At 38.6% G+C, this 72,089-nt stretch overlaps 1 protein-coding gene across 2 annotated transcripts; it reads right to left on the minus strand.

Annotated features, from left to right (window-relative positions):
• Positions 1-4,629: 4,629 nt before the first annotated feature.
• On the minus strand, positions 4,630-47,837 carry FBXO32 (F-box protein 32). Of its 2 annotated transcripts, XM_074201592.1 has the most exons (9): positions 47,687-47,837; positions 37,034-37,146; positions 35,588-35,637; positions 34,953-35,045; positions 17,979-18,072; positions 17,149-17,333; positions 9,466-9,648; positions 8,508-8,651; positions 4,630-7,495 (listed from the first exon to the last, which is right to left on the minus strand). In XM_074201592.1, the coding sequence occupies exons 1-9, from the start codon at positions 47,800-47,802 to the stop codon at positions 7,406-7,408; spliced, it is 1,068 nt and encodes a 355-aa protein (XP_074057693.1). In that variant the 5' UTR covers positions 47,803-47,837; the 3' UTR covers positions 4,630-7,405. The 2 variants fall into 2 exon arrangements, with proteins under 2 accessions (XP_074057693.1, XP_074057692.1); XM_074201591.1 differs by lacking the exon at positions 47,687-47,837 and having other exon boundaries at positions 37,034-47,078.
• Between the last annotated feature and the right edge of the window lie 24,252 nt (positions 47,838-72,089).

Here is a 72,089-nt window from a genome sequence, read left to right on the forward strand (position 1 = left end):
TTCAACTTTGTTAAATCAAGTAGAAAGAATGCTGAATGTAGAATCTAAAGGACCAAGATTCAAATTCTTATTCAGTAGCTGAACTTATAATTTTGTCTCTGGATCTCCAAAGGTGTCCAATATATAGCCCCATGGGAGGGCTCAACTAGGTTAAAAATAACTGAAAAATGTTTAATGAGATTTTGTGTGTGTATCTATGTATATGTATGTATATGTGTATGTGAGAGAGGTGTGGTAGCACATGCACACCCCCTTCTGTTATGCAGATTAAAATCAAGATCAGGAATACTAAATATCTTATACATATGCATCACTTAGACTATGGAAAAGGAGCATATATATTGAGATTCCTTCTGACTCTTAAATTCAGTGATTTTATGTCAATTTCTCCTACTCAGTAAACTCCTCTATAAACATTACAGAGAAATAGCAACAGGCATACTTTTAGTGTATGTGTTCAACTCAGTTTGTGAAGGATTGTGTAATCTGAGGTTCATAGCTCACTGCTGCCTCACCTCAGATCTTTCCCTATATTTGAGGCTAAAATATGCAAATTCAGCTTTTTTTTTGTCTATGAAAATGGCTGGAAGCATACAGAAATTACACACACATATATATATATAAAATACAATCAGTGAGCAAGTATTAATATTTATTTTTATTATCATTATTTTTTTTACTTTTCATGATGTCAGGGAAGTCTATCTCCTTTGCCTTTCCTGACTGCACAGCTCTAATATGCATATGTATATGTATATCTATATATGTATATGTATATGTATATCTATATATGTATGTATATGTGTATATAATGTATATGTATACAAATATACCATGCATACACACATATGTATATATCAATGCAGATAATGTTAATTTGTGGTTTTCTGAGTCTGTAAGACTTAACAGGGGGCCATTTCTATGTGAGTTTGATATACTGTGGACAGAACACCAGCTTTAAATCAGGAAGGCCTGAGTTGAAATTATCCTCAGACACTAGCTGTGTGATCATGGACAAGTCATTACCTCTCTGGGCATCAGATGAAAAAACTTTTCTTCATCTACAAAATGAGAGGGTAGATAACCTCTTAAGTACCTTCCTGCTCTTAACCACCATAGGACTCTGCCTATGTGTCCATGAAACTGAAAGTCTGATTTCTGGAGTAATCTGCCCAACCTCACCCCATAGCAGCAGAGTCCTCATACTCCAGATCCATCTTTCTTGTCATCCTTCCACAGAAGCTGCTGCTGTCTAGACCAAGGTAGCTTAGCAGACCTAGACTATAGAGATATACCAGACAATAATCAAGAACATTATTTCCAGATTTGGGTTCAGCTGTAAACTCCTTCATCTGGCCATTCATTTGCATATGAATAATAAAATAATGGTGATAGATTCATGGAAGAAGAAGCAGAAACCTTTCCGACCAACTAAAGCATAGCTCAAGGCAAAACCAAAGAAAGATCATACCTGCAACTCACGTATATGTAAAACCTGACTGGAAGTTCCCAAAGAACACAGCAAGGTTGTTGTTGAAACATTTATTGTAGCTCAGTGTCAAAATATTTTTTACAAAAATATGCCACTGTTTGTACCAACAGCTATAAAAATCAGTTCTACATGCAAGGAAGGTGTGCAAATAACTTACACAGATTATTTCCATTCACACAATTGTATTAAAAAAGGAGGCATACATAGCACATGGTTGGTCTAATCTCACACTTCTATTTAAAATTTTCAATTCCTCTAAAAAGTTTTCCCATTCTACATTGTCTTTGTATTGGAGAAAAGTTATCTGCGTGTAGGACACATGCTGCAAGAAAGACTACCTTTCAAGGAGGCTGGTTGGCACTTTGGGGGAAAATAATGCTATCTGTTGCAGGATTCCCAAGTTTATAGGAATGATTTGAGTCCTTCCTTAAGAAGACTTATACGCCACACAGTGGAAAGAGCAACAAAAAGAGCCATGATCTCATCTAAGCCTCTCAGAACATTGTGGTGGGGAACAGAATGCCAAGGAAGTCTAAGGAACAAAAGTCCCCCAAAAGACTAAACATCCTTAAACTGGCAGTGTGGGGGTTAACTGAGTTTTGAAAGCTTTCCACATGACTATTCTTTACTCTTGTTTTCAAAGTAAGTTAATTCTTTCAATGACCTAGGCAGTGAGTACTTCCAAGATGGTCACCTTGCTTCCTGAGATGGGAGAACAAGCGAGTTCCTAGAAGTTAATTCTCTGTAATGAAAAAGATTATGTGGCAGGTAGCCCAGAGGTCAGGCTTAAAATCAGGATAGAGTTCCCAGGATCTTCAAGCTGGTAGCTATTTGGAAGGAAAGGAAAGACTGATAAATAGAGCCACAGTTAGTTTGGGAAAAAAATACACTTGGGAATCATAGCCTTGGGAAGCTGGCCTACCTCATAACCAGGCTCTGCAAATTAACTGGGAGAATTAATGGGGAAACAAGCATTGCTTTATTTTACAGCAAATTATGCTTGGAGTAAGGGTAGGGGAACCTATCCAAAACATAAAAGCATCTAAGAGATTGTAGCTGAAGATCTACTTAGTCTCCTTATTAAGAAAGGGTGACAAATATTGGAAAGTATTGGTAGCAAGAAATAAATCAGAGGATATTAGTTTCTCTTTCCCTATCCTTTAAAATGCAGATTTATTTTAGAAAATAAAATGTAGTCAGTGGAAAGTTTACTAATATATTTCTGATAATTTTTGTTAAAAGACAATGGAATTCAAAGGTAAGCAATTCTGTGGAGTATCTAAAGACAGACAATCTCTCTGAGCAAAAAAGTTGGGAGTGGAGGGATTTGTTCCCTGTTGCAGATCCTCCAAAAAAGAAATTAACAGCAGAAGATGGGGATACACAACAATGATGTGGTGCATTTAAAAAAATATATCACACATAAAAAATGTCATTTGAATAAAGCAAAGACTTCATCTCCCCAAAGCCTGGCAGAAAAAAATATAAATTCTGGTGCATATTTTATAATACATAATTATACTGAAACCACTAAAAGTTACATGTTATTGAACAAAATTTATCTTGAAATGATTTCTATCTTAAATTGTCATCCCCTCTTTCCTTGAAAAATTAAACACAAAATTCTCCCATGTTAAAAAAAAATAAACACACATTTAATACACAGAGGACTCTCTGTGTTGAAATACCCCAAATCTACATAGTACTGACACAGTAATCACTGGGTTACTTCATGAGCACAAGCAAAAATAAAACAAAACAAAAAAAATCCTTGTTTTGGGATAGTTTTACTTTGTAAAATAAACTATTGAAAAGATCAGCTTTACATGCCAAATCACCTCAACAGAAAATGAATCCCCATAGGTAAATGGAATCACATTATCAAACAATGAAAAGAATACTAGTGGAGTCTTCCTAGTTTGGTGTAAAATTATATTACCTTGTGCTTCTTGCGTCTGCTCAGTTTTTTCTACCATGTAAATGGGATACAGGGATATTCTTATGGAATGCCAGAACAGTGCTGTGAAACTATCCTATAAAGAGGTAAGTTTGGACTTAGCCTAGCTCATTTTAAAATCTCCTTCCATGATACCGTATGTCTCACTGGGCACCAGATTTCCTAAAGATGAAGTATCTAGGAGTTCTCACTCCTATTTTTTACTTTTGCTAGTGAGGAGGGCTCTGGTCAAATAATTTTGTTTCTGAACCTTAGTTTTATCATCTGTAAAGTGAGGACAGGAGCCCCTGACCTACCTTCCACATAGAGCAGTTTTGAAGAAATGACCTTGTAATTTATTTACAACTCACATTTACTTTATATTTAAAGGCTTACAAAGTCCTTTCCTTACAATGCCCTTGTGTGAGGTAGGTATTTATTATAGCTTACACCTTTGGATTTGACCACAGTAATAGATTTGTTAATAGGCTCATGGTGTCTAGGATATGGCCACATTTCCCGATAGTCTGTGGTTCTATCAAATTCAGTTTCATGAAGGTGTTGGGGTGGGAAAGAGGGCTGGAGCTGAGGCAGAGGTGTACACCATTCCCTCCTTTATTCCCCACTTCAATAGAAAACTTCTAGCTGTTAGAAGTTCTCCAACCCTTTTTTTGGCCAAAGCTGCTCTTTGATGCATTTGTAAAAATGAAAAAAAAATTTAATACTGTAAACTCACAGAATCACAGAGCAGGAAGGGACTTTAGAAGTCATTTAGTTTAACCTTTACCTGAAGCATTAATTTACTATGACATCTCTGATGAGGATCCATTGGCCTCTGAGTGAATTCCTATAGAGACTGGAGGCAGCCTGTTCTACTGAGAGCTCCAATTATTAGGAAATTCTTTCTTAAAGGAAGCTGAAATCCACCTCTATTCTCTTGGAAAATACGGAACAAAGTCCAACTTATTTTAGCGTCATACCTAGGCAGGCATGGAATACTTAACACATTTTTGATCATGCTGAATTTGTGACATTCTGAATTCTCGTAATTGTACTTCTTCCCTGATGCCCTATGCCTAGTACAGGATTTTTTAAAAATGCTCTTTTAGTTGCTACTTCCCCCTCACCAACAACCTACCATTCCTTTGCCTGCTCTTTTGCCATTAGAACATTGCCTAGTTTCTGTTTCTTTTTCTTCTTGGTTTTTTTTTTTTTTTTTTTTTTGCTTTTACTATTCAATCCCTGACTCCTGCACTTCCCATTCTTGTAGCATGCTTTCTCTAGGATGACCAAATGAGCCAGAGATTGGGACCCTTTATCAAAATTTGGTGAATATCTCAAGACTCAATTCTGAGATTTCTTGGTGGATTTAAGCACATATCAAAGTTCCCAATAACTAGATTTTGCCACTTAAGTTTGCCCATATTACCATTCTTGAAAAGGGGTGGTTTTTAAAACATAGACTGGTAAAATGAACACTGGATTTGGAATTGGAGGATAGGGGTTCAAATCTCAGCTTTATCATTAATTAACTAGGTGACCTTGGCAAGTCACTCCTATTTCTTATTCTGTAAAATAAGCAATTTGAGTTTAATGATCACTAAGGTCTGTCCCTCCTTGCTCTCAATTCTATGATTTTATAAGAAATTCAATTGCTGATAGGAGAAATGCATCAGAGTATTTTTGCTGTTTGCAAACTGATAGGGAACTTGGGAATTTCACCTGTTTCGCAGAGTATGTGGAGAAAGGTGTAGAAAGGTGGAGAAAGAAGTAAAGAAAATGATATCCCTTCACATAGAAATACACATCCAATTGTGAAACACACTGTAACAGATCATCTTTAGGGAACCTGAGAGAGCTAAAGGCAGCATTGACTTAGAAGAGTCTAGGGATGATTATTTCAAATGGTAGATGAAAATACATATCCACCATTTAGAACACAATGGTGTTTGCCTTGTGTATTAATAAGGAGAAAAGGTAAAGAGGAAGAATCTCCATTACCCTTTTGCTACACACCTCATTACCATACTTTAGTTATTTTTACACACATTTAGACTACAATTAGCATTTTACCTTCAAAGGACAAATTAACCCATATGCCAAATCCAAACTGCTATTTCTATTTTTCATTTTTTTTGCTAAAGTCACCCAAGATTGTTTGCATTTGTAAAAATGCAAATGTAAAGGCAAATGAAAAAAGTACTGAGTTGCTGTTGAAAAAGCAAGGTCTCATTAAAAGTAAAAACATGCACACACACACATCAAAAGTCCAAAAATGAATTCCTGAAGTCCCGAGATTCCTCATTTTTCACTGTACATCCACCCACCCTTGCCTTTCAAAATTCACATCATATATACTGGTCCAAGCACTGAGAACCATTTAATATGGACTTGGAGTTTAGTATAGTGTTCATAGGGTACTTTTCTCCATCTTTCCCAATGTTTCTAATGATTCCTCTCAAATATCATTGCTTTCCCTCTGTAATCTCCAACTTATGTTTATATATATATGTACATATATATATATATATAAACATGTACACATCCATATATATATATATATGTATATATATATGTATATATTGTTTGTGTATAGTTGCTTACATGTTGTCTCCCTCATTAGATTGTGAGCTCCTTGAGTAGCCTTTTGTAGCCTTGGTAACTTAGTAAGTGGCTGACACATAGTGGGCATTTCGTAAATGTTTACTGATTAGAGAAGTTATGGACTTCTATCAAATCTGCCTAAGAAATTATTAGCCTTGGGTGACAAAAAATTCATGTTGGACAAAGAAATTTGATTTAAAAGGCAAGAGGACTGCTACTATGTTTGAATCAGCCCACAGATATTTGGGATTTGCTTGATAAGGCCACAGAATAAACCTCCCAGATTCAGCTGATCATTTGAACTGTGCTGCTTTGTGAAGGTACTTGGGATGGAAGAAGCACAAGAAATACTCTGAAGACAAACAGGAATAAGTCTTTTCCTGGACATGGGTTATTCCTGGGCTCTTTCAGCCTCAGTTTCTTCATCAGTAATCCTTCAGTTTCTGCAGCTGGGCTGCAGAAGTGGATTTCTGTCCTACTTGTTTTCACCTCAGTGAAAGGGATGAAAAAAAGCATTGTGAACCTATTATTTTAGGTTTCTCATTCAAAAGGCAAGTCCAAAAGACTACCCTATTCCTTTTGATAAGAAAGCTCAAAATGAGAAAAACTTTGGGGCCAATATTTTCTCCTTTTAGTCACCTTTATAGTGATTAAAAAATAGACAATGAAAATTTACAATGCACTGGAGAATGTGCTTTGCATGTGTGTGTGTGTGTGTGTGTGTGTGTGTGTGTGTGCTAAAATAAAGCATTTTATGATGGCAGAGGTAGAAAATGGTGTGGTGTATTTCACGTTGCAGGATATAACCCTTTATACAAAATATATTCTAAGAAATTTTCAGATCTGTTACATGGGTTTTTCCATTGCTTTAAGACAATGACAGTTAATAACAATAACAAAAAGAACCACAAACTGAACTAGAAAACCAAAACATTGACTTTTTCATCTGGATATGCTGTTTCTTCCCAAATTTCCATCTTGTAAACAGGTCAAGGTTGTTATATTGTGAATTCAACTTTGCTTCTTTCCCAATCTTTGGAAATCAAATAGGGGTTTCAGAGCACGTAAGGCAAATTCAATGTGATTTTTGAAATGTAGCATTGATGCTGATATAGCCTTGCTGGCCAATCATTTTTAAAAAAAGTTTATTTACAGTCCGACTGTTCTTCCACACTAGTTCTATTAAGAAAGTCCACATTTCTAAATAGCTAGTTGGCAGTTTCATCTTTTTCCTCCAAGGTCCTGTCATTTACTCAACCCAGGAATTTCAAAACAACATAAAATGTACACTATTTACAACGGAAGTGTCCATATTGGGTATTCCAATGTACCCATGAGAACTGGACATTCTCAAGGATTGTCCCACTCAGGGTTCAGAACTTGAACAAGTTGATAAAGTCCTGGGGTGACAGAGAGACAGAGCAGCTCTCTGGATTATTGGCAGTACATGGATGATCAGTTCCCTGTAAAAAGAACAAAGAAGTTGAGCTTGGGTTCTCAGAGGTACCTCTTCTGTTCTTAGCATTGCAAAGCATTGGCTAATGTAGGAATAATAACCCTTTCTAGAGAATGCCATGGGAGAGTAGCACATGGGCCTGAAAAAGCCACTACAAAGGAAATAGCAAGCCCAGGTAATGATGGGTCAATCCTAGAACTAGGAAGACTTAGTTCAAGTCTTATCTTGGAAAAAACCCAGGCCAGTAAAGTCATAGGCAAGCCACTTAAATTCTCAGTACCTCAGGCAATTCTCTTTCTCTTAGACTGATAAAAAGAATAGATACCAGTGAAAGGAGTCTAAAATACCTGGGACTAACTAGAAGATACCAGCCCTTGTTTTTTCAGGCCTATGTGACAGAGAAGTTGTACAACAGCATTGGTGGAGGGAGTTTCCATACTTGGAAACTTCCTATGAGGATGAAACCACAGATCTACACCCCCCCCCCAAAAAAAAAAGGAAAGAAGGAAGAAAAAAGAAAAGAAAGAATAGAAAAAGGAAAGGAGAAAGAGGAAAAGAGAAAAAGAAAAGTATATGCATATGTTAGGAAACATAAATCTCATATTGGGAAAGATGATCTCCTTCATTAGAACATAATAGAGTTTTGTGGGGCATTCCAAGGGGGTTCAACATTTTTTCCTCATGGGGATTAAGTGCATCCAGGTCCAGACTGAATGTAACCCCTGAAGTAGCTACATTGTTTGAATTCAACTGCTTGTTTCCATTGGCTCATATCAATGATCAAATTTTATATAATCACAAATTCAAACAGTACAAATTCAAATTCATGGGACTACTTCAGGGGCTTATTTAATAAGCACCCACTTGTGATTTCATTTCCTCATCATTACATTTCAGGCCATTGTAAGAGTAAAAAAGCCTTAGTTTTATGTTAAGCATGAGACTAAAAATATTTGCATGGTAACTATGAGAGGTCAGAACTTTCGTAGGTCTCTGTCAGGTTCATTTTTTCAACGCACCTTCCAAGAAAGAATGTGGCAATGTTTGCAGAGCTGTAAGGTATCTCCATATTGTTCTTTCCTTGGGTAACATCGGATAAGCTTAAAATACATCTTCTTCCAATCCAGTTGTCCTTTATCAGATAAAATCAATCTTTTGCGAATCTAAAATTAAAGTAGTTACAGTGGAGTTAGTAGTAGCCTGGAATTACAGCAGTTTGAGAGATTCTGGAAATGCTTTTTCCAACTTTTCCAAATCCTCTCTCCCTGTGACCCAATCTGCTCACAGAAGACACCTCAAAACCAGAAAACTTCCTTCTTTAGGCTGCATTGATAGGACTATGTTTACATTTAGTTGGCTTAGAGTAAGGAAGGTACTGAAAAACAAGTTCTAGACTGTACAGGGAAGGCACGTGGGATAGGGAGTATCAGAGGCAAGCTCTGAACCCAACTGATGATGATCAGTCTCAAGAAAAGCAGCAGTGCTGCTGGTAGTGGTGGGTGGGGTGGGGATGATTTTGAAGGACTGTCATGTGGAAAGTGGAGAAAAATTTGTTTTGCTTGGTTGAAGAAAGTAGAATTACAAAAAAATGAGAAGTACTAGAGAGGCAGATTTCAACTTAATGAAAGGAATAGAGTTCTCCATATGTGGAATAGACTGCCTCTGGTAGTAGTGAGCTCTCCATCACTGGAGCTATAGAAGTGGAGGTATTTCTGTGGAAGAGGTAAACACACTTCAAAGTGTTGAAGGGGGAAACCCTCAGTTCAAGTACATGTTGAATTAGTTAGCTTTGAAAATCTCTTCCAACTTTAAGATTCTATGATTTGAGAGAACAGGATGGGGAACCAACTTTGGGTATTATGCATGTGTATCTTAGAGAATAAACTTACGGAATTCTGGAGGTGAGAGACATAAAGAATGGAGAGGTGGAAGTAGGCATGTGAAGTTGAAGGAAAAGAAAATCTGACATCCTGTTACCTGTCGCTCTGTGAAATGATATTGGCAGAGTTTCTTCCATAGCAACCGGTCTTCACTGAGTAGGTGAAGATCTGGGGCCACTTGGCCCAAGCTGACAAGGTCCCTTCCATCTGTTAGCCTCTGCATGATGTTCAGTTGTAAACACAAAGGCAGGTCTGTGAAGGTGAGGCCTTTGAAAGCAGGCTGCAATCAAGGCAGATTCAGTTATGTGGAGAAGGAAGGGAAAAACAACTAATCAGTCAACCAACCAATTAAGAGGTAAAGAAAAGACATCACTTGACTACCAACCACTCTCTACTCTCAAGCTGATTTATTCTATAGAGAGTAAATAAAAAATTCTTAAACATTTAAATTGGCCCCAGCTGTGGAGGTCAAGTGAGAATAGTACAGATCACCTTGACTTGATTATGATGTTTTTCCTCAATTTTATAAAACTTGCCCTTTGTGTTCTTGAAATCTGTTACATATTTCAGGAAGTACACATGGGATAAGAACGGGGTACTTCATAATAGCTTAAAAAAGGCTGGTTTGCTTTGGGGTATTCCATATGATTTTTTAGAGTACCTCTATCCATAATAGTGTCTATTGACTAAGAGTGGACAGATCTGGAAAAATCTGTCACAATCTATATGATATTTTGGTGAAGTCTTTGAACTTGAGAATTAGGTGACTTGAGTACAACATCTTGCCCTACTATTCATGAATTGTATAACCTTAGGCAAGTGCTGAGATACTGTTTTTCTTATCCACAAAACAGAAATAGGATGTGTGCTACTTTATCATTCAAAACCAATATATGAATACAGAGGAGGCAGTAGAGTGTGCTGGATAAAGAATAGGCCTCAGAATCAGGACCACATGGGTTTAAAGACTAGAGCCCCTTACTTCCTCCCTTCACCACCTCCCCCCCCTACTGGCACAGGAACTTAACTTCTCAGTACCATGGACAATATTCTGAGATTATAAGGGTTAGCTGAGGAGAGAGAAGCACTAGGCTTTTCCTCCATACCAATGAAATCACAGATCTAGACAAAAATAAACTTCAAGCTAGATTTCTCCTTCTTTCCCTCTAGAAATAGGCCAGCTAAGTGGCACAATGGATAGTATGCTAGACTTGGAATCAGACCCTAGTTCAAATCCTCACTCAAGACATTTTTTGTCTGGTGACTCGAGGCAAGTCACTCATTTCAGTTTCCTTATCTCTGAAATGAGGAAAATGGTACCTATCTCCCAGACTGTTGTAAGGGAGCAAATGAGGAAAATAGTACCTATCTCCTAGATTGTTGTAAGGAAGCAAATGGGATAAGATGTTAAGTTGCAAATCTAAATCAATGATGATGGTAGTGGTGATGGTGATGATGGTGGTGATGGTGGTAATAATGAAGATAATGATGATAATCATTACTAACTCATTGGCAGAACCATGGCTTGAATCGAGGATCCATGACTTCATACCAGAGCTCTATCCTTACCACCCTATTGTTTCCTAACTTAACTCAGATGCTCTTTCCATTACAATGAGACCACATCCTCTCTAAGCTTGGGGTTTCCACATTCAACCTGGTGTCCTCCACAAAGAAGGCATTAACCAAGGTTTGTAGATTGACTAGATGATCTTTTTTGTTCCAATCTGTAGAGGAGAACATGTAGTTGTTTACCATAAGAAGGGCTTTGCAGGCCTCAGAAAGGCATAACCCATTTGTCATTTATCATTTGCAATTGATTGAATGAGCTCATAAAATTGCCTAGAGATTTTTTTAACTTCCAAGTGAATTTCAAAATATCTCCTTTTTTTTGGGTTAAAACCTACTGCCTTGGAGGGGGGGTGGAGCCAAGAAGTGTGAAGGCAGGAATTCTCAGAAACTCATTCCCCCCCAAAACTCCAAAAGCTGTCAAATTATGACTCTAGCCAAAATTTAAAGGGGGGAGAACCTACAGAAAGAGTGATAACAATTTCTCAGTCCAAAACAACTTAGAAGTTCTGTGGGAAAGGTCTGTTTCACTGGGCTGAGTGTCTAGATCCCTGTGGGCACCTGAGTCCATGGCAGAGGGGGTGGTTTCCAGACCTCCTGGCCCAAGGATCACCAGGAACAGATTGAATGGGTGGTGAGAGAACTCTGCTGCACCAGAGTGAGTGCAGAGTGAGCACTAGCCTCAGAGCGGCCCTGCAGTTCTCACTGCAGCAGGAATAGGGGAAGCCAGTCTGTACCTCTAGAATGCAGCCCACAGATGTAAGGGGGTCGGTGGAGACTGCAGAGGTCTCTTTGCTCTCCTTGGGGCAGGACTCAGCTGTTTGCCCACACCAAATCCAGGCTGCAGTCTGGGCTCCCATACCACCATAGCTGAGCAGGGCTCCAGGGCAGAGGGGAGGGCCTGTGGTCATCCACATACCAAAGCACAGGCAACGGAGCAGTCAAAGCCTTTCATAAGACCTTGGAGGAATTAAGGTTCCTGTGGGTTGTCCCCAAAACCTCCCCAAATCTTGGAAGTATGGTAATTCAATCATAGGCCAAGGAAATGAGAAAACAAAAGAAAAAGAAGTATCTGACCATAGAAAATTACTTTGGTCCCATGGAAGATTCAGAAGATAACAAAATCAAAGCTTCTGTACCCCAAACCTCCAAGAGAAATAGAAAATGGATGAGCTATCCAGGCTATGGATGAGCTCAAGAAGGACTTTGAAAAGCAATTAAGGGAGGTAGAGGAAAAACTGGGAGGAGAAATGAGAATGATTAAGATAATCATGAAAACCAAATCAGCACCTTGGGGAAAGAAATACCAAAAAAATACTGAAGAAAATAATGTGTTAAAAACCAGTTTAGGCCAAATGGAAGAAGCAACACAAAGACAAATGAGAAGAATACCTTAAAAAGCAGAATTGGTCAGCTGGAAAAGGAGATAAAAAAGCTCTCTGAAGAAAATAACTCCTTCAAATGTATAATGGAACTAAAGGAAGCTGATGACTTTGAGAGAAATAAAGAAGAAATAAAACTATTCCAAAAAAACCAAAAATTAGAAGAAAATGAAATATCTCATTGGAAAAACAATGTACCTCAAAAACAGATCCAGAAGAGATAATTTAAAAATTATTGGCCTACCTGAAAATCATGACCAAGAAAAGAGCCTAGGCTTCATTTTTCAAGAAATAATACAGCAAAATTGCCCTGAGATCCTAGAAACAGAGGGTAAAATAGAAATTGAGGGAATTCACTGATCCCCTCTTGAAAGAGATCCCAAAAGAAAAACTTCCAGGAATATTATAGCCAAATTCCAAAACTCCCAAGTCAAAGAGAAAATACTAAAAGTTTCTAGAAACAAACAATTCAACTCCCATGGCTCTATAGTCAGGATTACACAGGATCTGGCAGCAGGGCTTGTAGGGCATGGAATGTTGATATTCCAGAAGGCAAAAGATCTTGGTTTACAACCAGCAAAACTAAACATACTCTTTCAGGGGAAAAGATGAACTTTCAATGAAACAGGGGACTTTCAAACTTTCCTATTGAAACAACCAGAGCTGAACAGAAAATTTGATCTCCAAGTTCAGGACTCAGGTGAATCATAGAGAGGGTGGACAAGAAGGGCTAACTATAAGGAATGTAATGATGTTGAATTGTTTGTATTCCTGCATGGGAAGAAGATACTGATAACTCATATGAACCTTCTCATTCATAAAAGCAGTTAGAAGGAGCATATATAGACAAGGCACAGGAAGGAGTTGAATATAATGGTATAATATAGTAAAAAGATGGAGTCAATGGGTATAAAGGAAAGTACTGGGAGGAAGAGGAAAGGAGAGGAAGAGGGGGCTAAGATATTTCACATAAGAGTCAAGAAAAAGCTTTCACAATGGAGTGGAATGGGGAAAGGTGAGGGGAATGAGTGATCCTTCATTCTCCTCAGAAATGGCTCAGAGAGGAAATAACATACACACTTAATAGGGTATAGAAATCTATCTTACCCTAGAGAAAAATAGGAAAAAAAGGGATGGGATAAGGGGGAATGGTGTGGGGGAAGAAGGGGGGGAGTAGGTGATAGAAGAGAGGGAAGATTGTGGGAGAGGGTACTCCGATACAACACAGGGACAGGATGAAAGGAGAGAGAGAATAGAAGAAATGAGAGTGGGAAGGAATAGAGTAGAGGGAAATACAGCTAGTAATAGTAAAGGAAAAATAGTAAAGCAACTTCTTTTGTGGACTTATGATAAAGAAGGCAATTCATCCCAGAGACAGAGCCATTGGAATCTGAACACAGACTGAAGTGTTTATTTTTTTCTTCCTCACTATTCTTGAGGTTTCTTATCTTTTTGGGTGGGGTGGGGTTTATGCTTACTCTCAAAGCAAGATTATTGTAATAATATAAAATAAAAAAACCAAAAAAAAAGCCCCTACTGACTTATTATGACAATGGCTCCTGTTAGTAAGTGAGCATAACAGGCAGTCAGAGTGAGTACTCTCAGCTTTTCAAACTTTTTAACCAGATCTTTGCCCCAATGCCCTGAAGAACCCTGTCTCCTTATAGGTTAATAGCTCATTTGGTCTTTTCCTGAATATAAATATGCACCAAGGAAATGAGAGTCATTACTTTCTTTCTCCAAGCCAGTACCTGGCTAGAAGCCATGTTGGCTAATTTCTTGACCCCTCCACTTCATTCTGCAATGTAATTCTGCCTGTGGCAATATATGGAATTATGTGACAGAACACTACTTTGCTTTACATGTCCCAAACCTCAAACAAATCTGACTGCCTGTGCCTGTTATGCTCACCTCCTAAACAGGAGCATTGCCATATTTGGTCAGTAGGTTTTAACAAAAAAAAAAAAAAGAGATACTTTGAAATTTACTTGGAAGTTAAAAAAAATCCCATTTTCAATATTGCTTATCTCAGTTCATAAAAATTGGTTCCTTAGGATTCGATTTGAAAGTTTATCTGGACTATAAGTGTGGTGTGTGTGTGTGTGTGTGTGTGTGTGTGTGTGTGTGATTGAGAAACATCTGAGTTTAAAAAGGGCTAGGAACCCAAGGATGCTAACAGGCACTCATGCAATAAACCCAACTCTCCCAGTTCATAATGAAGTTATATGTATTTCCCCATCTCTTCAGTATCCTCTAGAGCTTGGGGACTACAGTGATGGGAAGCATGCTAGAATAGGCATTAGAACCTTTGGTTCTATCTAAATCACAGGCACCTTGGATATAGTGGAAAATTCACAGATGATAGGACTTGAGGTCAAAAACTTATATGAATTAGAATCCCAGCTGACACAGGAGTTGTATGATGCTGAGTAAGTCATTCAATTTCTCGAGTTTTATTTTTTCCTTTGTAAAATGGGTATAATAATTTTTCCTTTCCAATCTCAGAGGTTTGTTGGAAGGAAGGGGCTTTGCAAGTCTTCAATTCTTTAATAGAATTATGCTACTCTTGGGATCACAGATCCAGAGCTGAAAGGGATCTTAGATAGTCTGGTCCAATTGTTTTATAGATGAGGAAACTGAGGCCCAAGGAGGTTAAGGGATTTCCCTAAGGTCATTCAGGTTGTTGGCCACAGAGCTTAAAGTTGAAATGAGGTCCTCTAATTATAAACCAAGAGTTAGTTCCATGGTTTATTAACCTTTCTTTGATTATTATTGGTAATGAATTAGGGTCATTATTAACATTATGATTAATGACATTTAAAGCTAGGAAAGACTTAAAGTTCATTTAGTAGGTAAAGGGTTGACCACTGTGAGCCTCAGTTTCCTCTTTTGTAAAAGGAAAATAATGTTACAAACAACCTCACAGGGTGGTTACAAGACTCAAGTAAGACTGACACTGATTCATTCTCTCTCTCTCTCCCTCTCCCTCCCCCCACACCCTTTTGTAAACCTTGCAGGTCACATTATGTCAAGAGGGAATTCTAGATTCCCCAAGCATGCATCTAGGCTATCTCTGAGAGCAACATCACAACTCCACCCAGCTTGCATCCCCATAAGCCCCCCAAGCTCCAGAAGATACTAAGGAGAGAGGGAAGTACTCCTTAACTCATTCTGAATCAGACTAAGAAAACTAAGTTTATTGTATGAGAAGGGAAGAATGTGAAGATCAAAAAAGGCAATTCACACCAAACTAATAAAAACCCCAAAGAACTTTCCCTAAAATATCCAGATAATGAAGCCAAATGCTTTTTTTAAAAAAATTACTTGAATAGCCTCCATTTTCCATTTGACTTTGTAGGTGATAGAATTATTCTTTTCCTTTTAGGGATTCAAAAATTAAGGCTCAGAGACATTGTGACAAGATAACAGGAAGAACACACACATGGTTATTTTGAATTTTCTGCACAGCTACTTCAGTGATTCACTGTTATTTCTATAACAATTATTTGTAGAGGTACAGGAAATCTCTTCACACCACCTCTGACCAATATGAAAGAGACAAACTTTTTCTTTTTGGGTCCAGGAAACCATTATAAACAATCTTATTCCAATGATTAACATTAAAAATCAAACAAGGAAGATGCCAATACAAGTGCTTTGTATGTTTGTGTCCAGGCTTGTGTTTTTAAGATGGATGTAGGGAACTCTAGGGTGAAAATTCTTGAACTCTAGGGTGAAAATTCTTTACACATGAAAATCAGCAACTTGTGATAATGTAAGATCTTAGAGAGTGGCCTGGGGCATCAAGAGATTATTAAGTAATTCATCTAAAGTCAAACAGGTGAAGTCAGGAAGACTTGAACCCAGGTCTTCCTGAGTCTAAAGGCTGATCCTCCACTATATAAGTGAATCCACCAATATGTTTTTCATAGATTTTTCTGACACTTGTTAGCTATTAACCATGCTGGCAGTGGGTGACACCTTAGGTGTGGGTTTTATTTGTTTTTTAAAAATCATTGATATATAAATATTTAATATTTATATATTTTAAAAAATCATTGCTATCTTTAATTTTATATTTCATTTCAAAATATATTTCATATATTTCTCAAAAGATTCTCCTCCTCCCCTACCAGAAAGTCAAGTTTCATAATAAAAAGAACAACAAAGATTTTTAGCAAAATTAACTACACCAATCAAATCTGACATTATAGTGTTCCACACCCAAAATTTTATCTTAAAATAAAAAATGAACCTACATATGTGAACTGATTTCTCCTGTGCCTTCTCTGATCTACATTTGTATTCAAATCCTGTACTGAAAGTTTCTTTTGTCTTTATGATGAATATATAGAATTGTAATTTGCAGGTTAGTAATGGCTCCAAATCCTGCTTTAGGAAAAAAGTCAATAGAATCTCTGCTTAGTTATATTCGCACACTCTTGAAGCTCAGAATAAGAAGTTCATTAGAAAAGGAACAGAGAGAAAAAGACTTTCCCAAGTTCTTCTCCTTGGATTTCAGTTATTACATACTAGGGAGAAATTTCAGTTTTCTCATCCTGTTTCTCTTGCCTTTTCCCTAAGATGGTCCACTCCCTCTTTTCCTGGCTCTTCCTCCTTAGCCTCCTCTATCAGAGAATGTTTTGACTGCTTTCTTTTTCTTGTTGAGCGCTTGTTAACATATCAAGTCATAACAATGGAGATCTTTCCACAACTAGAGACTTCTGAAGCCCAAGTGTGGCCCCCCACCCTCAGCCCCTGCTGTGGCTCAGGCATTGGTGTATAGGAGCCATAATGGCCCTTCCCCTGCCTTAAGCCGTCTTGCTCACCCTGGTGATTTGGATGTTGTTCAGCTGCTGCTGCCAATGAAGAATGGTCTCCATTCGGTACACCCACATGTTAATGTTCCCGACCAGAACAGACTTGCCTACCCTTTGGACCAGGGTACACAAGGATGTGTAGAGGGTCTGCAACAACTCTCTTATCAATCTGATATTCTGTTGGTCTTCAAGGACTTAAGAGGGAAAAAAAAGAAACAATTATTGTCTATTTCATGTTTTCTTCTTCCTCTTTTCTATGTTTTGCATGACCCTTGATCTTTTACTTTTCCAAGAAGCTCTGCTTCCAATCAATCAACTAATAACCAACAAGGATTTGTTAAATAAATATTATTTATGTGCCAAACACTTTCTTAAGTGCTGAGATTATAAAAACAAAAGGGAAACAGTTCCTGTCCTCAAGGTACTATGTTCAAGGCTGAAAAGGCTGTTCATAAACTAAGGTTGTGATATATGCTAGCAATTTGAACTGGTGTCCAAAGAGGAAGGAGATGGTTACTTATGAAATGGAAGATGATGAGTGCATTAGAAAATTCAATGAATTGGTTATCCTGATAAATTCAATAAAATAGCAAATGCTTTGAGCTTTTCTGTATAGTATTATTTTTTCCATTAATCTTTTAAAAAATTAAACAATCTAAATGCTTCATTGGTACTCTCCCTCATGCCTTTTAAAATAGACACACAGGTATACATGCACATATATATATATATATATATATACACATTAGATAATACAAACACATAAGCATACATGTACACACATGTAACATATATATACCTATATACACTATATATGTATACATATTAAATTGGTTTACCTTTAAGCACAACTTTTTCCAAAATGTTCATAAAGTTCTTTTGGGCAATGCCACTCAGGGAAGTGAGCTGTGATTTTGCTATCAGTTCCAACAACTGTGGATAAAAATAGAAGTTACCAGGCTTAGAATACAGAAGTTCCCCACCCCTCCAAAATCTGTGCTTTGGGTCATGTGACATAGTACAGACCCACACTGACGGCTAAGAGATAAAGGCAGGCAGGGCCAGCCACAGTGAGAAGCAGATGCTCAAAATAAAAGATAAATGGGAGTAATTAAAAATCCAGAGCAGAGTAAGCAGACTGAAGCATCAGATGCTTTTTTCCAAAAATTTTGGCTTGAATTGGGACCACCCTATCCCATTTGTCCTCCTTTTATTGCACCCCATGAAGTCCTTACTTTTTGAAAAGAGACAAGCTTGCTATGATCTGTGGCTAATAATTTACTTCTACATAATCACCTCCCAAGTAGCTAAAGAAACAGACTTGAATTTTGTCTTTTCTCTTTGTCTTAGCCCTAATCTTATAAAGAACTGGCAATTAGCATTGAAATGTTCAAAATCCAAACAGAGGAAGATGGTGGAGAATCAAGGTTCAGGGTAACCAGCCCCAAACATCCAAGTGGCTTATATTTTCATTATATGATTTAAATTTGTTTTATTTTTTTTAAAGATTTTATTTATTTTGATTTAAATTTTTATTGAATCTTCTTCAAGTTTCTCAAAGTAGGTGAACTTTTCCAAAGGAGTCTGAATATAATTACATTTGGGGTCAGAAGAATAAAAGGTACTAATGAAAATGTTCCTTTTCTCAAGTCCAAGGTACCTAATGTTGTAATGCTACTAGGAATGGAGGATGGACAGCTATGAAAGAAATTTTGAGAACCAGAATGGATTTTAAGAGATCATTTAGTTCAATTCCCGTACTTTTTTTTCTGACAGATAAGGGAAGGAAGGGCTGAAAGAATTTAAACAACTTGCCCAAGGTCATGCAACAAATTATTGGCAAAAGCAGCACTCATACTCAGGTCTCCTCTCATCATCTTTTTTGCTGCTTTTTTTAACCAAACCATGTTGTCTCCCTAATTTTTACAGTATCTGATTCGCCTAAGGAAAGAGCTCATAATCTGTTTGGTTTCCTGGACTCTACTGGCAATTTTGCGAAGCTTGTGGACCTCTTCTTAGAATAATATGTTTAAGTGCATAAAGGAAAATACACAAGATTACAAAGAAAACAATTTGATTGAAATTCAGTCATAAAATATGTGTGTTTTAAAAAAAAGTTCATGGGCCTGAGGTTAAGAATCTTTGGTCTAGATCACCACTCAAGTTATGAGTTTTGCATGTAATAATGAATGGCCAGCATGTATAAACATTGGATTTGTTCATGACTGTGTACTGTGACCTTACAACAAAGAACTTATTTCTATTACTTGATTATTTTGTTCAGCACTCTTCCTTAGGCCTGGGACTGTTGATTGTGGAGCCAGAATGATTAAAAGTGACTGATCAACCCTTCTACTTATTGGCTGGACCAACACCCTAGATCAGAAGACTGATGTTCTATTAATATCTTTCACCTCATATGACCCTCAAAAAGAAAGATGAAAGAAAACAAAAACGTAGATCATTGCTCGGAAGGGCAGGCTAGGCTGCCTTGTACTATGACTCATCGTTAAGGGGGGAAAAAACCCCTAACTCCAAGAAGGATCCTGTTTGAGAAATCCATCCCAAATCAAGGTCCCTTATAAACATTGCTTAAGAGTAATAGTCTATTTTTGATGTCGTGTAAAAAAAAATATCCAAGTCATAAGGTGCAGGTGGGTAGGGTATAAGATGTGGGGACTATGCAATCAAGGAAAGAATTAAGCCCTCAATTCTTTGGTCTGAGAGGTTGATTTGAAAGGAGGAAGAATATAATGAAAAAGTATTTGGTGACCAAAGCAGCTGACTGACAAATCAAAATATAACTAACATGCTTTTGAGGCAGGACCTTAGGATTTAGGATCAGAAAGACCTTTAGAGATCATTGGTCCAAATGTCTCATTTTATAGATGAGTAACACTGAAGCCTAGAAGCTTTAGTGGTTTAACCAAGGTCACACAGGTACTATGATAATTCATTCATTCATTTACTCAGTTCCTCAGTTGCTCAATCATTCAAAATTTATTTAGCCACTACTCTTTACAAGTTGAAAAACCCAGGTCTTCCAACTCTAAATTCAGTGCTTTTTTTCACTGCATGCTTTATGTGTCTGTCAAGCTATCCCTTTTATCTTATATATGTCGCATTTCATATAGTTGTTGCTTAATAAATATTTTAATGACTCAGTAATGGGCAAAAATTACTGGAGAAAGATTTTGGTTCAATATAAGGCATGACCTAAATCACTAAAGCTTCCCAGTAATGGAATGGGTAGTGATTTCCCTGTTACTGGAGGTATTGAAAGACTAGATGACATGTCAGAAAAGCAGAAGATAAGATTCCTGCATCAGGTAGGGGGTTAAGCTAGATGGCCCTTACAGTCCCCCTAGGGTTTTAGAATTCACTAACTCTATGTTTTAGTCCTAATAGTTCTTTTGCAAAATAATTTTCCTTTCTGTACTTCAGCATCCCAACATACAAAATAGGAATATTAACACAAAGACTAATTGTGTATTTTTAATCACACACATAGACATACAGAATACTGATAAATTTTGATGGTTTAAAGTACAAGTCACATGATTTGTTCCAGTAATACTAGAGCCTGCTTTCTCATTTTGAACACTATATTTAAAGCACTAATAGTCCCCTGTAACAATGCTTCACCCATTTGTGAAACCAATGAATGACCTTAGGTGACCTCTTTTGCCTAATTTAGGTGGTGCTGATAATGATATTATTAGATATTAATGACCTGGAAGAATTTTCTTTTTCTATCAAGTGTTCATATGTAGGAATGTTTATCTGCTAGCATCTTTTAAATAGGATGTTTAAACTAGCAAAACTTAATGATCACTTTTGTCATTTGCTATCATCCTACATCCTAGTATGTACTATATAGCCGATGCAGTCTTCTGATTGGGCTTCGGCAGTCTTTCTGGTTTTGAAGAGGACCATTGAGAAAACCTTAACTAAAGTCCTTCCCCAGACTCTCTTCATTATGGCATGGAGGTGACCCTGCATTCTCAAAGGCAATGCCAAGGGAGCTCAAGTTCTGGCAAGTCCTACCAGGCTGCAAAGTTTCCAGCACCAGCCTGATGATGAGCTGTGTTACTGTCATCTGAGAACCCCAGCATAGCCAAGTTTGATCTTTTTTTGATTTGGGGGTTGATGGGGATAGTACTGGTGCAAAGCAATTCAAGAAGAATTTTAATTAAGGTATGGATGGTTTATGACATGCATTCCTAGAGGTAGTATCCATGCTGGTGAAATTATGAAGTTTCTAAAAAATGGAGTGAGTGGAAGGAAACTAACATGACTATGATTTGGGGTCTTATTTGTTTTCCTACATCACTACCAAGGATATTACAGATTTATAGAAGTTCTTTAGAACTAGAACTTGTACAATAGAGACTGACAGACAGACAGAGATGGAGAATCAGAGAGAGAGAGTAAGAGAAAGATAGAGAGAGCTGACTTGAAGTCAAGATGATGAATTTTAGTCCTATCTCAGACACTTTCTAGCTGTGTAACCCCAGACATGTCATTTAACTTTTCTCTACCTCAGTTTCTCTCATCTGTAAATTGGGGATAACTATCATCTCTCTCACAGGGCTGTTGTAAGGACCAAATAAAATCATAAACATGAAGGGCTTTGCAAACTTAAAACGCTTTGCAAAATACTACACAAAGTGATTACAAATAGAAAAAAAGACCTTGGTTTGTATCCTGACTTTCTGTGTTTATGATCTCTGTGACCTTTGGCAAATTATTGAAATTCTCTGTGCTCTAATTTCCTCATCAGTAAAATGGGATGGAGGAAACAGCATTTGAAGTACTGGAGATAGCAGGTAATCTCTAGGGTTCCTTTTTAGTGATAAATCCTGTGACCTGGATTCTGTTAGTGTTGACTTGGCTTGATACTTGAACTTATTCAAACCCCTTTCCTCATTTTACAGATGTGGAAACTGTTTGCCATCTATTTTGCCATGACATCCTAAAGATATGACAACCTGCAGTCTAATCAACATGGAATTTCATAGGATGAAATACAGGTCATGCCTTTTCCTTTTCTTTATCCAGGATCGATTTACATTCTGAAAATAGTCAAGAGGCTAATTATGTATTGACGCTTTCAGGAAAAAACAAAGTCTGAAAGCTTATATCAACAGTATGTTGTGAATAGCAGCCGTTGGGGGCTATCGGATTTCATGGCATATCAGGGCAACAGTTGGAAGGGTTTGGTCTGCCTATTGGCATTACTGGCCTGTGCACACATGAGCCTCTCTTAAATGCCTATTGAATGAATGAAGGAAAGAAGTAGGAAGGAAGGAAAGAATGAACCGACTACTGTAGGTACCATTTTTATGGTGAATGAAAGAGAAAATAAGTAAGGTTTCTGATTGTTTTAGATAGCATAATTAAATTCTTAATAATTTTAGTGTTGGTACTCAGCCAACATAGGCAATAGAGTATATGGAGTGGATAGTATTAGTCTTTGAGGCAGGTACACCTGAATTCCAATCCTGCTTCTGATGAAAATATGTGTGTTTGGGTGCAAGTAGTTTTCTCTTCTGTAAAAGACTATTACTGTTTTTTTGTGAGTCTCAAAAGAGATCACATATATAAACTCTTTGGAAAACTTTTAAAGCATTAAATAAATTTCAAGTTATTACTATTCCTATCCTCATCATTGGAGCAACAACAACCAAAACAAGCCCACAAATCTTCCCTCTGGAGATGGGCCTCTCTGAACTGAACCACCAGAAGGCAGGGGGCACAGAGTCTTTCCCAGATGGGAAGATCTTGCATGAGTTTTTTTTTTTTTTGGCACTGCCTTCAAGAGTCCAGGATCATTTCCACACCAAAATGAGGCACCAGAGTAGAACTTTAATAGAGGTTTTAACATTAAGAAAGAAAGAGTGGCCTGGAAGCATCTGTCTTGAGATTATGTTAGGCAAAAGCTGTTTAGCTCCATCTTCCTGTTCATCCAAATGCTTGTAAGAATATTTTATTCAAGGTCATCCGAAAAGAGATGAGATTTTCATTTTTACTCTCTATATAACTCTGGTTGTGTGTGTGTGTGTGTATGGGCTGAATACAGAGGGTGAATGTTAATTTAGCATATATTTGCTTACCAAACTGATTTAATATATGAGATTATGTATCTCTTTCTTCCCCTCCTTGTCGGGGTAAAGGACAACAGAAGAGAATTTGTCATGTAAGGAAATGGGAGAATTTACCAGAAAGGGTTGAGCAATTACTCTGAAAACAAAAATAAATAAAACAAACATTTTCTACTAAACAAAATTTAGTAATTATTATATTTAATGATACCCATGGGGGAGGAGAAATGAGGGAGAAGGGAAGGAGAGGGGAATAAAAGGAGGAATGAGGGAGAATGTAGAAAAAAGAGAGGAGGGAAATGAATTGAGGGAGGAAAGACAGCAGAAATAGGGCAGGGAGAAAGGAAGGAAGGGGAAGGAAATTGGAAGTAGAAAGGAAAGGGGGGGGAGGAAGGAGAGAAATGGGGAATGAGAGAGGGAGAAATAAAGGAAGAGAAAGAAGTAAAATGAGATCAGAGAGGAAGGGGAAGGCAAAGAGGAAGAATGGGGGAAAGGAAGACAGAAGGAGGAAAGGGGGGAAAGAAGGAAAGAAGAGAAGTAGGTATGGTCACAGCTCTCAAATTCTATGCTGCTAAGGACCACCTGTCTTTATTGTATATCCATCATAATCAGCAGTGGCTAATTTTTCTTTTAGTAAGAAAAATGCTTCTGAGAAACAGGATGAAGGAATGGTAATTACTACAAACTAAAACCACATCCTGCCCTTGAGTTTCGACTGTTGCTGCTTCTCTGCCATTGGAGATTTGTCACAATCTTAGGAAAGAGACCACCAGTATTCAAAATAACTTCCAAGATTAATGGGTAGGAATGAGATCTTGTCCCTTAAGAAATGAATTGCTATATCCACATTTGGTACATAGGCTAAAAGAAATGTCATCATTTGTCTTTCTTGTATTAAATATTAGATCCGAAGGGATGCTTTAGAAGTAATATAGTACAACCCTAACAGCAACATGGGGGTGATGATCAACCCTGATGGACTTGCTCATCCCTTCAGTGCAACAACCTGGGACAATTTTGAGCTATTTGCAATGGAGAATACCATCTGTATCCAGAGAAAGAACTATAACTTTGAACAAAGACCAAAGACCATTACCATCAAATTAGGAAAAAACCCATTATATTATAATGCAATTTTACTATCTCATACTTTATATTTCTTCCTTAAGGATATGATTTCTCTGTTATCATATTCAACTGAGGTCAGTGTATAACATGGGACCAATGTAAACACTAACAGAATGCCTTCTGTGGGGGTGGGAGGAGGGAAGTAAGAATGGGGGGAAATTGTAAAACTCAAGATAAATAAAATCTTTCTTTAAAAAAAATAAGTAATATAGTACAATCCTTTCATTTTACAAAGGAAGAAAAAGGCCCAAGGATATTAGGAAAAATTGTACAAGGTCACACAGTAAGTGATAGAACTGGGATTCAAACTCAGGTTTGAATCTTTTTATGACAGTGTTTGCCTTTTCATGGAGTATTCTTTTAAAAGAGTTTGTTGATAGCCTCCATGTAAAATTCTTCCACCCATTCATGAAGTCAATTGATGTATTTACAGATCCAAGACTATAGAGCCTACAACAGCAATTGTCTAGATATCTTTTAAACAGCCATAGAAAGGCTCACAGGTGCTTGATTGAGCCCCTGTTATCTGCCAACCACCTTGCTCAGAGCTTTACAAATAGAACCTCGTTTGATCCTCCCAATAACCGAGAGACAGGAGCTGTGGTTATCTTCTTTTTACAATTGAGGAAACTGGGCCATAGACCTAGGTCTATGTCAGGTCTGAAGTCAGATATGAAGTCCTGACTCCTCCAGACTCCTGTACATTGTTCTATCCATTGCCTGACCCAGCAAGGCTGTTAGAGCTGGAAAGAACCTTAAAGATTATCTAGTTCAGTCTCTTCATTTTACAGTTTATGAAAATGAGACTCTGAGAAGTGACCTATCCAGGGACACACTCTAGTAAGAGGCAGCCACTTGAACCCTAGGCTGTATACAAGTCCAAGTCAAGATTCCTTTTCTAACAATAACCTTAGAAACAGTTTCCCAAGCATGTTCTGTGCACAAAACATATTGTCAGGAACCAGAATGGATTCATTTCTAAATTTCTCTCCTATGACTATGAGATTTTTCTGACCTCTATCATGCACGTGTAGAGAACAATGATATCAAAGACTTGACATTATCCCAGCTTGGAGAAACTTCACTTTCTTGTATGTAATTTCTCACACTTCTGCCTCTTCTGTTAATACCAGTGTTAAACATTCTTAAGAAGTCTTTGTCTTGTAAAAAATATCCCCCCCTTTTATTTTGCTCTGTTCTCTCTCCATCAGACTCTGTTCTTTCAAAACCCTTATTTACTCAATGGATGACACAAATTAAAACCATGGAAACTTCTGGGATAACTTTGAGCCCAAACACTGACAGGTTGGATGAGAATCACTTTCAACCACATTAATAATCTTAGGGTATGTCAAGATTGGGTAAATATTATTTGCAAGTAAAATATCCCTTTGACTTTCTTTCTTTCTTTTTGTAAAAGAACAGTCAAGTCCAGAAGAATTAATTGTACTTTCAACATGGCCACAGTTAACCCTAGCCTCTTTGATTCCTCCTGCATGCTGTTACAGATGAAAACACATTTTCATTCTTCCCCTTAGCAGCCTAAAATGGTTGTCTTTGGTCAAATACTGAAAATCTCATTTCCAGTTGGTTTTCAAGGCCCTATATAATTTCATTTACTTGATTTCAATTCAACTCAACAGACCATTTATACAGCACTTATCCTGTGTAGAATACTGTACTTATTATTGGGAGAGATACAAAGTTTAGATAAAACAAAGTTCCTGCCCTCCTGAAGCTTGTAGTCTGGTAGTGTGAAATGTGATATAGAAATACAAAATAACAAGAGATGCTTAAACAAAATACTATGTGACCTCCTCGGGGGAAAGGCTGAACTTTGTTTCAGGGGTCAGGGAAGGCTTTTTGGAGGGATATTCTTCCTATACGCAATACAAAGGGGCTGAAAATCCATGGGACCATCCTAAATTAATAGGGAAGGGCACTGCACTGGTAGAAGCTCAACTCATTTGAAGTTATGTTAGGGTAATTACTTGCCTCAGGGTGGCAAAATATACAATGCAGGCACCATTCACTAAAAACCTGGCCTGTGAGTGGCTTTAATTGAAGGCATCGGGTTTAAGTTTTTGATCACAGGACCATATTTCAGCAATATCTGCCAAACCACTGGTCAATTTAAGCTAAAACATTTCTTGTTTTGAGAAATGCATTCTTAGGAGGAGGAATGCGGCAACTTGTTGGAAGAATTAGAAAAAAGAATAAGAGGCTGGTAATTTAGGGAATAAACACCCTAAAAATATGCAGTGGTTATAGATCTCAACAGAAGCTTCAGGTAGGAAGGTACTGAAAAGCTTCCCAGGTTGTCTGACTTGATCTATCAGTCCTTTGGATGGGAATAAGCTGGTGCAGGGGCCTCCAAGAACTTAAGATGGCTGTGGATACAGCTGTACAACAGTAGCCTCATTCTCATTCCACAGGGAACAATGGGTGGGGCAGAGTGGTAATTTGGGTCAAAAAATCCAGACCCCACAGGCCTGTAAAGTCTGTTCTTGGGGATGTGCATTCCAGAATCCCTGCATTATCCCCCTGTTCCTCCCCAGAAGTCTTCCTCTAATGCCTTCCAGGGCATGGAGGTGACCCTGAGTGCTCAAAGACTATGCCAGAGAAACACAAGTTCTGGCAGTGTCTTTCAAGCTGGAAAAGCTTCAAGTTCAGGCCTGGCAAAGACCCTGGGTCTGGTGGCCAAGGACCAGCCCAGCTAAACTCAGAGAGGTTCATCAGGGTTGGCCACCAGGCAATTTTTTTTCCCCCTTGGCTATGATAACTTCTGAAACCATCCATTAAAGCATGGAGGGGCTGGGATCTGTTTCTGTGGATGAAGGACCCACAGTGAAAAAATAACAGAGCTTTGAAGGAAAATTCAACAAAGTTTTTCCCTTTTCTTAACAGGTAGTAGATCATGGGAATCAGGAACAAAGAGTACAATTCTGGACTTAGGTACCATAAGAAGCCAATAGTCAACCCTGCAGATAGACTGCTACCGATCTATTTTTTCCTATGCCACTGCTTTCATCCCCCTGCTCAAAAACCTCCCATAATTCCTCACTGTCTACAGTTAATCGAATTGTGATTTGAGCCCCTTCTAACATAGTATTCTTCTGAGCTACAATCAGATATCAGTCTAGTGACTATACTTGACTGCCCCCTGTACTTTTCTGCTTTTTCTTGTTTGCACATGTGGCTTTCCTGCCCTAGGATGCTCTTTGAGGTCTTCGTTTCTTCAGTTGAATCCTTCTCCTCTTTCAAGACCTACCTAGCTTAGTCCTCACTCTGTGAAGACTCCTCTGATCACCATTTTAACAACAATTCTATTTATCCTTACTGCATACTGGCCACTGAAAGCTATTATCTTAAAATACCCATCTTAATTCCGTCCCCAACTCTGCCTCCTGTCCCTTCTTATTTTTGTAATCCACTCAAGTCCCATACTTTCCACATAAGCAGGTTTAGACTAAAGAGTCAATATACCCTGGATTCAAATCCCACCTCAGAATCTTGTTGATTTTTGTGAGAATGAACAAGTCACTTAAGCTTTTCATAGACTAATCTTTCTCAACTGTAAAATACTTATACCAGCTAATGCCAAGTGATGAGAGAAGTACCTTTCCCCCCTACACTCTCTAATTTAAGGCACTACATAAATGCAATTATTATTCATGGAGTAATTCATCACCAGAAGTCTCAACTAGAGCAGAATGCTGTGATTTAACTACAACTATCAAGTTGTTCTTCCCTGAAGTGCAGGGCTGACCTGTCACCCACCTATTCAATAAGCTCCAATGGATCACTTATTTCCAGAATCAAATATGAAATCCTGTTTGGCTTTTAAAACCTTTGTAACCTGGACCCTTCTCACTCATCCAGTCTTCTTACACCCCTCCACATCCTCCTCTATAATTCAATGATACTAATTTCTGTGCCATTCCTTGAAGTAGATCGTCCAACTCCAGACCGTGGGTATTTTCTCTAGCTCTTCTCTCTGCCTGGAATGCCCTCCCTCTTCATCTCTGCTTCCCGGTTTTTCCTTTAATTCCCAGATAAAATCCCTCTTCTGTAAGAAGTCTTTATCTTTCCTCTATTAATTCTTTTTGGTTAATTCTGTCTGTCTCTTGGTTGTTTATTGATTCCTCTTTAGACTGTAAGCTCCTCAAGGGCAGGGACTATCTTTTACCTCTTTTTTGTAGCCTGGTACCTACATAATAAGTTCTTAATAAATGATGACTGATGTATAATCTATATTAGATTACTCAATGTCATAGGGAGTGAGAAAAATTTGGAATTCAAAATTTTACAAAAACATATATATATACACACACACACATATATATCAGATTGCTTGCTCTCAGGGGAGAGGGAGGGAAGGAGAGAAAAATGTGGAACTCCAAAGTTTACAAAAAGATGAATATTGAAAACTATCTTTGCATGTAATTGGAAAAAATAAAATAACATTAAAGAATAGTTACAAATATATCTTCAGATTTGACTGTTTTCAGTCACAAAATTCTTTCCAGCTTTTAGCATGATGCAACTTTGTAAATTTCAAAGAACTCTACTAAAGTATAAAATGATGTTAAAAATGAATGTAGAAAACTATCTTTATATGTAATTGGGGAAAAATAAAATATAATTAAGATAAAAATGATGGATTGATAACTAATTTGCATATTTTCTCCTCCCATTAAAGCATGAGCTCCTTCAGAGAAGGGAATATCTCTTTTGCTTTTCTTTCTATCCTCAGTGCTTAGCACAGGGTCTGCTTAAAAATGTTCATTGTTTGACTGATATTTATAGATGGTAAAATGCATTAAGGACAAATTTTTTTCACAGGAACCTTATGAAGAAGGCAGTGCAGTCATTTGTTACCTTTGAGATAATGTGTCTCCTATGGGCCCTTATGACAGATGGGATTACTCAGGGAATTCCTCCTAATGGTAACTACATTCCTCTCCATCTTGAGTGGCAGAACCCAAGTGTGCTGACCTTCAGGTCATGGGTAAATCAAATCTTTTCAAAAGACTGCTACACCAAAGGTAGACTGTATTCTGATTTTTTCTTAATCTAAATTGCTTTTAAGTGATCTGGGAAATTCATGATTAGATATCATTCATTTTTATATGATTGGGTTTTTTTGGCAAGGCAACTGGGTTAAGTGACTTGCCCAAGGTCACACAGCTAAATAAGTGTTTGAGGCTGCATTTGAATTTAAATCCTCTGACTCTAGGGCTGGCGCTCTATCCATTTTGTCACCCAGAAGATCATTCATTTTTAAAGGAAGTGAGGACATATAGAGACCAAATAATGCGGGGGTCAAGCTCTAGATAAATTTTCTTTGATATAATGAAATGATCTCATGAAGGTTTGCAAAATATTCTTTTAAGTCTTAAAGGTACTACCAGGTGATCATTGTCTCTGTGGCTGTAAAAGGGAGTCTTCTTCCTCTGAGGTCATAATATTCCAACCTCCTCATTTTACAGTTGAGCTTGATAAGGCCCAAAAGGCTAAATAATTTACCCATGGTTCCACAGCTATTAAGTGCCAGAGGGATTTGAACAGATTGGATTAGATAATAACTGAGGGCTACCTCTCATTCAGTCAATAAACCTTTATTAAGTGCCTATTATCTTTCCAGGCACTATGCTAAATACTAAGAATACAAAGAAAGGCCAAAATATGGTCCTTGTTCTCTGGATACTTCCTTTTAAATGGGAGAGGCAACATGCAAAGAACAGAGCACCCGCTCTGTTCAAATACTGCCTAAGAAGACACTTGCTACTTACTAGCTGTGTGACCTTGGGCAAGTCACTTAATTTTGCCTTACAACCACTGCAAAAAAATTAAAAAATAAAGTGATCTACCCATATATTCAGGTAGTAAAATATTACAGATAAGGAAAATGAGGTTCTGAGAAGTTGACTTGCTCAGAGAGATACAACTATAAGTCTGGGGGGGGTAGGATTTGAAAACAGTCCTCTCAATTTCAAATTCAATATTCTTTCTATACCATACCCAATTAGGAAAGAGAATAAGCATTTATATACTAGGTACTGGGCTTAAGTGCCTTAACAAATATTATTTCTGATCATCACAATGACCCTGGGAGGGAGGTGCTACTATTATTTCCAGATGAGGAAACTGAGGTAAATAGAGATTACATACAGTGTTTAAATTCACTTCTCAATTCGGGTCCAACTAATTGTAGTCCCACTGTGGTGCCACCTAGTGGCTGATGTGTATTAGAGATGAGTTGTGTCTGACATCCTCCAGATGGCTCTGGAGGAGAACATGAGACTGGTGACTTAGCACAACACTCCCTCACTCAAATCTGATTCACGTGCTTGTCATGGCATCACCTCCCTGATATCATGGTCTTCTTTAAGAATGAAGGACAAAAAAAATCATCATCATCATCATCATCCTGTTGAGTCATATCTGACTCTTCTTGAACCCATTTGAGGTTTTCTTGGCAGAGATACTGGAGTGTTTTTCCAGTTCCTTCTCCAGTTCATTTTACAGGTGAGGAAACTGAAGCCAACAGGGTGAAAGGACTTGCTCAGGGTCACACATAGCATTGAGTAATTAGGAAGTCTGGGAGGGAAGTTGACTTCAAGAAATGTAACTGTCTCAGGATTAGTCTGATAGTTAAAATGCTTTTAATTCCTAAAGGAAAAAAAAACAAATCTCAAAACAGAAAAAGAGTGCCTCTTATTACAAAAGAGTTTTAAGGATTATTTCATTCCTAAAGTTGCTGTGGGCTGCTTAAGCAGAAGGAAAAAACATCCTTCTTCCTTCAATTAATATTCTCCCAATATTTCTAAACCAAAACACCTTTGTGAGCACTCAGCAGTTTTTCCTTTGTGATTTTAAGAATATTTGAAAGTAGACCCCACGGTGTTTTGTGCCCAGATTGTCACTGGTTTTTCCAGACTCCTTTGACTGGAATAAAAGAAGCAAACATGCTCCTTTTATTGAACTCTGGAGTGAATGAGAATTATTTTCATGCCAGTGAATACATCTTAAATCGCTATAAGGTTTTTTTCCTTAAGAAAAATTGGCTTCTTTTACAGTAACTTCATTTGAAAGGACTAAGTACCTAGGGGAAAGTGGACATGGATGGAAGGCACCACCTTCTTCCCTCTTATGGCCTGGGGCTTTTTTTTAAGGCTCAGCTCATGTGCTAATTCTCTATTCAGTCTTCCTAAGGCTCCTTCAAATTATCATGAATATACTCATCCATGAAAATGTTATACCTCCCTCAATAAAACTGCTTCAGGGAAAGAGATTTGTTTTGTATCATATCCACAATGCCTTGCCCATTCTAGTTGCTTAATAATACTTGTGGAATTTTAATATGGGACAAAAATCCAATGTATTGATAACAGTGATAGATTTGGTGCTTTAAAGTCTTGCAAAATGTTTTATATATTTTATCTCATTTCATCTTTTTTTTTTTTTTTTTAGATTTTTCAAGGCAATGGGGTTAAGTGGCTTGCCCAAGGCCACATGGCTAGGTAATTATTAAGTGTCTGAGGCTGGATTTGAACTCAGGAACCCCTGACTCCAGGGCCAGGGCTCTATCCACTGCACCACCTAGCCGCCCCCTCATTTCATCTTTATAACAACCCTGGAGGTAGACACTATTTTCCCTCCCATTTCGCAAATGAGAAAACTGAGGCAAATGACAGTTAAGTAGCTGCCCAGTTGTTCACACAGATAGTAAATGTCTGAACCAACTCAGGCCTTCCTGATGATGTCTAACTCTCTAACACCACTGAAACCAGGGTGACAGCAGGCACAGAGAAAAAAAAATTCAGTTTGCTCAGGTTAGCTAGTCTTCCTTTTCATGAAAAGCAGAAGGCTTTCTAGAGTTCAGCAGTGAAAAATTGGGATGCCTGAACCTCAAGTTCAAGTTAGTCTTTAAAACAATGTCTGGCTAACATGCAATAAGTTTATAAGTTCATTCTTGAACTCAGTCACTGATGGGGTGATATTGGGTAAATCAATGAACCTCCTTGAACTTGAGTTTCTTCATCTATAAAATGTAGCTATTAATGTTTTTATTACCTATGATACAGGGTTGATGTAAGGATCAAATGAGATGATGGATAGAAAGCACTCCTTTTTTTTTTTCCCTCTCATATAATCTATGATTTTTTTTTTCCATGCATGATGATGTGCAGGGTCTGCAGTGACAAAAGCATGAGTGTGCAATTATTATGTGATTACTTATATATGTGTGTGTGATGGGAAAAGTGTATGTATGTAAGAGAGGAAGAGATATGAAATGTGATGCTGATGAGATAATAATTTTCTTGACAGCCACACTTCTGATATTATAGGGAAGGACTTTTTATGGTTGGATGTCCTCATATAATAACTAGAAAAGAGGTACTATCACCCCTTAAGCCACAGACAACATTAGACTGTCATAGAACTGCTCCAAACCAATCCTCTAGGCTACACTCCAGACCAAAATGACCACTGAGGCTACATCTCCTTCAGTGCTTGGCCCAACAACATTCATCTTCAGTTTTTCAACTCTGGTCTTGAGAGGGTGTCTTGTGTTAGTCACCTGTACTGAGAAAGCAACAACTAAATGACTCAAACAGAAAGACTTATTTGCTTAAGAGCATGTCTTGTGTTAATCACGTGTATTAGAAGAATGATGTCTTAGTGAGTTAAACAGAGAATTATTTGGCTAAACAAGTGGGGCCTTAGTAAAGAGCCTGTACCTAAAGTGGAAAGCCAGGTTTGATCAGATTTGTGCAGGAGGCCTGGCTTGCATCTGTTTAGACAACAGGTGAGTGATCCAAGGCTGAATTTTCTTGAATGTCATCTCTTTGGCTGGCTGTTTGGAATCATTTGACTCAATGAGCTTGCCCTGGGAAGCATGATGAGCTGGCCAAAAAAATCCTCCCACTTCAGAACCTAAAACCCAAACAGCTGCAGCTTCCCAGGTTGAATCACTGACAAAAATGCAAAAGGGAGCTTAGGGGTAAAAAGACCCAAACAAAAACAGAAAATGCCACCAACAGAAAACAACCCAGCCCAGAGACTGCTCAGTGAAATGTTCTTTCTTTCTTCCACCTATCATCCACTCCAATTAAGGCAAAGCAAGTTCTTGGTATTCTGCATTATTGCAAATGGGAGTTTGAAATGGAAAAAGCAGCAGATGAAAACAGGTAATTTCAGCTTTAAGTAAACTGGGTATTGGATACAGCATCACATGGGATGGAGGTGAAGAAACACTCATATGATTTGGACTCTGATATAATTCTTCTGCCCCAGCCAAGAATGTATCTAGGACAGCTGAGAGGGTAAATTGATAAGGGACTAGAGAGAGGGCAGAGAAAGTCATGGGGGTACCTAAGGTTTTATAAGCAATGGTGCTAATTTACCAAATTTGTTACTCTTGAACACCCTCTTAGGTTAGTGTCATAGAACATCGTACTTTGAAGATATCTTAGGATCATATAGAACTTCTCATCTTTTAATTGAGGAAACTGGGACTCAGATGTTATGACAAGATCATGTGGTTAGTTAGTGGAAGAAATGTGACTAAAACCCAATCTTCATACTACCTTACACTCTGTGTTTCCAGCTATTCTCTTGAATGTTAGTCTGCTTATCTAGTCATCATGGGACCTACTCATCATTGATTACATTCAAATAGAGGTAATAGGGAAAATAAATCTAAAAAGACTAGATATTATTTAATATTATTGTATAACTCTGGAAACAATACTAGTCTCCATTTACACAGCACTTTAAAGTTTGCAAAAGAGGATCTCAGAGGGAACCTCACAATGAAGTAAGTGCTCTAGTTTTTATCTCCATTTGACAGATTAGGAAATGATGTAAGAGGAATTAAGTGACTTGAGCAGGGTCACTTCACTAGAAAGTTCCTAAGGAGGGATTAGAATTCTGAGACTAGCACTCTATTCGCTAAACTTTGCTGCAAGACTGTCTTTAGGTGCTTGTTTCATTTGTACCAATGGGATCTTTGCCTCTCCCCTTTTCTTAAGTGTTATCTTTGGCCCTGCTGCCATGATTTTTGGTCTGTCTGATCTGTATTTTCCATTTATCTATGTGACAGATTTAATATGAAAAATAGTGAAAAGATATATATTTTTAAATCTCTCACTAAAAAGAGTAGTTTAGGTAAGTTTTGTGCTGATCCTGACCTAAGCAATGTTCTATCAGAGAGCTATAAAAGCTATTAAACTATTGGTTTATATGCCACACACAGATCCACTGTCAGTTGGAAGCTAGATGGCACAGTGGATAGAAGTGGTGGGCTTGGAGTCAGGAAGACTCATCTTTGTGGCTTCAAATCTGGCCTCAGACAAGCTGTGTGACCCTGGGGAAGTCACTTAACACCTTGTTTGCTTCAGTTTTCTCATCTGTAAGATGAGCTGCAGAAGGAAATAGCAAATTCACTCCAGTATCTTTGCCAAGAAAATCCTAAATGAGGTCACAGAGTCAGATATGTCTGAAAAACTACTGGACAGCAGCAACAACAACTCAACAGATCAATAAGCAAGACATTTTGCTCTGGATGCCTACCCGTACAACGTAGTTGAACCTTCTGGAATCCAGAATAGCAGTTGAGAAATCGAGCCGGTTGAAAGCTTCCCCCAAGGTACAATATCCATGGCGCTGGGAGTGAGAGAGTAAGACTGGAGTCATGTTGGGGTAAAAAAGGGCTTATTCTGACCAGCAATACATTCTGGACCAGTTTCTCATTGATCTGAAACTAGCCTAGGACCACTCTGCTCCTCTGTTACTGGAGGAGGTCTCCAGCTAACAGAGGCATCATAGCTGGAGGTCTTCAAATATCCGCTAGATTGTCACATGAAAAGCAGATACTAACTTATCAGAATGTAAACTAAAGGAGTTCTAGTTTTGCCTCCTTTTCTATCTACCCTAAATCACAGAATCTGAAAAAGAAGGTAATTCAGTTGACTCTCTAGTCCAGCCCATATCTGAAAAAGGATCTCAACTCCAACCCACCCAACAAGTGGCCATCCAACTTCTTTCTGAAGACTCCAATAAGAAGGGACCTATCACCTCCTGAAGCAGCGCTTTCTGCTTTGGGATGGTGTTAATTTTCACCCAGCTCTTAGAAGGGAAGAAGCCAATTGTCCAATTCTGCCAAGTTAGCTAAGTAGATCTAATCAGAGCAGTTGAGGGGCACTTACTTCCTTGGTGCTTCCTTTGTGAACGTAGATCCATTTTTCCTGGTGGAAATCTGAAAAGGGGACACGTTATTAGTACTTAATAGAAATGCCCAGCATCTTAGGTGTGTTTCTTTTGCATCTGTTCCCAGGTTTAACAAAAGTTTTGAAAGAAAAGCCAGAGTTCTGAGCAGTGGCATATGCTCTACTGACTAAGTCCACGACTATGTAAATGTTTAATCTCTACAGTGTATAAATACAGTGAAGAATTTCAATTTACTTGGGTCACAGGCACCAAGTATGGCTGATAGCCAGCTTTAGTATACTAAAGAATTGTTACTGATTTAAAAACAAAACGAAACACCTCTTACTTTAGGTAGGGTGTTTGTATTACATGCCAAACGTGAAGCTTTTCCAAGGGCCACAAGAAAGAAGATATAAAACAGATGAGACTACGAAGTACAAAACCTCACAGCACAGATTAAACTAGAGATTTTACATTTTGTGTTTAGGATCAGAGACTCAAAACCCTTTCTTGTATTCACATATAACATCTAAGAATGTAAATAGCAATTCCACAAGAAAGAAGAACAGAATATATTTTTTCAAAACTTTCAAACCACAACTCAAAACAAAAACATTGGAGTGGTCTTTATTGAATAATGTGCCATAGCAAAAATGATTTTGAGTTCTACCAAATGCAAATGACATGGAGGACCCTCCCCCCAAAGGAACAAAAAAAAAGAGAAAAAACAACAGAGGGAGCAGGAAGGCTAACAGAAATGAATAACAAAAATGGGTCTACTCCTTATCAAATACACAATCAAGTTCCTCAGGTTAAGTCTGAATGCAAAGTCACAAATGACCCCTGAAGAGCACCTAAATAAACGTGAAGAAAGGTGCAACTAAAATCATTTCACTAAGCAAATATTAGTGTCAGCTGTGTTTGAAGCACTGTGCTTGGTGCCCCAGATACAAAGGCAAATAACAAAAGTCCCTAACCTCAAGAAACTTCCATTCTATGGGGGAGAAAGAAGGGAAGAAATGTTGTTTGGTCATTTGAATTATGTCCAACTTTTCATGGGCCTATATGGGGTTTTCTTGGCAAAGCTATAGTGATAGTTTCTGTCATTTCCTTCTCCAGCTCATTTTACATATGAGGAACCGAGGCAAACAGGGTTAAGTGACTTGCCCAGGGTCACTCACCTAGTAAGTGTCTAAGGCCAGATTTGAACTCAGGACCAAGCCTGCCACTCTCTCTCCTATTCCACCTGGCCACCTCAATAAATGTGTAAAGATAAGTAAATCCAAAATGATTTTCTGAGGTTGGGGGGAAAACACTAGAAATTGTGGGGATAATCAATCATTAATAAATATGGTGAGGGCTACTATACTCTCTTCGTGATGAGTTCTCAAAATCTTTTCATAATTGTTCAAACCCATTCCCCAAGTCCAAAAACAATGCCTTACACTGAATTTTGGTTTTGCTGTTCATCAGGTCCTTCTTTCTTTTCTTGGCCACAACATCATAGTTCAGACTGTTGAAAAGATTCTCCTTGTTGTGCACGTCTTTGGGGCAGTAACTATGAATAATGGAAGATGAGAAAGTATGATTTTGGGGACAATGTAAACAATTATCCTTTTTCAAGGTAGCTGTTCTTAGAAATGACGGGCTCTGGTATAAAACATATGCATGTAATGGGGGAAAAAAGGGCAAGTTGTCCCTCCTCCCCAAACCCTGTATTCCATACATTCATAGGCTAACCTCTTTTTAGAACATTAATATCTGTGCAGAAAGCAGAGTCAAGTGCTTCTCTTTCTTTTTTAATTAAAGTTTTGACTTTAATTAGAATAAAATTGAATGATGCAATTTGCTTTTATGACAGAAGCCTTTTAAAATTTATTTGTCCCTAATCTTATTAATAAAGAAACACTGAAGTAAAACCAACAGTGACAGCCATATCTGACATATCTGACAGTATATATACCCCATAATATTTCCATTTCCAATGGAAAAAGGAGTGGACTTCCTTATATCTTCTCTGGAGTCAAGATTGGTTATGAATTCCTTTTATTTCCTAGCCTACAGTAATTCTTTGTTCCATATTTTGCAAATGCTCTTTTAATGAGAAAATGGTGACAGTCAAAGAAGGACCTTAGAATTACAGGACTAAAGAGGTAGAAGGGACACCAGAGATCACCCAAATTCAATCTTTTCCAGATGAAGAAATCAAGGCTCTGAAACATAAATTGACTGCAAAAGGTCATGCAGGTAGCAAGTGGCAGAATTAGAATTTGAACCTAGCTCTTTAGTACTAAATCCTGAATTTGTTTCACTGCACCTGCTGGGTGGCTTGCTCATACCAGTGGAGGTTCTATTGTTTTAGTTATGGGAGTTCCCTTCAAATCATGCAAAATAAGTGTATATTTCTAGTCCAGAGTCATTCAGCTTATAAGCATAGAAGTCAAGATTGGAACCCAGATCTTACTAACTGCAAGGCCAGCATACTATCCTCTACTCTTAGGTGTCTCTAATATTTGAAGGGAAGGTGGGGTAAAGGGGAGTGGGGAGGGATAGTCTGGACCTGTGATTTTATCTATGAGGAACTTCATTCACTTGTGGAGATCTAGAACTCATTTGTAATGAACAGTTTTAGGGAGCTACCTGGAGTAATATGGGGTTAAGTTATATAATCATGGTCACTGAGCTACCATATATACATCAGAGGCAAGCCCTGAACCTAGGTCTTCTCAATTCCAAGATTAGTCCTCTGTATCCATAATGCTACTTGACCTTTTACAAGACAAAACAAAAATGACTTTAGTTTGCAAAAGGCTTTAACACAGGACTTCTTAAATGGTTCTCTTAGCATTCATCTTTTCTAAAAGCATGACTTAACTTGCAAAAATTTGGTTTGTTCATAACTTTTGAGAATATAGTTAAGGGAAAGGGACATTCTGTTATGAAGCATGAGGAGCAGGTTCAAGATCTGGGACCTTGATACATATTGAAAATATAATTCTAATAAGGAGTGGGAAGAGAAAGAACATTTTGCACTATTGTACATGTCACACAGTGATGGCAGATTTAGCTCGGCCACATTCCTTGGATTTCTTTCAGTAGTTTTAGCCATCATCTGGTGACTAGATATTAACATGCAATTTCTAGAGAAAGATAGATTGATCTACTGAACAGTAAGTTACAGGGCAGCTTTGATGAATGAGACAAAATAATAGTGGATGGTATTTACATAAATAATGCTTCCAAGGTTTGCAGCATTTTGTGCACTTTATCTTGGTTGAGCCTCATAATGCTATGATGTTGGTACTTTCTAAGAATTGTTATGTTTTAAAAAGTTTAAATTTTTAAAAATTTAATTCTTTTCTTCCTTCAACCTCCCTCCCTCACCACTAAAAAATAAAAATAAAACCCTTGTAACAGATATGCATAGTCAAGCAAAACAAATTCCTGAATTGGTTATGTACAAAAATGATGTATCTGGTCTGTCTGTCTTGTCTATTTCTACATCATAAGTCTATCCCCTCTCTGTCAGGACACATTTCATCACTGATCCTTTGGAATCATGGTGGTCAGTGGATAGTTTAAAGTTCTTATACCTTTCAAAGTTGTTTGCTTTTAGTGTCATTGTTATTATATCAGTTGTTTCCCATTTTACAGATAAGAAATTGAGGCTCAGGGAGATTTCTATAGCTAGAAGCTAGTAGTGGCCAGATTCAAACCCAGGTCTTCCTGACTGCAAGTTCAGCATGCATCCCATTCTAGCACATTGTTTTCCTAAAAGCAAATGAATTAGGATGTATCTGGTCATGTTACAAAAGGATTCTACCCAGAGTTTCTGACTGTTCAAGTCCCCCAAATTAATTTAAAATACTCCCAATATATAAAAGGATTTGTGGGTTTTGGCTGTATGGTTACTCCCACTATCATTCTTTAAGTCTTGAGAGGAGCAGAGTATCACAGTAGATAGAGTAAACTTGGGAATCTGGAGACACACTTACTAAATTAGATTAGTTTAAGTCACATTGTCACAGAACTTCACTTTCCTCATCTGTACAATGGGAATAATTATATTCACATTGTTTATCTCATAGGATTTTTTGAAGGGAAAACATATTTGCCAATCTTTAAGTGCTATATAAATGAGTTTTAAAAATATGATTCAAGCATTGTTATGGCTCCAGTCCTTCCCCAGTTTCTCCCCCCAAAGTCTTCACCTGGTGTCTGACCAGTCTTCTGGCAAGGAGAGCATTTGAATTTATTAACCAGGCTGGTTTTTGGACAGCCAAAATACAGTCCTGTTTTTAGAGACTGTCCAACTTGGCAGGTCCTCACAGAACTTGGGCTCTTGGGTCACTGAAATAGGACTTGGTTCAAAAAAGGAGCAAGATAGAAGAGACAAATTTTAGTGTTCCTTAAGCTCAGAGTCAACAATGAAATACACAGCCTTAGGCTCTATTCAGAGAGCCCTATTAGAAATTAGAAATAATTATACTTGTGCTATGCACTTGTCAGAGTACATTTGGAATGTGGGATTTAGTTTGAGATACCATGGTGTAAAGAAGGCATCATCAGTAAGTTGGAGAGAACCTGGATGGAAAGCTCCTATGGGTTCCATCTAAGGATTGCTCAAAGGGTTTGGAGGTGTTTAGCACAGAGAAAAGTAGACTCAGAGGACACACAACTAGTTGTCTTGAAGTATTTAAAGTTCAGGCACCAAGAAACGGTGTTCAACATTTTCTTTCTAGTCTGAGAAAGCAGAACTAAAAAAAAGCCCAGAGCTGAAAATTAGACTTGAAGTAGAAATAGGGATAAAAACTGGACCTGTGATTTTTATGGATGGACAAACTCATTTTACGGGTCAGCATCTTCTCTTCACCATTGAGTCTCAGAGCTATGCATGGGGATTGAGAGGTCAAAGGGCCAATAGTAGAGTCTTCCTGGCTTTGAGGTCAGCTCAGTTAGATGCTGGTGATTAGAACTATTCAAAGTGGAAGAGGTTCTTTCTGGAGGTCATTGGGTACTTCTCACTGGAGGTATGGAAGAAGTGGAGACCACCTTGTCAGATGCATTAAACAGGGATTTCTTTTCTTGGATAATATAAGTAGCTAAGTAGCTAATAATGTTAATTAGCTAATAATAGCTAATCTCCAAACCCTTTATAACTTGGAGATTCTGTTATCTGTGATGTTAGTGAAAGAATTTAAAATAAGAAGTGATTTGAAGAAAATTTGTCACTTCAATCACGGAATTACATGCAGTATACTTGTCCTGTGAAGGGCATCTCAGACCAGGGGTATGCTGAGAAATGTTTAAAAGTCAACTCTAGGGCGGTGATAAAGCACTGGCCTTGGAGTCAGGAGTACCTGGGTTCAAATCCGGTCTCAGACACTTAATAATTACTTAGCTGTGTGGCCTTGGTCAAGCCACTTAACCCCATTTGCCTTGCAAAAACCTAAAAACCAAACAAAAAAGAGTCCATTCTATGGGGAAAGGAGGGGGGGGGTATACATGTGACATACTTTTTAAAAAGTCCAGTATGCATAGTTAACATTTTCCCATTACTTTCTTGAGTCTAGAAATCAATAAAAACATAAAGTCCAGATTTGTAGTAATTACTAATTTCTGATAACACTGAAAATTTAACAATTGGTTCTCTCAGTTCAATACAAGCTGGTTTCTGTACACACCATTTTAGACTCTATGTACTATATATAAAGACAAATGTGTATTTCAAAATAAATACTTCTTTCTTGTCCCTAGTCCTTTTAATGGCTTTCAACTATATCCATATATACCAGTTATCTTGCTACTGACTATCAGTTGATACCTTTTCTTTTATACGACAGAGGTAAGTTTGAATGTAATCTCCTTTTGCAAAGCTATTCAAATACACTTTGTCAAGCCTCTAATTTTTTTATCCCTTTGCTTTCATACAAGATGGAGAGGTTATAGTTAAGTTCCAGGTGGATGGCTGTGGAGATCTATCTGATCCTTCAGATTGCTCTCCAGTAGGACTATCAAGTCAACTGCTATGAATTTTGTTTCCTGCTTTGCTATTGACTGTTCTCTTAGGAAGAGTAGTAGCAGCTCAGAGATGGAACTACTTCATAGGCTCATAGATTAGAAAGGGAAGCCTGGAGGTGATCTAGTCCAGCTCCTCATAGAGACATGGAATGACTTGCCCAAAGTCACATGAGGAGTGACAGAACTGTGATTCGAAGCCAGGTCTTCTTATTCCAAGTCCAGCATTCTTTCCACTGTACTATCTTGCCACCAGCCATTATGACATAGTATAAAGAATTAGGCAAAGCTAGGTTCAAGTCCTCTCTCCCATATATACTAGCTATGGGATCAAGTGAAGTCTCTTAGTATCTGGGTACCCAAGACAACTGCCAGGACTATAAGAGATAAGAGCTCATCTTGATCTAGTGCTTTATATAATTATCTCATTTCATTCCTACAAGCACTTGAGTGAATTAGGTGCTATTCTCCCCATTTTACAGATGAGAAGACTGAGGTTTGGAGAGGTTAAATGACTGGTATGGGACTTCCTAAATAGTGTCTCAAAGGAGATCTGAACCCAGGTCTTACCGACTTCAACAAAACCCTTCATCTAGACTAGTAAACAAGTGAATAAATAAATAGAAAATAAGACAGAAGGAAAGAAGAGGAGAATGAGGGAGGTGGGAGTGCAGGAGCGGGGGAGGGGGGAGTAGAACTCTTAGTCCTAGGCAATAACCTAGGGCAGCCCATACAAAGCTAAAAAAATGAAAGAGATGGAAGGTCACTTGGCGGGCCATCCTGTCCGAAGCATGGTCCATGGACTGCTTTCGAAAGCTGAGAACGCCGTGTATGCAAAGATACTACACCAAGTCCTATTATTCGATAACAAACCCACAGTGCACATTCCACCCTCGTGAAGAGCACCATAAAACTAAGTTGTCATCTTCTCCATCACAGAAACACCCAGGCGAAGCCTAACAAAGCATTTCATAAGCTTCGGACATAGCTTGTTACTATTCTTTGGAAATTTTAAATATTTATATTTCATTTTATTCCCTTCTAATTTAAAACAGCCCCCAAAGGAATTTGAGTCTTTCCCTTACAAAAAATACAATAACCTGTTGTAAGACAGAGTGACTCATTATAAAAGCAAGTTTAAGAGTACAATCGATTATGATCTTCCCTTGCAGAGCATAGAAAAAATTGAACCAACCCTGCAATTTTCACTCAGTATTAGCTTTCGGACTCCAGGGGGTAGGGAACGGGATGGGAAAAGTGATGAGGTTTATTTGTCTTGCCTGCTTATATTTTAAGCAATAATATATTCAGCTCTATGCTATTTTAAGAGTTCAATTATGTCTGTTTCAGGCAAATTGAAAGTCAATGGAAAATTACAAAAGGATTCCACCCCCCCCCAGAAAAGCCACCATACTTTAGGAACCACAGTATTTTTATTTGTTTTTCTAAAATCTGAAATCAGCAGAACTGTTGTCTAAGGCTTCTTTCTTCATGTACTATAAATGAAGACATGAAAGACTTAGTGGCTGTTTTACTGCTAGCAGTTGGTACTAGTTAATCCCAACCTTTGTGGTAGTGAACTGGAATAAGGGCAATTGGCTTTTTTTACATGATGGGATACTTTAAGAAGACTTTAGGAAAAAAAGTGGGAAAGATGTCAAGATAAGACTATTATAGCTACAGAGGTAAGGGAGGATCAGTTTGGGGGCAAAACCCCACAAAAGCCCCATTTCTCCTTTGTCTGTTGGTTCTGCCATTTTAGAAACTCCCAGTGTGAATTTGAAATGTACTTAGATAACGTAATTGCCCAGGCCAAATTGTACTAAGCAATGTAAAACCTTATTGACAAATTTTTCCAAAAACTAAATATGTTAAACATGATTATATGTGTATAACCTATATCAGATTACTCTCTGTCATGATGAGGATGGAGGGAAGGGAGAGTGGTAAAAAAATGTGGACCTCACAAGCTAACAAAAAGATGAATGCTGAAAAATATCTTTGCATATAACTGGAAAAAAGGGAATAAACACTCAAAAAAATTTGTCCAGATATCATAGTGCTGTCCCTTGATTCTTCAAAGCCAAAAAAATTAGGCAAAGATCACATAAGAATCCAATCCAATCAACCTAATTAATAATTATTAAAATGAAGAAATGGAAAGAGATAGAGGGGTTACTTGATTATCTACTGTATCCCTAACATAGGCAGCCTAGGCAAGGAACCATATATATATAACTTTTTTAAAAATCCTTTTATATACCTCTCACCCAGGTAGTCTTGGACACATAACTGGCATGCAAACATTACAGTAAGTTACATTTATAAAATATGTTTCTCTCGACACCTCCATGAGGTAGATCATGCCAATATTATCATCCCTATATCACAGATGAGGAAACTGAGGCACAGATTTGTTTATCGAGGTGAAGCAGTATAGTAACATGGAAAAAAAAATCACTGTACTTGGAGTCAGGTGATCTAGATTTGAAAATGAGCTTTACCACTTTCTACCTGTATAACCTATGGCATGTGACTTCATGTCACTGAGATGCAATTTCCCTGTTTACAAATTGAAATGGTTGGTTCTAATACCCTCTAAGTTTTCTTCCTAATGCTCAAATAATGCTACTTGTCTAGAAAGGGATCAGAGCCACCATTTCTTTCTCCAGGTAAGAGGGATGATCCCCTCCACTGACTCATCTATTCCACAGAACTACCCTAGATAACAGTACAACTGTTTGGACCCCATTTTAAGTGACGGGACTGAGGGGTCTGTCTCTAAGGGCTACACCAGGAGCCAAGTCCTCTGACTCCAAATTCAATGTTCTTTCTATCACACCAAACTGCCTGTAAGTTGACTGACTGGCATTTGGCTGTTGAAGTGAGGCTGGGCCCCTGGAACGTTGTCAGAATGTTTGACCGGAGTCCAGAAAATCTGCACTGTTACCACATCAACCGTTCATGGCCCCTTGCTTCAGCTGCTCATCGAAAATTTAAGTGGAATTAGGGAAGTATGCAGGGCTTTTGTGTCACCCTACTTATATGTCTTTTTATTTTTTTATTTTTATTTTTATAAAGGGATTACCTTCTGTTTCCTCTCTACAGGAGCCAGAGGCAGCTATTTACCTGCCTAGGCACCCAGCCCAAATCTGACCTCATAGATAACTTACTCTATAGGGCCCTGAAAATTGGGGACATTTGAGATTCCAAAGCCTGGCCCCTGAAGGCCAAATATGCCTTTAAGAGGCTGGCAGTCTTTGCATTCTGAGCAGGAAGGACTGGAGTTATTTACAGATAGGAAAAAAAAAGAAGCAAAAACAAACACCAAAGTGCTAACCGCCAGCTGCTTTAAGGCTACCAAGAGGATCTTGACTGACTCATGCAAGGACCTTCAGCAGAGTGGCCGTAGGATCACCTTCTGCTGTCATAATTGGACTCTGATGGGCCAAGGTGAAAGGTGACGGCTTGGGAGGGGAAGATAGCAGAGAGATGGGTAAGGACAAAGTGGACTGAAGGTGACCAAAGAAGGGGCAGCCATTTGATCCTGGCCTGGATCTGAGTTTTCTGGTAAACTGAAACTCCCTTCAGATTCTTCCACACCAATGGGAGAGAGGCACTCACTGTTTTCTAAGGGAGACTGATACCAACTTATCTTCCAGATGAGGCACAGTGAGAGCATTCACAAGAACCACAGGGGGTGGAGATGGAGGAAAACTGGAGAGGTTTCATTCAGGGGCAATTTAATCAGAGGCTAGAAACCTAACTAGCACACAAATGCAAGTCCAGATGAACATAATAGCCTTCTCCCCACTGAAGGGGAGGTATATGGAGAGACTCTAGAGGGATGAGGAACCCTGGGTACCACTTGAAGAAAGTTTTTTTTTTTCCTTTAGAAAGAATTAGTTCACATGCTCTTCAGAAATGAAGGGAGTGATAAAATAATGGATGAAAAGCAAGTTTCCTGGGCCAGAGGGAAGCACCCAATTAGAAAAAAAATTCTGAGACGACACACAATTTGTAACTTGAGTTTCTATAAGATAGACTTTGGCATCAGAGAAAGAAGACACCAGCTAGGATAGTTTTCCTTGTAATTAAATTGTTATTGGATCTTTCATAAACAAGAGATTTCTTAACTGCTCCCAAGAAGACGCTCTTCGTGACTGCCCCCATGTATTTTTGCAAAATAAAAATCAATATAGCTTGAGCCTCTTGTTCTCTCTGACTAACCCCTGGGATTAAATAACTTGTCCTTTATTGCAAGACAAAGAGAGGTTGATCTGTTACAAACAACAAACAGATGAGGGGCTCTGAAGGTTAAGCCTTCAAAATAACCACATTTTCCTGATAGTTTTCTTAGGATTGGGTGCCAAGCACTCATCCAAAACAACCATTTCAAAGGCTTGAGTAATTAGAAATCTGGCTCAGAGACAGAGCTCCCCCATCTCCATTTTTACAAGGGACCAAAGATGCTGGGTTTAAGTGAACATAAGGGCAAAAGGAAATAACAATAGGTAGCATTTCTTGAGTTTTTTTTTAAATCTTCACAACCACTTGAAAGGCAAGTGAAAATCGAATCAAAAAATGTAAGAGCTGCAGAATTTCTGCGAGATCACCGACTATAACTAAACAGTTCTATAGATGAGGCAATACTATGTTTATATGCAACTTCTTCACAGGCGACAGAGCCAGTTCTAACCCTCTAGTCCTTCAGTGGGATGATGTGTGAGAAAATTCAGCTGAGGCTCAGGGTTCTGAAGATATTCTAGACCCCATCACTGGGGTCTGCTATTACTACTTGTGGGAACTAAAGCAAGTCGTTTCTTATCTGGGATTTAGTCTCCTCAGCATGGCATAGTTGGAGAACAGACCAGTCTTGAAGTCGGGAAGACCTGACTTGTGATCCTGGACAAGTCACTTAACCCCTTAGGGACCCAGGAACTCTCCAAGACTCACATGACAGATGAGCGTGGAATATGCACGGTGGGAATTCCCCACCTGGTGAAATCACAGAATCAGTCGCCTCCTTCCTCCTGCAAGGAGGTTGGACGGAGTCTCGAATCCATTGCAGTTGGAAATCTGTGATCTAATATCAGCAGGGGTGCCCCTGAACTCCAGAGACTGAATTTCTGGGATTAAGCCCTGTGTGTGATTGAGAAAAATCGCTTTCACCGATCTGTGCCTCTTTCCTCAACCAGGAGAGGGGGGCCTTCATTTACCTACACTTCACGTGGTGAGGAAAAGGAGCTATTTGAATAGGACTCCCGGTTATTAGTAGAATAAGGCCCGACTTCAACAGCAGATGGCTGATCCCCCCCCCCCCCACACACACACACAAAGGAAGAGGAGAGGTGGTTAACAAGAGGGTAGTGGGCTTTCCTCCCCCTTAGATCGGCTCACTTTGTAATAATTATTTTTACAATCCCAAAAGAGACATTGGACAAATACAAGGAGGTCACTGAGGAAGCAGGTGCAAGTGCCGCCGGCTCCCTCCAGTTCCACCCCCCCCCCCAGCTTTACAAGCAGGGCCGCGAAGCGCACCCCTTCCCGGGGGTCCAGCCGGCCACCCCAGGTCCCATCCTTGAGGCTGGAGGCTGCTTCCTGGCTCCCTCTCTCCTCCCCTACCCCGCCTCCTGCGCTGCCGCCAAGAGCAGAAAGGGCTGGAGAAGGAACCCAGGTGCTCGGCTCGGGCCAGCCGGGCACCTGCCCGCGGGCTCCCCGCCTCTGCGGGCCGCGCTCAGAGTCCGGAGCCGCCCGCGGGGCAAGCGGACCAAACGCGGCTTCATCCAGGCAGCTCCCGGGCCCGGGGACCAAAGCTTCCCAGCACAAATGGGTCTTCCTTGGGGCACCCTCCCTCCCCTCCGATCCTGCGAGCTGAACCCCGGCCCCCCACCCCGCGTCCTTGCATCCCCCCCGTGCCCGCGTCCTTGCATCCCCCCCGTGTCCGCGTCCTTGCATTTCTCCCCCGCTCCACCGGGGCCCGGCGAGGCTCCGAGCGCTTCGTGGCCGGCGTGGGGCGGGACGCGAGGGGACCGGAGAGGCGCAGGAGCGGGGGGCTGGGAAAGGGGGCTCCCCCTCACCTGTTGATGTCGCTCACGAAGCCGCTGCTCTTCTCGTCCAGGAACCGCTTCCAGCCATCCGCGGTCTTCACCCAGTTCTGTCCCGGGGACCGCCAGTCCTGGCCGAGGAAGGGCATGGCGCCGGGGGGCTGCGGGGGCCCGGGGGGGTCGGGGCGCACCTGGAGGAGGCTGCGGGCCGGGCCGGGGTTGGGGCGCGGGGAGGAGCGCCTCGGGCTTCGGACGCGCGGGGACCGCGAGGGGCGAGGAGCGGCGGCACGGGCACGGGCACGGGCACGGGCGGAGGGCGCTCCGCAGGGCCCGGCTCCTTCCAGGGAGTGTGGCAGGCGGGCTGCGGCCGCAGTATTTATCCCGGGCCCGCTGGCCGCGGCTCTTTGTTGCCGGAAGAGCTGCCTGCCTCCTAGCCCAGCCTCCCGGCCCCGGAGGACACGTGGCTTTGTTTATGGGCCCGGCTGGCTGGGTCGCGGCCACTCCCACAGCACCCCGCCGTTGCACAACCCAGCCCCGGGGGAAACTTGAAACCAGGAAGGAAGGTCTCCTCTCTCTCTCCCTTTCCACTCCTAGGATCCCTCTCCTCCTCGTGGCCCTTCCAGGAGCAGCTGCTGCTAAGAGAGAGGCAGCTGCCCCGAGGGGCTCTCCTCTCCCTCTCCCTTTCCCTTTCCCCTTCTCTTTTTCCAACCAAAAGATCAAATAAAACAAGTTTTCCAAATTGTCCTGATTAATATTTTCTTTTGAGGGGGCATTGATTGAATTTAGGGACCAGGGAGCTGCTAATGATGGAGAAACTCAAGTTCTGTCACTCTTATTCAAGGCCTGCAGTAAACATCAAGCTATGCCCGCTTGCAGAAGGATGACTCTCTCTGTCTCTCCCTCTCCAGTCCCTCCCCCACCCATTTAGAATGTGAGCAATACGATATTCATTAAATATGTGAAGTCATGCAAGACATAGTTTTATATTAACCTTTTGGAAAAAAGCTAGAAAAATAAGGTGAAAAACAATATGCTTCTGTCTATACTCAGAGTTCATCCGTTCTCTCTTTGGAAGGGGGATGACATTTTTCATCTTGAGTCGTTTGGAAGTATCTTGGATCAATATATTGATCAGAGTAGCGTTTAATAATCATTGCATTATTGCTGTTACTATGTCTAATGTTCTTTTGGTTCTGCTCAGTTCACTTTGCAAGTCATATAAGTCTTAACAGGTTTTTCTGAAACCACCCTCTCTCATCATTTCTTACACCACAATAATATTCCACTGCGATTTTATTCAACCATTCCCCGATTGATGGGCATCCCTCATAACACCCTATATTTACTCTTATCAGGTTGATTAGAGAAGTCCTCAATTTAATCAGGGTATTATAGTGATTGTCATCCAACCTCTTTATACATAGCTTCCCATAGTTAGGGATTTCAGAGGACACCCAATTTTTTTTTTATCTCTCCCCTATCTCTTATTTCCCATACTCACTTGTAGATAGAAGACAATATTGGAAAAATGAAACAAAAAAAGGAGAAGGAAGAGGAAGAGGAGGAGGAAGAGAAGGAATAGAAGAAATTGATGGTACTTTTCCTTTTCCCCCTCTCACTCCCCCCCTGGAGCAATCAGGATAGGTCTTCAATTCCCTTTAAATGGAGGGGAATTATTATTTTGCTAATTTCTGAAGCTGTGTCTCTTAAGAAAGACAGATACTTGCTAACTACTTCAGGAATATGAAACTCCCTCCTTTTCAGGGCATTTAAGGACTTCTCTATAATTTCTTTTTTTTCCCCTTCCTGTGAGTGGGATAGGATTTTTATTTCTTCCACTACAGAAACTGCTTAATATCCCAAAGACTCAGAACCCTCATGAACAAAAACAGAAAGCATTCAATACTCAAATCATGCCTGATTCCTTCAGAGGCAGACAACTTTGTGCCACTGCTGAACAGATCTTTCACATTTACCTTATACTACCCAGTTACAGCGACTTACCAAGTCAGCTTTTCTAGTCAGCCAGGGTATGACTTTGGCTTTTGGCGGGGAAGAGGTGACTTCTAGTTAGCTTCAAGGTAATCCTGGTAGTAGTCTCCTCTCAAAAGCATGCTAACAAAGGAACTTTTTTTTCAAATCAACAAAGTTTTTATTTTTATTTTTTTCAATTACATGCAAAGATAGTTTTTAACAATTACCTTTTTGCAAGTAAAGGAACTTTCTTCTAGACAACTGTTGCACAATTTGGAAACCCTCTACTTATGAGGCAACTGCCCATTTCTCTAGATTGCTAATTGCTGACCTGTGCTATTAAAAGGAAACATCAAAGCAGAAGAATACAGCTGGGGACCCTGAGGGTTATTCAATTCAATAAGCATTTATTAGATGATTCTATTTGTAAGATGCACCTGGGAGTCCAAGTCCAGTTTCTATTATGGGAAGAGCAATTTCCTTACTCCTTCAGAGCTCAGACTTCCTTCTTGCACCTTCTACAGTATAGTCACCCAGGACTGGAGTAAACCTTCTCCTGGTATAACTGCATGAGGAGTTGAAGAGACTGTTGCCACAATCATCACAGTGTCCTCCAGATGAAATTCATCCCCATTATGGACCTGTTTATAGGCACCTGTGTGACCAGGCACTTATCTTCTCAGCAGCCCAGGTAACTCTTAGGATATTTAGAATGGTAAGGACTTTAGAGGTCAACATTCATTCTACACATGGGGAAACTAAGATTTAACAAGATTAAGTGACAGAGATAGGATCTGATCCTGTGACTTTAAAAACCAACCTCCTTCAAACCAAGTAACTTTTTAAAGATTTAATATTTTATTTATTTGTTTTTCTAACTACATGCAATGGTAGTTTTTTGCCAATCATTTGTTTGCAAGGTTTTGAGTTTTTCATTTTTTCTTCCTCCCTCTCCCCCTGACAGAAAGTAATCTGATCTAAGCTCTATATTTATAACCATGCTAAACATAGATCGATATTGAACATGTGAGAGAAGAATCAGATGCAAATGAAGAAAGAAAACACTAGAGAGAAAAATGACATAATACATAAGGCAACTTTTAAAACTGAAGATAATAAGCTTTGATCTTCATTTAAACTTTACAGTTCCTTCTCTAGTTATGGATGGGTATTTTCCATCACGAGTCTTTTAAAATTGATTGTTGCACTGCTGCAATGAACAAGGCCTTCATAGTTAATCATCACCCTATGTTGTTATTAGGATGTACAGTGTTCTTCTGCTTCTGCTCATTTCACTCAGCATCAATTCATGCAATTCTTTCCAAGGTTTTCCTGAAATCCCATCCCTCATGATTTCTTATAGAACAATATTGTTCCGTCACATACATATACTATAATTTATTTAGCCATTCTCCAATTAATGGGCATACCCTCAATTTCCAATTCTTTGCCACTACATAAAGAGCTGCTATGAATATTTTTGTACATATACATGTACATTTTTTACCTTCTTTTCATGATCTCTTCAGGATACAGGCCTTCTCTTTTAAGAGAGTTACACTAGTAGAGGGAGAGTCCATACCAGGTGTTGCCTATGCCAACAAAATAATAAGTTTGGACAAAAATAAAGAAAGGATGTCCTTAGCATTGTGCTAAGTTAGAGATTCAAAGATAGAAATGAAAAACAGCCTTACCACCATCCCATTAGAACATACAGACAAGTAAATACAAGATAATTTGAGACAAGAGAAAGAGAAGAGAGATCAAATGAGATGCTCACACATTGCACATCGTAGATGAGTCTGAATTCATAACCAGTGGGATCAGGAAAGGCTGAGCCTTGAAGGAAGCTACAGTTGTGGATGGAGCACATTCCAGGTATAGGAGAGAGAGTCTGGACAAAGACCTGAGATACAGAAGATGAAATTCCAGGTTCAAGGCTAGTTTCTCTGGAGCAGAAAGCATGTGAAGCAGAACTGACTGAAACCAGTCCATAAGAACTTTGTATGCCAAACTGAAGAGTTTCAATTTTAACCAAGAGGCAAAAGGGAGCCACTAAAGATATTAGAGCATGTGAGTGATGTGGCTAGACCTATGCTTGTCCAACCTCTACCTGAATAAAAATATCCTCTGTATCACTACTTTTAGACTCAAATGAAAACACCCACTGTCTGAGAAAACTATTATCAAAATCATCTATGTCATACTGTATTTTATTTCTTTTTGTCAAACATTTCCCAAATACATTTTAATCTGGATCCTATATCACTGGGGATTTTGCTGTCTGCTTGAGGCATTAGGCAATCAAGTTTGACAACTCAGTTCTACATAATAATAAAATGGTTTAGCATGCACAGGAAGACCTTCAATGAGAAGGATAACACATTGACTCCAACAGAGGCAGCCCAATCCACTTTGGGTAGCTCTAATTGTTAGAGAGCTTTGTTTCACATAAAGATTAGATTTTCCTTTTCCACATTTGCTTCTCATTCTAGACCACTGAATGGAATTAGAATATGTCTAATGTATATGACAGTCTTTCAAAAAGGGTGAAAGGCTCACTTGTGTCTTCCTCCCCCCCTCCCCCCAAGGCACTTCTCTAGGCTAAACATGCCTAATTTCAAGTGGTCTTCCTGACTCGAATTTTAGGACCCTCACTCTCCTGCTTTCTCTTCTCTCAATGCTTTCATTGTCTCTAAACTCTGATGGCCAAGACTGAACCCATCCTCTGAATGTGTCCTAAGTAGGGCAAGGTACAACTGCTCTCATCAACTTATTCTAGGAAGCAATGATTTTCTTAATGCAGCATTTTGGATGAAGACTCTTTTCAAATAGTCACAGTTTTCTGACTCAGTTTTCCCCACTATAAATAATATAAATGTGCAATGAGAGTAAAAATAGCTCTTGAGAGCTATCTGTAAAAATAAAACAGCCCCAAATGCTGTAGATAAGATAATAAACGAGAATCTGCGATGTTAGCCTTTGTGGGAAATAACAATATTTGTCTTCGAGAAAGTATAATTGGGAGCTGATTTTATTAGAAAACAAGGTGAATTCCTTTTCATGCTTCCTTTACCTCAGTTTTTAGAGACGGATACAGTGAAAAGAGAATGGCATTCAGAGTCACAGGCCCTTGATTCAAATCCTACCTGTCAATCACATCCGTTTTCTGGACCTTAGTTTGCTTATTTGTTAAATTAGGGGATTGGCAGCTATGATGGATTCAGTTCCTCTAAGGAGTTCAGAGATCTATGACAACCCTGAGAGATCTGTTATAGACAACTCCATCTGCATTCAGAGGAAAACAAAAAACAAGCAACAAACAACAAAAACCCACAAAATCTGAATGAGTACTAAGTTCATTAAAAAAAATACTTCTCCTATGTTTTTCTTCCTATATAATGGTTTTCTTTCTTTTTTCCTTAGACCCAATTCCTCGTTCACCAAATGACTAATATGTAAATATGTTAAATACAGATGTATATGTATAATGTTTACTAGACTGTTTGCCCCTAAGGAGTGGGAGGTGGGAAGAGAGGGTAGTAGAAAAATGTACAACTTATAAATATGTAAGTGGATGAATGTTGAAAAACTTTCATGACATATAATTGGAAAAACAAAAAAAAATTAGGGGATTGGGCTTGGTAGCCTCTTAGGTAGGTCTTTTCCAGCTCTAAATTTGTGACTTCTTCCTTAAACCAACTTTTTGTCCAACACTCACTCTCAACTATTCTAATCTGATTCATCTCTAAAGACTTTTGCTTTCCAGGTTTTTATAGGGTCAACTCAAGCTTCTATTATCTTGAATGTCAGCACCTTGGATAGAATGATGATCACAAGAGTCAGAAAGACTTGAGTTCAGATAGACTTACTAGATCTATGACTCTGGTTAAGCCAATTAGCCTCTGTCTGTCTGTTTCCTCATGATAGCACCTACTTTCCAGGGTTGTTGCAAAGATCAAATGAGATTATGCCAGCACATCATAGCTGTTTAAAAATGGTTATTTCCTTTTCCATTCTAGAAGGAGACCTTGGAATGTTTATCCCTTCAAAATGGTAGATGTATAATTTCTGGACAATGACTCTTAGGTCACAAATTGGCAATTTTGCACAGCTCCTGGTTGGCTTGTCATTGGTGGCTGATCTTGTATGTGCAGTATTTGTGAATCACTTTGAAGGCAACAGATCAATGAAATATGTTTCCTGATGAAGATACAAAGGCAAGTGACCCAAAGAGACTTCACAAAGAAAGGCAGAACCCATCAGTTTGTCTGAGGTTGTTAATTGTCCATGATCTTACAGCTTGGGAGTGTCAAAGATCAGGTTTGAATCAAAGTCTTCCTGTCCTTAAGTCTAAACATTATCTATTTGGACAAACCCTTTTCTCAGAGTAGAATCTCAAGGGCAAAATAAAATTGTCCAGTATTCTTTTTAGGGCCTCTGTGACATAATGATTCAAGCAGCAATTGCATATTAGAAGCTGCTACAAGTCCTTACTCATTGTCACATTCTCTGAATCTTGACCTTGGACAATATGCATTCTGCTCTTTGTTATTTATTGAATATCAGCAGTGGAAATGGATACTATTCTTCCCAGGTGACTTGGAATCTAAATTTAAAAAGGCAGAAATGGCACAAATTTAACCACCTCACTGTAAATCTAGGTGAAGTAGTCTATTTCTTCCTGCTTTGAAGAATTACTCACAGACAGAATTATGACATCCCTCAGGTCAGTTTTATTTTTGTCTTTATACCTCCCGTATCTTGCACAATTTTTTATTTTTTCGCGACCTATGATTTTGCTGACTTAGGGAATCCCCAGTATGATAAAGCGATATGCAATTTATCTGAAATTTATAATTTAAAAAAACATGGGAGCATGGGGAAATGAATGACTTGTTCACAGTCATCCAGTTAATATATTTCACAAATGAAACATTAACTTAGCATCCTGATGCCAAAGATGAGTTTTTATTTATTATACCAGGTTGCCTTGCACATTGAAGCTGTTTAATAAATTTTTGCTGGATGGAATGGTGAAAAAAATGCATGTAGCAAGAGGGATACTGGGTCCATGCCCTTTAGCCCATGGTCAACTCCATGGGAGGCCCTCCATCTAGTAAATCTGGGGATTTCTCTAATCTCCCTTAATTGGGTTCTACTTGGTGAGTGTGAATGGATCTGTCAGTCAGTAAAAAAAGGATTTATTAGGCTTTACCAGGTACTGAACTGTGTCCTGGAGATACAAGTCAAGGAAAAACATAGTTCTTGACCTAAAAGAGAAGTCAGCAGATAGCTATAAAATGTATTATGTATCCCCAAAGCAACAACAACCACAACTAGCATTTATTAAGCATTTACTATGTGTCAAATTCTGTGCTTTGATAATGATACTAACTAACATTTATTTAGTGCTTTAGGTGCATCAGGCAATGTACTAAGCATAATAATCATCATCATCATCATCATCATACCTTATATAGTATTTATGTGCCACCATATTAAATAAAATAATACAACATTATTATTAGTAGTAGTAATATTATATAGACTAGACAATGCACTAAATGCCATAATGATGATAATAATAGTTAATATTTATATCATGCTTATAGTGCATTACTATACTAAGTCTAATAATAGTACCTTATATAATGCTTGCTACATGCCACCATATTATAATAAAATAATACAATCTTATTATTATTATAATTAGTAGTAGTATTATATAGACTAGACAATGTGCTAAATGTCATAATAATGATAATAATAGCTAAAATGTATATAGTGCTTATAGCATACACCAGAAAATGGACTAAGTGTAATAATAATAATAATACCTTATATAGTGCTATGTGCCACCATATTATAATAAAAATAATACAACCTCATTATTAGTAGTAGTATATAGACTAGACAATGTACAAAGTACCATAATGATGATAATAATAAATATTTATATAGTGCTTACAGTGCATCAGACAATATGCTAAGTATAATGATGTCTGATATAATGCTTGCTATGTGCCACCATATAATAATATAATACTATCATTATTATTATACAAGAAATGTGTTTATTATACTAGAAAATGTGTTAAGTGCCATAATAATAATAATAATAATAATAATCACCAACATTTATCTAGCACTGACCACGGACTAGATGTTATGTTAAGCATTTTACAATGATCATCTCATATGACCATGCATGATCCATAAGCTCAGAGAAGAAGTACCAGCAGAGGAGGGTCAGAGGATGGGAACTGGGAAAGGCCTGCGGAAGGTGTGATTTGAGCTGGACCCTGAAGGAAGCCAGGAAAACCGGAGGCAGAGGTGAGGAGGAAGAGCATGCCAGGTGTGGGGGCAGCCAGTGGCAAAGACATGGAGTGTGGAGGTGACGGGTTGCATTCGAGGAACAGCAAATAGTCCTATGTGGTTGGTTCCCAGAGCCCAAGGAGGTAAATAAGACACAAAAAAAGTCTAGAAAAGTAGGAAGGGGCCAAGTTATGAAGGACTTTAAAAGCCAAATGGAGCATTTTTATTTGATTCTGCTGGAATAACTTTGGGGGTCTTTTATATATAATTAATTTGAAGAACAGATATTCTTCATTGAATTGCAGTTCTATTTTCTAGTTTCTTTACTTGATTTCTTTTTTCCCCAAAGGGCATTTTATTATGAAAATATTTAATGATGGTAGTAGTCAGTTAAAAATAGCTTTAGCATGAGTGTGTGTGTGTGTGGGGGGGAGGGAAAGGGCAGTGGACCAAATCCATCACCAACCTCAGTTCAAACAGGCTGCATTTGAAAAGGAGGAACTAAAGTGAGTAAATAGATTACGTCCAGCCACTTCAGGGCACTTACAGGGAATGTATGTTTAATGTCACAACAATTTACATCTGACCTTATCCCCTGTCCTGGGCGGGGCATCCTGGAACTAGTGTCCTGGGTGTTTGCTAGGTGTGGGTGAGCAGAGCCTGCCAGCTGACTGTTATTTTTGGACCTTTGGCTCCAAGTCTCGCCAACTAAATTAAAGTTGGTCAGACACATGTCACTGAAAATCTGCTCATTCTTTTAATGAGAATCATTTGGCATTCCTGACATGGGGGCCTGATCTGTTCTCTAGAGAGGGCCAAGGACAATTCACTATAATCCTTATTTCTAGAAGGAACCACTCTATTTGCAAGAAAATTCTTCCCTCCCCTGCGTTTGTCTGACACAAGTTTGTAAGACACAAGTTTGTAAACTTTCACACAAAGGGTTTGAAAAGCAGAGAAAACACCCAAAAGCTGACATCGTTGCTCCAAGCTCCCACAGGTCTTTTTACCAAGGATTTCAAAACTTGTATCTGTTACATTTTTTGGGTGCCTGAGGCTTATGAGTTTAGTTTAAAATGTGTAGAGGTCTTTAAGACAGCCCTAGTGGCTACCCTCTGTACTTGGGATGGGCTAATTATAGATTTGAGTATTTTCACATGTTGTATCCCAGGATTCAGAAATTGCCTGGGACAAAATAAAAGGCAACCTTTGGAGGCAAAAGTTGCTTTATTCATCAGGGAACAATGGGAAAAGGATGGACTTTGGATTTAAATCTTGCTCTGTCAGGCTCTTGCTGTATGACTTTGGGCAAATCACTTAACCTCTCTGGGCCTCAGCATCCTCATCTGAAAACTGAGATGGAGGAAGGTCCCTTCCAAATATAAACATACTGTATGACCTATGGCAACAATTGTTTTAACCTTCTTTTTTTTTTGGTGTATATCCTGAACCCCTTTTGACAGTTCAGTGTTGTTTATGAGCCTTTCCTCAGAATAATTTATACATGGACAAAATAAAATATATAGAACTGCAAAGGAAATAAGTTTTTTTAGAAAGATTTTATTTATTTTGAGTTTTACAAATTTTCCCCCATTCTTTCTTCTCTCCCCCCACCCCCATAGAAGGCATTCTGGTAGTCTTTACATTGGTTCCATGTTATACATTGATCTCAGTTGAATATGATGAAAGAGAAATTGTAGAAGGAAATAAGTTTTATTAAAATAGTTATCCAAATATTGAAAAAAACCATAAGTTCATGGCTTAAATCCCCCCTGACTTACATGTTCTCATAATCTTGTAACTTAAATCACATTTAAAGAACACTATCAAAGCTTCTATTTAAAACCTTCTATAGTACACTCTTTTGAAAATCAATCAATCAACAAGCATTTATTAGGGCCTGCTATGTGTTAGGCACTGTGTTGGTTTTGGGGGAGACAAGAATAAAATTGAAATAATTCCTGCCCCAAAGAGTTCATATTCTAAAGGGGGAAAAACACGTGTGAAAAATCCTTTTGCAAAATGAATGTTGCTAATTTATTTTTATGCAAATCCAGATGTTTACATGACATTATTTAAGGTATGGTATGACTCTATTAATTGGGTCATTCATTCACAGATAGAATGAACATGATCAAAATAATTGTTTTGTCAATAAAACAATGTTGAAACTCTAATTTTCCCTATAAATCTGGCTTTGAAATTTAGCCAATTCATGGAATTTTAGAGGTAGAGGACACCTTAAACATTTTAGAATCTGGTCCTCTTCTATTATAAATAGGGAAACTGAGGTCCTTTCCTTAGAGCTTATGTGACATGGCTTATTCACAAAGAGCTGAGATTCATGATTTACAGTTCAGGGCTGTTTTTATTGCATAGGCATATATGTCCATGGAACTGAGTAGGGAAAGAAGGATGTGAAGAAAAGATTTTAGGGGCGGCTAGGTGGCAGCTAGGCACCAGCCCTGGAGTCAGGAGGACCTGGGTTTAAATCCGTTCTCAGACACTTAATAATTACCTAGCTGTGTGGCCTTGGGCAAGCCACTTAACCCCATTTGCCTTGCAAAAAAAAAACCTGAAAAAAAAAGACTTTAACAATGTTGCTGCCTAGAGACCCATGTTTAATTTAGAGTAAGAAGTTCATTTAAATTCCACAGAAATAGTAAAATTTTTTATTTGGAAGAAAAATAATTTTTGAGTTTCTGTAGAAATTTTTCTTTAAAAGTAAAACTAGATAAATTTGAAATGTCAGACACAAATTAAACTTTTTTCATCAGATCAAATTCTAAGCATAATGCTAAGTATTATAACCACTTGAAAATAGATCCTGAACTATAGATTAAGCTGTCAACCAATATTTCCTTCTCCTTTCCAACCTTCTGTGTCTGTCTGTCACTTTTCTTTGTTTCTCTGTCTTCTCTAATTCTCTCTCTTTTTGTAATTTTTTTCCTTTTTGTGAGACAATGGGGTTAAGTGACTTGCCCAAGGTCACACAGCTAGGTAATTATTAAGTGTCTGAGGTCAAATTTGAACTCAGGTCCTCCTGACTCCAGGGCTGGTACTCTATCCACTGCACTACCTAGCTGCCTATTCTCATTCATTATCTCTCTCTCTCTCTCTCTCTCTCTCTCTCTCTCTCTCTCTCCCTCCCTCCCTCCCTCCCTCCCTTACGTTCTCTCTCTCTCTCTCTGTCTCTTTCCCTCTAATTCTCTCTCTCTTCTTACTCTCTTCTTCCCTCCCTCCTCTTCCTCCCCCATTCTTTCAACCTCTCTAATATTCTCTCTTTGTCCTCTCTTGTTCTCTCTTTTTCTTGCTCTCTCTGTATTTCTGTGACTCTCCCTCTAATTCTCTCTCTCCCCTCTTTCTTACTCTCTCCCTCCTTCCCCCTTTTCTTTCTTTCATCCTCTCTTTCTCTAATTTTCTCTCCCCCTCCTCTCTGTCTATCTCTCTCCCTCTCATTCTTTTCCCATCCTTTCCTCTCTCTCTCTCTCTCTCTCTCTCTCTCTCTCTCTCTCTCTCTCTCTCTCTCTCTCTCTCTCTCCCCCCCATCTCTTTGTCTTCTCCAAAATTCATCAGTGCTTCCATATAGCATTTTCAAAACAGTTCAGGTTTCTTAGGTTGACATTTGATGGCATTCCTAATCAGAGATTGCCTCCCTTTTTAGCTTTATGTTATTAGAAACATAGAAACGAAGAAGATGTGGGGACAGAAAGGCACTAAAACCTCTGAGGATACCTATAAAACACAGATAAAATCTGGGAGCGATAGAATCTTCGAGTTAGTGCCTGTTGTAGATTGAACCAATTTACACCATAGTTGGATTATTTCCTGGAAAGCAGGAGAATATATGAGGCAGGGCAGTGGGATACTGGGGGGGGGGGGCGGTATTTCTGGGTCTGCATTCTCCTGTGTTATGTGTCCTAGGTAAAGTCCTGTGTAACTATTCTGTGAGCTTCTTCCCCAAGTCTTGGGGGTAGATAATACTGAAGGGTTGGGTTATGACTATGTCACATAGTGACATTGGGTCTGAGACAACAATGTTGTCCTTCTCTGTTCTTGTGTCAGAGGTCATGGGAACCTTTATCTCATGCAGTCTACATTTCTACTAAACTGTACTACTCATCACTTTCTGTCCTCAATTTTAGGAAGCAGAACAGTGGTGCCTCAGTGTCTCCTAGACTCATTCTATAGATTGTCATCTTCCTCCTTGCCTCCCACCTTGTCATTTGTGTAATCTTCCTTCTGGATCCCTTCTCCTTCCTTGGGAGCTCCCTTTATGTTTTGTCTTTTCCCATTAGAATATAAATTCTTTGAGGGCAGGGATAGTATTACTAGCCTGTATTTATAGCAAAGTACCTGGTACATCATATGAGCTTTATAAATGCTGTCAGTCTCTCTATGTAGGTTTCTATCATCTGTCTAAAATTTATGTATCAATCATATCTACCTACCTATCTACCTATCCATTATCTTTCTGTCTCTGTCCTGTTTGTCTGTTTCTCTCATCTTGTACTTTTCCTACCTCCATGTTTTTTTCTAATGTTTTTTCTTATTCCATTATTACCAGAGTGTCAGTCCTGATGTCAGGAAAATTCAGACACTTACAAACTGTGTGACCCTGGACAAATCTCTTCACTTGTTAACTCAGTTGTCTCATCTGTAAAATGAGTTGGAGAAGGAAATGGCAGACCACTTTGCCAAGAAAATCCCCAAAGGGGTCACTAAGTATCAGACACATAAAGTTGGACATGACTGAACAAAAATGATTTTTTTGTTTTTTTCTTAATATCCAGTCTACATTTGACTCTTTGAAACTTGTACCTATTGCTTCGTTTTTGCCCTTTAGAGTTCAGAATAAGTTTAATCCTTCTTTCATGCAACTGTTCTTCAAATATTGGAATACAGATATTACATCTCTCCCACTTCTCTTATGCTGGCTTTATATCTCTAGTACTTTCAACTAATCCCCATATGACATGAAGAGTGGCTAGATGGTATGGTAGGAAGAGTACCAGCCCTGGAATCAGAAGAACCTGAGTTCAAATTTGACCTCAGATACTCGACACACACTAATTGTGTGACCTTGGACAAGTCACTTAACCCTGACTGCCTCACGTCCAGGGCAATCTCCAGGCATCTTGATCGTATCTTGCCATTGGATACAGATGGTCCTAGAAGAGAAAGGGAGACTTGGTGACTTAGCACAGTGCCTTCTCACTCAAATCCAATTCATGTGCTTTTCATGACATCATCTCCCTGATGTCATGGTCTTCTTGAGAAGAAAGGATGAACAACAAACGTATGACATTAACTCAAGACTCTACCAGTCTAGTTTTGATGGTTTCAGCTTAAAATAATAACATAATAAGAGAGACTTTAAGATTTTCAAAGTACTTTATAAATATTATCTCATTTATTTTAATAACACTGTAAGGTTGTTACTGTCATTGTCCTTATTTTGCAGAGGAAGAAATTGAGGCGAGTAGAGGTCAAATGACACTTCCTAGGCTCATACACTCCTTCTCCTCAGGCTCAGGGTAAATGTCTGAACTTAGATTTGAACTCAAGTCTTCCTAAATCCTGATTCATTGCACTGTTGTCATTGTTGTTCACTTGAGTCTGACTCTTTGTGACCCTCTAAGGATTTTTTGGCAAAGATTTAGGAGTGGCTTGTCATTTTCTTCTCCAATGGATTAGGCAGAAGTTGCATTAAGTGTCTGAGGTCGGATTGGAACTCAGATCTTCCTGACTTCAGGTCCTGTGCTATAACCACTGTGACAAAAAGCTACTGTTTCACTTACAGGTCTAAGTTTATTGACCTCCTTCTTAAACTGTGATATTAGAACTGAATATGAAGTCTGACAAGGGCATAGTACAATAGATATACCTCCTCTTTGTTCTTGAAGGTTGTGCTTCTCTTAATAAAGCCCAAGTTTTTCTTAGATCTTTTGGTTTATTTATAAAACTGGGGTAATTAAATCCTATAGCATCTATCTCACACAAATTTGCTAGGAGAATCAAATGAGCTCATGTACATAAAGTGCCTTGCCATCCTTAAAGTGTTGCAAAAATGCCAGCTATTACTATTATTATTATTATTATTATTTCTGTTGTTATAATCTCCCTCCAAAAGTTCAGGATTGTGATTTATCTAAACCTGATGCCCAAATACAGGGCTTAGCACCAGGAAAGGCAGCAGAGAATGCTGAAAGGACACTTCCCAAGGCAAAAATGAAATAGAAAATGCTCTGCACCTCTGCCATCATCAATAGAGATGCTCACATTTATAACTACTCTTCCCAGACTCACTTCCTATGGAAAGTCTTACTCACATTCTTGCTTTCCCCATTCCAGTGCTCCTGAACTCTCAACTGCTAAAGAATATCCCCTGCTCCCAGCCCCAGAAGTCTGATCTCACATTTCCATCCACTTCAGCCATTTGCTTCCCTAATGAACCATTACAGATCTGCCCATCCCTTCCTCTGTGACTTCTGAACTTCCCATTGTATATATTAAACATTTTTTTGTTTCATTCTAGTTCCCTATGTGTAAAGAAAGAAAAGAGGGACCATGTGTAAAGTGGGACCCAACTGTGGTGAAAGATGTCATAGTGTGGCAGAAAGGGATACAAAATAGACATCTCTAGCCTCTTTTCCCACTACCCTTCTCCAAGGGAGACTTTCATTCCTGCCTGGAGAAGAAAGAGGAAGTTGGGGCAGAAGGCTGCTCTCTCCTTAGAGAGAAGGGAATACCAGGCTCTATTTTCAATCAAATCTTCGAATGCTCTGCTCCTCTTAAAACTATCCTATCTCACCGTGACTCAATCCTAGCCCTAATTCTATCCTTATATTCTCCCTCTCCCATTCTTTCCTTATCTTCACTCCACTCTTCCTTCTCCCTCTAGTAGTCTTCCATGTTGTCACCCTTGTTCCAGCTTTATTTTCTTTCCTCTATAATCCTGAAAAAAAATGGACATTCAGCAAACTGAAAGACATTCAGGTCCCTGAAACAAAAAGGCCAGAATGTAATAGAAAAATTAAATATAAAAGATCCAGAAGAAATAAAGGAAAACCAATACAATTCTATACTGTTCTCTCTTCTCAAATCCTTTGCCATTTAGTTTTATTATAATTCATGCCTTGCCAAATTCTAACCGTGGATTTCTTCTACTATCATTCTTTACTCTTAATTAGGTGTTGCTCATGGGAAATGGAGGAGTCACATAACTGGGCCAACTAGACCCACAATGGATTTATGTTATCTAAACTTTTTTTTTCTTATCTAAGCTTTTGCTTAGCTATCCTTTTACTCCTTCCTACTTATCTATCACACTTCCCAGATCAGCTGTTGCCAGATTTTTTCCTCTCCTAAAACCTTCCACACATAACATTTTCTCTTGTCCTCCTCTTACTTGAGGATCATGCTTCAGACTTTATTGAGAAAATAGAGATTATTTGCCATGAGGTTCTTCATCTTCCCTTCTCTCCATCTCAAAATTCTTTGATGCCATCCCTCATTTTCTCTTTCTTACTACAGTCTTTGATGAAGACATGACCTGTCTCTTGCCATGTATACAACCCTCTGCAGGTATCTTCTCCAGTCTTCTTTTGCAGATTATTCTTGGAATCATCCCTCTATCTATAATCTTCATTCTTTGACTATCTATTTGTTTTTTTTTCAGGTTTTATCTTCAAGGCAAATGGGGTTTAGTGGCTTGCCCAAGGCCACACAGCTAGGTAATTGTTAAGTGTCTGAGGTCAGATTTGAACTCAGGTACTCCTGACTCCAGGCCGGTGCTCTATGGCCACCTAGCTGCTCCTGTCAATCCTCTTCTTTATGAACTGCCAGGAATAGTCTTAACCACTGGGTATATTTAAAAAGGCAAAAGCCAACTCTAGTTCTCAAGGAGCTCATAATCTAATCTTGGAGACACCATTTAAATGATTGGATTGCAAAGATTCCAACCCTTAGCCTTTGGGCTGCCTATGGCCCTCAAAGTCCATTCACATGACATTATTACATTTTATTATTATATATAGGTTTTATATATATATGAGGATAATATAATTAATACATGTTACTTTATAGTCTTAAATAAATGTTAAATTCTACATGTGACCCTTGACAATTTTCTGCTGGGCAATTCGACCTAGAAGAGCTAAAAAGATTGGACATCCATGGAGTAGAAAAATTGGATGAAAGGTCAACTTTAAAAGGGTAACTGGGGGAGGAAGAAGACCATTGAGGCCTCCCATAGGAGAGGAGATTTGTACTAAGTCTTGAAGAAAGCCAGAAAAACTAAGATGCTGGGATGAGCAGGGAGAGCATTCCAGGTCTGTGGTACAGCTAGTGCATGACTTTTTTTTTATTGATTAACTGATTGATAACCCCAGGAAGACTGTGTCCCTAAGGGGTTGGAGTGATTTTCCTTCATTTGTTTTTTCTCACCAGGACACTGTAATTCAACCAGGTTCTATCTAGACCAAAGCTGGGTCACTGTCAGGCTTCTCCATGAATAGTATTCACAGCCACACTTAAGGCCTTTCTAGCAAAAACAAAACAATCCAGTCAATTCAGTAGGAAGAAACTAATTTTGCAAAGAAGTACAGAATGTTCATCTTCCTTCCCATTCCATCAAGTACAGAATAAGAAACTTAGTCCCTTGAGGGACATTTTTTTTTTAAACCAGGCTTTATTGTTGATCGTAATTTAAGAAATACTTTGGTCTTTTAAACATGTTTCACTGGAAATGCTGTTCTATAAAAAGCCTTTGCCAAACACCTTCAAATAAAGTACTTTATAGAAAAACCCATATTTTGGATCTCCCATATGTTTAAGGAGTAAACCTTTTTTAAAATGGTGTTTTAATTTGAGTCCTGGGTTTGTACCAGAGGCAATGGTTGTACAGCTTAAAAAATGCTGGACTTGACATCAGAAGACCCTGGTTTGACTATTGGCTGTGCTAATTTGCTCTTAGGTAACTCCCTTAAAATCTTTGTGTCTCAGAAGGAGGTTGGACTTGATCTAGAAGGGCCCCTTCCCAGCTCTAAATATTCATTGTTATTATCATTAGTAATTGGCACTTGATTGAAAGACTGTTCCATGACTGTTGTATCCCTGGGTAAGTACCAAAACTCTTTGTTTGCTTCAGTTTGCTCATCTGTAAAATGGGGATAATATCACTCTCAGGGTTGTTGTGTAGATCAAATGAAATAATAATTGTAGCTCAATGCCTGACACATGGTAAGTGCTATTAAAATAGTATTATAATTATTATCATAATAACAATAAGGTAATATATAATAGTGTATGTAAAACATTTTATATACCTTATTTATTTATATATTTATATGCCTTATTTAATTATAATGCATTTTAATTTTTATCATTAGTAATAAGAGTTAATTATTGGGTCACTGACTGAATAGAAGGATGTCTTAATCCAAAGCATATTGACAGGGTGAGATTAGAATGCTCTGGTGATTGTTGTCTTTGAGGTTGGTAGAATATGGTTCTAGACACCTCAATTTATGGAAAGCAAAAACACTGAAGCTTGGTATAGAATGTTTTCCTGCCTAGAAAGTCACCCACTAAGAAATACTTCTCTCCTAAACTCTTTTTTATGGTATAGGCTTTCAGGTTCCTTGTTGGGTAGGCCCAAGCATCCTGGTTGAAGTGGTTATTGATCATATTCTTCTAATCCCATTTGAGAAGGCATGAGGATGACTATTATTGCTTAGAGGCAGCTGTTGTCATAGAGAAAAGTGAGGGTGGTTATTGTGGTGGTAGTTTGCTCACATGACATTTCAGACCCTATATGCTCAGGGACTTTCCAACTGTGGCATTACCCTACTTCCCCAAACTGGGTTAGCTTTAACAAGCACTGTGGAATTCATGAAAGTCACAGTCTAGACTGGATCTTAACTCTAAAACAAAGTCAGAATCAATGGATTGCTATTTTGACATCTTCTGAATTCTCATTTTGCTGAAAGCAGAGTTTTGTCATTTTAAAAAAAATAACTTTCTGACTTATTTTGGGGACATTACTATCTTTCAGAATGTTGAAGATGCAGCAGGAGAAGCTCTTATTTTGTATTTAATTCTTACAAAGAGCTGGGTGGTAAAGAGGAAGTAATGGTAGAAAGTCCCCACATCGTCTTAAGAAGTGAAGGTTTAGTATGCTCAGACATGAGCACTAGATCTCAGGAAATCAGATTTTTAGAACCTCAGAAAAAATAAATGACTTCTAATGACAATGACTTGAGTTTCAGAAGTGCTTAAAAAGGAAACTCTGATGATATAATTCCAAATTATTTTGATTTTAAAAAGGGAACTATCCAAAGAAATTAGATTGGAGTTGCTTTATTTAGCCTAAGAGGATATGACTAGGACTAATGAACTGGGGAACTATGTGGTATAGTAGATAGAATACCAGGTCTGGAGTCAGGAAGACTCATCTTCATGAGTTCAAATTTGGCCTCAAACACTTAATAGGTGTGTGACCCTGGACAAGTCACTTAACCCTGTTTGTTTCAGTTTCTTTTTTTTTTTTAGGTTTTTGCAAGGCAAATGGGGTTAAGTGGCTTGCCCAAGGCCACACAGCTAGGTAATTATTAAGTGTCTGAAACTGGATTTGAATCTAGGTAATCCTGACTCCAAGGCCAGTGCTTTATCCACTACGCCATCTAGCTGCCCCTGTTTCAGTTTCTTAATCAATAAAATGAGCTCAAGAAGTAAATGACAAATCAATACAGTTTCTCTGCCAAGAAAATCCTAAATGGGCTCATGAAGAGTTGGATTCAACTGAAAATAACTGAACAACAACAACAAAATGAATAGGAGCTATTAGAGAGGCAGATAGCTCTGCTTGTTATTCTTTCTAATAATTAAATCTGTTTCAATGAAGAATGGACTGTCTTTTAAGGTAGTGAATTCTCCATCACATGAGGTCCTCAAGTGCATGTTAGATGTCCACATACTAGAAATGCAGTGAAGGGAATTAATTCCTGCTCAAATATGAGTTGGAATACATACCCTCTGGGTCTCCTTTCAACTCTGATATTTTATGAAATGGATCTGATGAGAGGCTCAGATTTAAAAGGGCACTCAATCACAAAAGATTTTGAACACAATATATTCTCCTCACTTGGCACCATTTAAAAAAAAAACTTTCAAATTTATTTATTTATTTTGAATTTTACAATCTTTCCCCTAATCTAGCTTCCCTCCCCCCACCTCCCACAGAAGGCAATTTGCCAGTCTTTACACTGTTTCCATGGTATACATTGATCCAAATTGAATGTGATGAGAAAGAAATCATATCCTTAAGGAAGAAAAATGAAGTATAAGAGATAACAAAATTATATAACAAGATAACAGTTTTTTTAAAAATTAAAGATAATAGTCTTTGTCTTCAAACTCCACAATTCTTTCTCTGGATACAGATGGTATTCTCTATTGCAGAGAGCCCCAAAATTGTGCCTGATTGTTGCACTGATGGAATGAATAAGTCCATTAAGGTTGATCATCACCCCTATGTTGCTGTTAGAGTATATCATGTTCTTCTGGTCCTGCTCATCTCACTTAGCATCAGTTCATGCAAATCCCTCCACGCTTCCCTGAATTTCCATCCCTCCTGGTTTCTAATAGAACAATAGTGTTCCTTCACATATATTACCACAGTTTATTAATCAATTTCCCCAATTGATGGGCATTCATTCAATTTCTAATTCTTTGCCACCACACACAGGCTGCTATGAATATTTTTTGTACAAGTGATGGTTTTACCCTTTTCCATTATTTCTTCAGGTTATATAGACCCAGTAGTGGTATTGTTGGCTCAAAGGGTATGCACATTTTTGTTGCACTTTGGGCATAGTTCTAAATTGCTCTCTAGAAAGGTTGGATGAGTTCACAGCTCCACCAATAATGTATTAGTGTCCCAGATTTCCTACATCCCTTTCAATATTGATCATTGTCCTTTATGGTCATATTGGCCAGTCTGTGAGGTGGTACCTCAGAGAAGCTTTAATTTGCATTTCTCTAGTAAGTAGTGATTTAGAGCAATTTTTTCATATAACTATGAATTCCTTTGATTTCCTCATCTGTAAGTTGTTTGGCACCATTTTTGTATCTTCCACTCTTACTGGTGGATCAAGTCTTCAGCAGGTAGCTCACCACTACTCTCTGAGGGACTGGGTTTCTAGTTCTGTAACTCTCTCTCTCTCTCTTTTTAAGATTTTGGCAAGGCAAATGGGGTTAAGTGGCTTGTCCAAGGCCACATGGCTAGGTAATTATTATTAAGTGTCTGAGACTGGATTTGAACCCAGGTACTCCTGACTCCAGGGCTGGTGCTTTATCCACTGCGCCCCCTAGCCGCCCCTAGTTCTGTAACTCTCAAGCCCTCTTGAGATGCTTCCCATGAACAATTTGCCAATCTAATAATTAACTTTCACAAAATTTATTTGCTGAAGTAGTACAGTAAGAAGAGTTGGTATAGAAAATTCCCCCCTAAACTGAAAGTATATTCTCCCTTGTATAACATAAGATCCTTGGGGAGAGTGAATTCAAGTTTAAAGTTATCAGGCACATGTATATATAACACATGTGGCACTCAGTCAGCTAAAATTTATTAAGCTCTTTTTAATGCCAGATATTATGCTAAAGGAATACAAATACAATATGGAAAGAACAATCTTTGCCAAGGGGCTATTTTATTGGGGGAAGACAATAAATAAAAGTGTTGAAAAGGAAAGAGGACAAGAGTAAATGGTTCATGATAGAGGGAGTTTAGAGAGGAATGAGACATGGTTGACCCATATACTCTCCTTAAACTGAGATTCTGGGAGGAATCATTCAATCAGAGGGGAGGCCTCAGGGAGCACTTCCAAGGTGTGAATTCCAGGACTGGAGTGAGATTTCAGGATAGGGGTAGGTAGGGAAGTCCTACCTAGAAGTATAACCTAGCAATGAGGTACCTCAGTTTTTGGTTACTAAGTCATTTTCTTGTTTTGTAGAATTCTCATGGAATTTCCATTAGGTGTAGCTCTCCATTGGGCTCCAAGGGTTGGAACTTCTTCTAGTAACACAACTTCTCTCTTCCATGAGAAGTCTCCTTCCCTGAATCTGACTTTGGGGGTGTGTTGCCTTTTCCATATCTGCCTATGGGTAATTCCTCTGTCTTTGGCCACTGCTACCAATTCTGGACTGTTACTTGGATCTGCCCAACCCACTTAGTCACCAAGGCACTCCCATTTCACATTCCTCATTTGCTTAAGATCAGGAAAAATCAAACATAACCAAGGACACATCCAAATGAATAAGAGGGTCCTTTAAGAATAGCTATTGGCAGGAGTGGACTCACCTAATGTCTTATGCTAAAACTATTTTATTCATGCTATTTTTCAGTCTTCTCTCTTCTATTTCACAGAACAATTGCATTGGTCTCCTTTTTATTTTTACTACTATCATTGACCTAGCCTAATCCAATATTGTTACATCAGGTTTTATAACTCATTTAAAACCAATTTATGCACAACTCAAAAGGGCATCATTCATGCCATTTTATTATTTTACTATTCAACTAATATTGGTATGGTTAGCTGCAGCCAGACATGATGTCCATTGTCCTCTGTATCATGATGTCATTTTGTTCTTCTTTGAGAACTAAAAGCAAACAACAATAAGCTCTGGTACCTAGAGTAGTTTGTGTTCATTCTATTTATATTCTGAGTCTACCCATATGACCTCCTTCATTAGATACTTCTTTTTTTAAAACATTTTATTTATTTAAGGCAATGGGCTAGGTAATTATTTAGTTTCTGAAGCTGGATTTGAAATCAGGTTCTCCTGACCCCAGGGCTGGTGCTCCATCCACTGCACCACCTAGCTGCCCCCATTAGATACTTCTTGAAAGCTTCACTTTTGTCTCTATATTCTTAGCACTTACCACAGAATTTGGTTGTGGTTACTTAAATGTTTTCTCAGGGGCAGCTAGATGGAGCAGTGAATAGAGCATTGACTCTGGAGTCAGAAGGACCTGAGTTCCAATTTGGCCTCAGACACTTAATAATTGCCTGGTCAAGTCACTTGGGCAAGTCACTTACCTCATTATCTTAAATCAAAATTAAAAAAAAAATAAGTGTTTGCTGATTGATTATTTGCTGATTAATCAGCAGTGTCTAATAATAATAATATTAATAAATGATTTTTCATTCATTCATTCATTATTCAAGAAAGGAGTGAATCCCTTATTAGGGGAGCGATCAAGGTCAGACCCTAGGAAGAACTGTGTGATTCTGAGACTCTGAAATATGTCACTAAAGGTGATGGTATAGAGACACTTTAGGGAGATGGTTTTCCAGAAATAATCTTAATGAAGTGTTTCTTGGAATGAAGGGGATAGATTAAATAATTCAGGACCCTTCTAAACCTATTTGTATCCCTAGGTAAGAGCCCCATTCATTTTGGAGAAAGTTAGATTGGTGATGGCTTTTTTAGTTTTTTTTAATTGTTTATGAATCTAATTAGTGTTCATTTTTTGATTTCTGCATAAACTGAATAGAAAAGACTGCGTGTCTATCTGTCCTGGGTGTATACCTTGGTCATTGTCTAGGCCTGTCTGAAGACAGAGTCAGACACACCTAATAGTTGGAAGATGTTTAGATGATTGCTTTTCTCCTTGACCTCTCTTGTCTTGTTCCTTGCTTCCCAAAGAACTGCTTTAGTTGCTACTTTGCAAGCTTTATAGAGTTATCAGGGTATGATTTTGTGAGTACGCCATCTTTTTACATGCCTTAGTGGATTTTGGTCATTTCTTCCTGGAAGTAGATCCATAATTAGAACTATGCATTCGAAGGCAAGGCTCCAAATTCTGTCACTTATTAGCTCCATGATGTTGGGCAACCCATTTCACTTGTGAGTCTTTCTTTTATTTTCCATAAATTGAGAGTTGGACCAGATGACCTCTAAGGTCCTTTCCAGTTCTTGCAATCATTGACTGGAAAGCCTGAAATTTTATATATGAGAGTAGCTTAGTGACACCAGAAAAAGAAAAAGAAAGTCTTTGGTGGGTAGCCAGCTGTTGAATTAGATCTGTTAGGATGATTTGTAACTATTAAGACTTGTTCCTCCTCCCTCCCTGTCCTCCATCCCCTAAAGAAAAATCATCTTCTGAACCAACTGGACTCCAGCCTAGAAATGGGATTTTAAGTTTGTGCAAAAGTGACAGATGTTGGAACGCTGGAAAAGAGAACAAGAATGAAGATTGAATTCAAATGCTAGAGTACTGTCAACTTGTCAGCTTCTTCAAGGATGAAAGATGACAGAATTACTATATCTTGAAACATAGGTTTTTGCTATAAATCTGTGGCACGTGCAGAAAAGTGGTCAGGTTGAACTCAGAATTTTTATACAGTGAAATTTTTGTAAATTTTCTCAAGACCCAGGGTGGAAATGAGTGGAAAGCCATGATGTAGGGTGAAAAGAACACTAGGCTAGAGTTTTAAGATCTGAGTTTGAGTCCTGCCTTTGCTACTAACTAGCTGTTTGATCTTGGACAAGTCACTTGACTTTTTGGCACATTAATTTCCTTCTCTTAAAATGGTGGCAGGGAGTATTGGATTATGTTTAGAATGTCTTTTTCCCCCCATCCTCCTTGACTTTTATCCTATTCTTTAAAGCTCTTATCAATGCTCCTTCCCCTTACAATCTTTTCTGGCCAGCAATAGCTTTTCCTCTTGGATCAAAAAACAGAGTATCCTGAATTTTATTAATGTACCTATTGTGTAAGATTGGGTGTCATGGTTTTTTTTTTCTTGGTAAGGGAATCCAGACTTGCGATGTGGCACAGTGAGTGATTTATCTACCAGTTGGAGGGTTACCATATTTCTCCAAATTTAAGATACACCCGTTTTTTGAAAAATTTGGGGTCTAAAAACTGGGGGTGTCTCATGCAGTGGTTGTAGACTTTTTTACTTGCATTTTCTGCTTTTTTCAAATTTGTTGTCTTTGCGCTCATTGTTTTACACTTCTCACCAGTATATTAGGTTACATTTTGCCATGTTCTACCCAGAAATGGTTCAGAAAAGATTTTCATACAGTGCTGAATTCAAGTTCAAAGTGATACAGTTTGCAAAAGGAAACA

Source organism: Macrotis lagotis, chromosome X (assembly GCF_037893015.1).
Source record: "Macrotis lagotis isolate mMagLag1 chromosome X, bilby.v1.9.chrom.fasta, whole genome shotgun sequence".
Lineage (NCBI taxonomy): Eukaryota > Metazoa > Chordata > Mammalia > Peramelemorphia > Peramelidae > Macrotis > Macrotis lagotis.

Coding starts and splice junctions, on each gene's coding strand:
- FBXO32 (XM_074201591.1), bottom strand. CDS start 37,316: ATGTATGGAATACAGGGTTTGGGGAGGAGGGACAACTTGCCCTTTTTT. Junction 18,073..34,952: donor GGTTCAACTACGTTGTACGG/GTAGGCATCCAG, acceptor TTTTATCCACAG/TTGTTGGAACTGATAGCAAA. Junction 7,496..8,507: donor GCCACATTCTTTCTTGGAAG/GTGCGTTGAAAA, acceptor TTCTTTTTACAG/GGAACTGATCATCCATGTAC.